Source organism: Pseudochaenichthys georgianus, chromosome 8 (genome assembly GCF_902827115.2).
Source record: "Pseudochaenichthys georgianus chromosome 8, fPseGeo1.2, whole genome shotgun sequence".
NCBI classification, from domain to species: Eukaryota; Metazoa; Chordata; class Actinopteri; order Perciformes; family Channichthyidae; genus Pseudochaenichthys; species Pseudochaenichthys georgianus.
In genome coordinates, this window is record NC_047510.2 from 35,065,991 (window position 1) to 35,138,079 (window position 72,089).

General features: G+C 41.9%; 3 protein-coding genes across 6 annotated transcripts; all 3 read right to left on the reverse strand.

The window, feature by feature from the left end:
• Positions 1-4,245: 4,245 nt before the first annotated feature.
• Positions 4,246-14,092, reverse strand: farsa (phenylalanyl-tRNA synthetase subunit alpha). The gene is made up of 13 exons (XM_034089802.2): positions 13,896-14,092; positions 12,134-12,271; positions 10,577-10,675; positions 10,340-10,458; positions 9,429-9,521; positions 8,651-8,779; positions 7,933-8,048; positions 7,739-7,823; positions 7,559-7,658; positions 6,648-6,816; positions 5,619-5,696; positions 4,951-5,065; positions 4,246-4,653 (listed from the first exon to the last, which is right to left on the reverse strand). The coding sequence occupies exons 1-13, from the start codon at positions 14,040-14,042 to the stop codon at positions 4,548-4,550; spliced, it is 1,494 nt and encodes a 497-aa protein (XP_033945693.1). The 5' UTR covers positions 14,043-14,092; the 3' UTR covers positions 4,246-4,547.
• Positions 14,093-15,384: 1,292 nt separating this feature from the next.
• On the reverse strand, positions 15,385-41,250 carry ilf3b (interleukin enhancer binding factor 3b). Of its 4 annotated transcripts, none has more exons than XM_034088669.2 (18): positions 41,170-41,250; positions 39,088-39,176; positions 37,905-38,128; positions 37,446-37,620; positions 35,432-35,579; positions 33,581-33,672; positions 32,587-32,682; positions 29,983-30,094; positions 29,796-29,890; positions 29,608-29,719; positions 27,043-27,156; positions 26,661-26,866; positions 24,570-24,740; positions 24,207-24,488; positions 23,235-23,367; positions 21,950-21,997; positions 16,993-17,415; positions 15,385-16,128 (listed from the first exon to the last, which is right to left on the reverse strand). In XM_034088669.2, the coding sequence occupies exons 2-18, from the start codon at positions 39,088-39,090 to the stop codon at positions 15,974-15,976; spliced, it is 2,589 nt and encodes an 862-aa protein (XP_033944560.2). In that variant the 5' UTR covers positions 39,091-39,176; positions 41,170-41,250; the 3' UTR covers positions 15,385-15,973. The 4 variants fall into 4 exon arrangements, with proteins under 4 accessions (XP_033944560.2, XP_033944561.2, XP_033944559.2 ...); XM_034088670.2 differs by having other exon boundaries at positions 24,207-24,473; positions 29,796-29,893; XM_034088668.2 differs by having other exon boundaries at positions 29,796-29,893.
• A 2,212-nt stretch (positions 41,251-43,462) lies between these two features.
• On the reverse strand, positions 43,463-49,121 carry LOC117451439 (prostaglandin E2 receptor EP1 subtype-like). The gene is made up of 3 exons (XM_034089736.2): positions 48,894-49,121; positions 45,927-46,855; positions 43,463-45,216 (listed from the first exon to the last, which is right to left on the reverse strand). The coding sequence occupies exons 2-3, from the start codon at positions 46,806-46,808 to the stop codon at positions 44,941-44,943; spliced, it is 1,158 nt and encodes a 385-aa protein (XP_033945627.1). The 5' UTR covers positions 46,809-46,855; positions 48,894-49,121; the 3' UTR covers positions 43,463-44,940.
• Between the last annotated feature and the right edge of the window lie 22,968 nt (positions 49,122-72,089).

Here is a 72,089-nt window from a genome sequence, read left to right on the forward strand (position 1 = left end):
ACAGAAATGCACACATTGAGACACGGCAGCAGTCTCATGTTGACTACTCTGTGCCGTTACCGTGTTGATTTGTATACCTAAGAGGGAAAAGTCTCCTGAGAACGGGAACCGAAGGAGAAATGGGATTGCTGGGGAAGGTCACTGGATGTTGTCTGTGTGTGCCTCTGCGTCATAGGGTTATGAATGTGTTAAAGCAGTTTAATAAAGTGTAGAAAGTGGCTGTAAGACAATATCAAACTGGAGCTAATGTCTATGCAGTGAGAGAGACTGACTTTTGTACCGTCAGCAGGACAATCTGTATCCTTTCTGTATAAAACGTCTTTTTGGTGGACAGTACTGGTGTCTTTCTGTTTTTTATCGCTCCCAATGTTCCGCAAAAAGAACTTGATGGAGGTTTATACATTATCTGTAGTAAACAAAGCCACTTCCAACCTGTGTCACCCACTTCGGGAAAAAGTTATTTCAAGACACCGAGGGATTAGTTTAAGGCCGAAGACTTATCGGAGTTCCAGAAACTCACAGCGTGTACACAACACGACTTAATCCTGCGACCCTTTAATGCACCTGTGTCACGCGCGCAGGTGGATTCCCCCGTGTGGAAATACAGAAGCGCTGATTATAGCACAAAAACGGGTGTGTGTGCGTGCGCGTGGGGAATGCTACAAAAGTCACCTAATTTCCCATTTAATACCAGTTGTAGTTTTTGTTCTTGGACGTTGACTTGTTCTTAATAAAGGGGTCAAATCACAACCTTTTTTGCAGCTACAATCAATTTAAAAAAAATCCAGGAGTCAGGAAAAGTTTCTAGAACATTTTGAAAAACAAGAAATGATTTATTTTTAATTTACAACTCTTGTCTAACCGATGTCAGGTCAGTTCTCAGAGTTCAGTGAGTTAATTTAAGCTATCTCTGAACTCGAGTCCGGCGCAGATACAGGGCACTTTACTTAAATTAAGAACTGAATGAAAGGTGTCGCACAATGTCTATTAAAGGTTTACTGTAATTCCTAAATAACAAACAGACATCTTCTTTCCAGACACAACACATTTAGTGTGACGGTATATGTTCAGTAATCTGTATTAGCGCAAATCTTCCAGTAAGCTTGAACTTAGAAATGGATTTCTGCTATTTGAGTACATTTCACATTCTAGAAAGCTAAAGTGTACAAAAATCATCTTAGGTGTTGGTCAAAAGAAATTGTGTGGGGTTTGTATACCATTTGCTTTGCAGGTAAAACTATTTTATATTATATATGTGAATATATTTAATTCTAAAATGTATCTACATCATGACTTCACTTTTAATTTCAATTATGATTTGTTTAATGTAAAAAAAACATTAAAACATTTTTTTAAGGTAATTATGCTACCACCATTAGCAAGTTAGCTGTTTAGCATTGTAGCTAATCGACTTTTCATCACGTTTAGAAAAGAAGATTTTAAAAATACTTTTAGTTGGCATGAGTAAGTAAGTAACATTTTGAGGTATTCAGAACCAAGTTAGAGTTTGGGTACCTGGCATACAACTTAAAGGTGGGGTAGGTAATTCACTTCAGAAACACTAGTTATATTCCAGTGGAATGCTCTTAACATCCCGATAGCAATGAATACATTACATGGGGGTCCACCGTGTGCCCGCAGCGAGGCTACCCGCAGCGAGGCTAACCCCCCCCCCCGTTGCCAATTCACGAGCACCCCCTGCCCCCGCCTCCCTTGATAATTCGCCGCACCCCCTAAGTAAAATGACTTCCCGCGGCTATGGCTAATAGTAATGTATAACTGGTTAAACTACTTAGCTAAAAGTAACAGAACCCAGTAAACAGTTAGCTAAAAGTAAGGGAACTAGTTGGCTAAAAGTTACAGAAAGACGATAAGAACAGTTAGCTTAACGCAACAAATAAACGGTGAAAACAGTTAGCTTAGAGCAGGGGTCTCCAACCTTTCTCCACCTGAGAGCTACTTTGAAAAAATTAAAGTGGCCAAGAGCTACTTGCATCGCATCGCTTACATTTATTCACATAGCACTCATCAGTTGAATTAAGCTACTTTTGTGTGAAATTGAAATACCTAAAGCTTATCTAAAATCTTAACTTCACATCAAGGTCCAAGAAAACAACAATTTCTCACATATTATTATGGCCCACATAGTAAATACATCGCCTTAATCACCACCTTGCAAGCATCTTATGGCACGTGTGTAAAATAAGTGCATTCACTCTTTTTTACAGTTAGTGAGATAACTGGCGCTGCATGGAGTCTACCATAGAGGTGTATGCTGGACCACTCAGGTGCACTCTAATAGAGTCATTTACATGTTCATCAGTCGGTCTTGTTCTGTATTTAGATTTCATGACATGCAGAAAAAGCTGCTTCACACAGGGATGTATACAGAACCAAATAAAGCAGACATGTTCAGTGCTGCTTGGTGAATGTTCTTATAGTTTTCTGGGTCTACAAGGCTCCAGAAATGTTGAGAGTTTTGCTGAGACTTCAGCTGAACATTATTTTGGAGATTTATAACCTCCAACTCCACAGGATTGACACTGAACAGTGCAGCCATCTTTTCTTCTTCTTCTTCGTATTGACATGAAATTATAAACCATGATTAATCAATTGTATAGGTCTAGCCTCCCTATATCTGTGTGTGACATTTTTCCATCCTCAAAAACAAAAAAATAATACTTCTGCAGTCTAGCTGCAGCTTCTAGCAACGGTCTTCTGTTAAAGAAAGGACACTGAATGTCTTGAATGAGGCATCACACACAGGACTTGAGTCTGAACACAACAGACAACAGGAGTATTAACAACAGCATTATAAAAACAAAAATAGTGCATGTGGGTGCACACTCACATTCTCTGTTTTACTGTTACATAAATCCCATGAATGTATGAGATTAAGTTAGCTTCATCATCTCAATCAGTGAATAAGTGAATAATAAAGTTTCTATCAGGTCACTATCAGCCTGTCACTCTTATTAGTAGTTATTTTCAGGGAGGGGGCGGGGCTTGGAGGAACAGAGAGGAGACGGTGATCGCGGAAGCTTTCCTCCTGCCTTCACAAACTTTACACGCGTATTTATCAACTGAAAATAGCAAGAGGACATTCATACTCTGCAATCCAAGACTTGATTAAAATCCACCAAAAACCTGACATTACGATAACGAGTGTTTTTCAAAAACACAAATCCCTGCTGTGTGTCTCTGAGCCGCAGCGACGCGGCCTGATTCAGAGCGGGTCATTCTGCCGTTGGTTCTGGTGCTGCTGGAGAAAGCAGACTGCTCCGTGTGTGGTGTCGCGGTGCCGCTGTCACATCTGCTACTTGATCTCTGCGTCACGGACCAATTTTATATTTGTGTGACAGAAACAATTCTAAAATAAAAACACTTTATTGTCCGGCCGCGGCCGAAAATCAAGCAGCAACCTTACTACGCTATAATCGATAATCGAGCGGCGAGCTACTGAAAAGCTGCCCGCGATCGACGTGTTGGAGACCCCTGGCTTAGAGTGACGAATAAACAGCTAATAGTTAGCTTGAAGTGTCTGATAAACAATTAAAATAATAAGCTTAAGGATGCTTGGTTAAAATGTGGTAATAACAAGTGATGGGTAAACAGCGAATAGTTGGCTAACAGTAACAGATAAACAATAAATAATTACTTAAAGCAACAGATACACAATTTAAAGACCTAAGAGTAACAAATAAACGGAAGAACTGGTAAACTAAATATAAATGTGATAAATATATAATTCTATTAAATGATCTTAAAGGTGGGGTAGGTAAGTTTCAGAAACCGGCTCGAGATACACTTGTTATATTCCATGGAATGCTCTTAACATCCCGATAGCAATGAATATCTGAAGTGCTTTGACCAAAAAATCCATAACAAAAATGTCATCTGTAGAAGCTGTAATACTGTAAAAAGTACAACCGATCATCTGAGCCGGCCCGGCTAAAGTAACTGGATGGCCTACCTGCCTGTCAGCCTTCCATCGGGGCACAAACTTATCTCGTGCCCTCATTGGTCATGTGCGCGTGTGTTGGAGGAGGGGCTCTGTAAGGAAGTGGTGGATTTTTTCCGGGTTGTGTATTTTCAAATTCTCGCGCACTCGAGCCGGTTTCTCCATTCTTACCGACCCCACCTTTAAACAACTTGTCAAAAGAGTGTCTGGTATATAACCTTTACCTAAAAAGCCACATCAAAAACTCTAGTTATCATGTTTACAACAAGGACTCACAAGACAGGTTGTAATGGTTTCTGGAAAAAAGCTTTTATTGTACCTTCTTCAGACTCAATAATATGCTGTACACATTTAACTCTCTGTAGTAACCGGGGCGTGTTCAACAGAACAAGCAGCTGTTCTTAGCCTGGCATGGAGTACCGAGTTCATACAAAGGCAGCTCCTGGGTGTTAGAAGGTTCCTGAGGTCCGTCTTAAATGGTGAATGGAGAAAAACAGACTCTTATGCTTTCAGGCCAACTGTTTTTATTGGCCGAGGTCAAAATGTCCCGGGGTCAACAAGGTAAATGATAAATATGGCGACGATCTCAAGACTCCAGGCGACAGATGGGCCCGTCGTAGACCATCTGCAGGTCCACCTTGTGTCCCACCAGCTCCCTGATGTTGTTGATGCCGTATTTGATCATGGTGGGTCTGAAATAGAGAAACAGTTGTTGTTACGCACACCGCCGCCACAACAGAGGCCAGAGTGTCTGTCTATTTCAGAGTCTGAGAGGTAAACAACTCAGGCTGAGAGGAAGATGAAAGGATTACTCAGCGTAGAAACGTTTTGTGGGTCAGTGATGCGAGACGCAGTGAGAGGGCGCATGACGTTCAGCCTGAATCACCTTTAATCCTCACAATTAAAGAGATTAAAGACGCATCGTTTACACAAGCGCACCGACACATGCAGGTCAGTGTGTATTCTCTCTCTCCGAGTATTTCATTTACCTCTCCAGAGAAAGGCCCCATGCGATCACAGTGACGTCCTCGGGGAGACCCATCGGCAGCAGCATCTCCGGCCTGAACACCCCCGAGTTCCCCACCTCCACCCACTTCTTCAGTCCTGTGTGTGAGGAGAGAAATCACACAAACATTCAGTGGAACGAAACCGCAGGAGAGAGAAGTTACAGACGTGTTCATATAAACCAGTGCTTCTCAAAGTGTGGTCCGTGAGCACCCCCTAGTGGTCCGTGAGTATATTGGTAAAATTTCACATTTGAAATAAATAAATAAATTTAAGTTTTCCGCACTCTCGCGGGAATATCTCCGCAATGGATCGAGGTTAAGTTTAACTTTCGATTGCATGATATAGCCCAGCGCAACACCTTCGTCACACATGTTGCCACTTGTTTGTACCATTTTCAGGCGATTTGTAATCTGTTCTAGAAAAACGATGTGTATTTTTTATATTTGTGGAGTTAGTGTTTTTTTATTATTGGTTAAGTGCCTTGGTGTGAAAGAGTTTGAGAAACACTGATATAGAAAATAACAAAAAAAATGGAATTGAAAACCCCCAAAGAACTCAAATCGAACAGACAGTTTCTAAACATTTCTCTAAACTCTCTGGTGTACAGAGATTAAAAGAGGGTCAATGGTCTCGAGGATTTGAACCGTACCTTCGTGGTAGCTGAACACTTCCATGCTGGGCTCTGTGTACGGGTTGTAGGCGGGCTTGAAGCGCAGTTTAGTAATTCCTAGAAGAAGAAGAAGAACAAGGAAGTGGTCAAATGTCTGTGGTTTGAAATAAAACAATTAACCCGTGTCCTCATTCATAAAGAAAGAGAGCAAGAACCTTCCTGCTGCTGCTGCTGTGAAAGATGTCAAGCAAATATAAAACAGCTCAATAAATGATAAAAAACAGACGTGCAAAGCTAGACATCGAGATGTTTTAAAAACCCTGGAAGCTTTTTTTGATTCACACAAAAAGACACCGTGGACACAAGGCTTAGTTTAGACACAATAATTAACTAGCAGAACTCGTCAAAGTGTGCAGCTGTATTCAATTCCTCTCCGAACGCAGAGCTAGTGTGAAAAAATACTACAAATATTTTGAACTTTTTTCCCTCAGAATGCCTCATCCGGGGAAATCAGAGAACCTTTATTCGTCCCTCGTCTCGGAGCCAATGGGATCTCTCCGTAGGGTTTAGGAAGATAGCTGGAAAGAAGAGTTGACGTGTCTGAGAAACGATGGTTGTTACCGAGTGGCTGAATAGGACTACAGAAGTTGTCGAGGACGTCTTTACGCCGAACACGTAAACACTTTGTGTGCCCGGTTCTGCTTGAAAGGCTTCAACTCGTTCCATTTTGAATCTGTAGTTTTGAATATGGATCTGAAGTCGGCGTGACGTTGAAGCAGCGACCCTGCTGTAGTTCCTTTATAGCATAGCGTTAGCATTTTGCTTCTGGCGACTAGATTTATGATTCGAATCTTATAAAAGTAGGAAGACATGTGGATATTATCCGGCTTCGTTTTCCACAGATCTTATTTTTTACAATATTCCAAAATCCTACGGAGAGATCCCGTTGCTTTTCGTCGAGGGAACCAGCAGCTGACTTCTGGGTCGGCCTACAAAAGTACTTCATCAATCCCTCTGATTGGCTGTTTCTGAGTATTGAAATGTTCCCATGGGTTCCTCCGCGCTGACCTAGCTTGGTGAAGAACTGGTGCAGGGTGCCCATCAGGTCTCCCAGCGTGAGGCCGCGGTCGGCCACCACGCCTTCGATCTGGTGGAACTCGGCCAGATGAGTGGCGTCCAACGTCTCGTTCCTGAACACCCGGTCGATGGAGAAGTACTTCGCGGGGGTGAACTTCTCCTGGGGGGGGGGGGGGGGGGAGAGAGAGGGGGGGGAGAGAAGAGCTTCGTGGTTAATGTCAACACGTGTACCACAATATATATTATAATAAGTAATGTACAACATAGCTGGCGTTTTAGAGGCTTATTATGACGAGATGCAACAGACGTCAGGAGGATCTGTACTCTGATAGAGCGACACAGCTTCGTCCAAATACTTCTAATTTATATTACTGTACTTTCCGGACTATAAGCCGCGACTTTTCCCCCCTTTTTTTGTACAGCTAACGGCCACTAGGGAACCTCCTACATCTATGGATTTCACAGGTAAAATTAACCACCTTTAACACTATGGGCTCTAGGACCGGCGGGCTCCAGCAGGAAAAGCTGGAGGCCGGAAAAGAGTGAGACAGGTAGCGCCAAAGTGAAAGTGGAACCGAGAGACAGAACGAGAGCAAGACAGACGGACAATTTAGCTGCTGCGGCTCATATGCAGGTGCGCTTCATAGTCCGGAAAGTACGGTAATAAGTAGTTAAAAAAAATATTCATTTGTGTCATTTAATCTTTTCTTTGCATCGATTTCGTTCGCAATCTCGCTGCTAACAAAAAACGTCCACTTACTGGAAGGTTTTACAAAGGAAAGCGGTAAAGTATAAAACCTGGCTGCATGGATTTGCTTCCCATGACTTTAGATGCAGAGAAGAAACAGTGTGTGTGTGTGTGTGTGTGTGTGTGTGTGTGTGTGTGTGTGTGTGTGTCTCACCTGTTGTGCCAGCTTGTACAGCATGCGAGCGCTGACGGCTGTAGTGTGCGTTCGGAGGATGTTCTTCTGAGCCTCCTCGATCTTCCAGTCGTATTTATACCTGAGATGTTCAGTAAAGACATCAGCAGGCTTCGTTGACGGAAAGTCCAAAGCAGATTGATCTGAAAGATGAAGTCTCACCCCTGTGATCCATATCCTCCCTCCGAGTGGATCTTCTTCACTCTCTCCAGGTACTCCAGTGGGAACCCGTGAGCGAGAGCAGGGTCTGGAAATGAAAGATGTTCATTGCCACAGCTTCGACACATGAAGCCCTTCCATGGGGAGTGTTTGAATCTCAGCGCCTCAGGACCGGGGGACAGAGCTGCAGAACTCACCGGAGATGAAGAAGGTGTCGTGGGCGTCTCTGGCCGGATGCTGCTGAGGCTGAAACAGAGAGTCGAAGTTCCAGAAGGAACTCTCGATGAAGTTGTTGGTCGGCATCTCTGTGAAGCTGCAGGAAGCACATGGTGGGAGATTACCAAGGGCGCATGATCCAAATGCATCTGTGCTATAGCAGGAATCCTGAAGTCAGATGGAAGACCCTTTTAAGACCCTTTCCATACATGTTAAGACCTCATCGCCACTTGGAGTTTTAACCGGTTACCTTGGCGACACACTTCACCTCACATTGACTATATACAGTATTGATTGTCCTTCCTCCTTATCTTCCAACCATTTGGACGCAGACTTGCATTTCCCCATAACGATGTTGCTTAGCAACCGGCGTAAACGGACCTTCGCGCGCTATCAAGCAGTGAGCGCGCGATGTCCTGTTCAGGTGACGTCAGATCCAACGGGATGCCATCAATAAACTACACAGAATCACACTACACACCTACGCCATGACTACATTCAGGCAGACTGTGGAACACAACCTCTTTGGACCATTCATATACTTAGTGAACACAAGCTACAAAATGTAATACCTTGGGAAATGCCGTTTAATAGCCTTCATTTTCACTAAATTGATTTATCAGCTGTTAATACTCTCAGACCCCGCGGACCCCCTGTTCTAATGTATCTGTGCTCTGTGTGCTTTTGACGGCCCCTCACCCCATCTCCAGGAAGATCTGTCTGAACTGCGTGCGGACCTTCATCAGGGGGTGCAGGTGTCCGCAGTCAGGGGCCACGCCGAGGGCCTCGAAGTTATACGGCTTGAACTTCTTCTCCTTCCAGCTGCCACTGAAACACAGGAACAAATAAAGAAGACAAGACGGCAGGTTTTCATTCTGTTATTTCAAAAACCACTGCATCCCTGCTTTACTACCTTTCAGATTAAACATGTCTTTATTGTTGAGTACAGAGTACTTAGAAAAGCGCTAAATCAATCTGACAAGCCTCAGCAGGAAACAGTTTAAGCCTGTTGTTAAATATATCTTTAGTATTTCTCATTCCTGATTATGTCGTAAGGAAAGTAAGGATAGCTTTGTCAATACAACTCTTACAAATCCAAAGCTCAAATATTTCGTCCAAAACTGTCCTGATCCTTTCAACAACCGAGAATATAAATAACATTTATTATTTAGGGACACGTTAATGAACATCAGTACACAATTCAAGACGTAAAAATGCCAATTAAATCTAATGCTAATTTACATCCTGCGCAGCTCAACCTCATGTCCACAACATGTCACCATCACGCTGTCCCGCCCTGCCTTTAGGACAGAGTCCAAGTCTTTGCACTCGTCCCCTTTTAAGGGCTGATGTTTCTCTGCGTCTGCGTCTGAGGTCCCGCCCTCCGTCACCGACAGACAGAGGAGGACAGACAGGACACGCCTCATGATGTCATCGACCAACGACAGAAGCACGATGTCAAAATAAGGGGACTCACTTCGCGATCATCTCGGGAGTCAGCTCCGTCTCCGGTTTGGTGATGGTGGTGCTGAAGCAGCTGCCCTTAGTGATCCAGTACGACTTCACCGTCCTAAAGGCAGACACGTAACAGAGATCCAAACATCAATACCTTTCACAAAGCGCAGTATGGCGTTGGTCATACCGGCGTTGATTTGTGCTGAGAGATCTCACAAAGGTACTGGAAGATACACTTGTTTGTATGACGCCTTAAAACCAGGAAATTAAGAGCAGCTCGAATAGATTTTTAAAAAAAATAGACTCTTAAAAAAGGCATTTGTGATTTTAACACCATTTCAGTGAAACAATGGCGTTTTGTCAACATCAGCGGTTTGTGCTACTAACAGGAGTTACAGAACAAATGTTGGCAACAAAAATTACAATCACTTCTGTTCCCACCACCTCGTTGTTGTTAGTTGAATTGCTGTTTCTATTATGATCCAAAGCTCACGCTGAGATGTGGAGAGCAGCCACAACAAACCCTCTACTGCCCCCTGGTGGTAGACAGGAGGATCACACAGTCACCAGCTGTCTGAGGCGAGAGGTGGGTTGCAGTCGAATAGTTCAAAAATCACCTCCTATCGTCTTTTCCTATCGTCTATTCCTTGACCTCTGTGTGAAACGTCACGGGGTTAAGGGATAGTGGATAGGAGAAATCCAAAGGACCTAGGAAAAGAGACTGCGGTGCTTTGAGAATCCGACTGCACCTACACTATTTGACGTATTTATGATTTAGGATATTCATTTCAGTATTTCCTAAGCTAAAGGAAGTTTCAAAGCTCCTTTCCTATCCTCTAGACTAGGGAATTTGAACGGTACTTCTGGGTCATTTCCCTCTGTTAGGAAGGTTCCTACGCTAAACTGACAATTCGACCGCAACCCTGGACTTACACTTCAGAGAGCAGCTTCCTCTTCTTCAGCTCGTTCTTCTCCTTCTCCTCCAGCTGAGAGGCGTTTCCTTTCTGAACCAGAAGCAGTTTGTCTCTCACCTGGTCCTCGATATTCTCCACCTGCACACACACACATACACACACACACACACACACACACACACGTCTTCATTCAGAATGGGGACTACCGACCACACAAAGGACACGATAATAATTAAAGACGTGATATAAAACGTACACTCCTGAATATCCTCGGGCCGCCCTCGTGAGTCTTGTCCACTTTGACCCACTTGTTGGACATGGCCTTGCTGAAGCCGATCTTCCCAAAGGACAGTTTCTGCACGGGACGAACAGAAGTGTTACTGATCATATAAAACACTTAAGAATTACAACATTATGCAGTGTTTTTATTCAAGTCAAATGATATGTCAAGAAATTAGTTTTTATGCCTGTAAATGTTTCCATAAGCCACATGCGTCAAACTCGAGGCCCGGGGGCCAAATCAGGCCCGTGGTGGATTTAATTTCGGCCCGCAGGATAATTTCTAATTCCTGTTAGATCTGGCCCGCCGGTATATTGCACCTTCCCTCCATCCTGAGGGTCTCCTCCGCTCAGAGCCGGACCCCAAACATTGATGACCTTGCACCCGAGATGAGACGCCAAGTGTCTGAGCTAGCATCCCAGAGCAGCACACTGAGTTCAATGGATGCTTCCTTCTGCACTTTCTCTCTCACGACAACAGGCCATGTTTGTTTCTCTCTGAGGGGAATAGTTTTGTTGAAGCTGTTGTTGGCCTGTGGGGAAATGTACTCATAAGAAATGAGCTGCAGATAGAGCCGTGAGAAATGAATGCACCTGATTATTTAATGTTCTTTTTATAGGCAATAATTTAAGCTTTGTTAGTTCCAGGTTTAATATGTGCAATCAGTTCATTTCAATAAGTTCTGCAAAAAACGTTGAACCAGTCCGGCCCTCGACTAGCACAGATTTCAGTTTGACCCCCCTGCCTTAAGCAGATTACATGCTTTCACCACAGAGCTAATCTTATTGGCCCGGCTTCTTAAGGGGCCAATAAGGATTTTTTATTTTTTTTAAAGAGTATTTAAGGAACTAAATTAAGTGTTGTTGTCTTCCACAGCTTTGCTTACGTTCTTGTACTGATGTCTGATAGAGATGTACGATTTTAAGTTTACGACAAAAAGGTAACATTAGGAAAGATAGAAACAACAAGTTATCTAATTATGTAAATGTTGAACATTAATCGATTAGTGGACTGACTTATCGGTACATTGAATGTAGATATTCAATTATTTCCTTTTGAGGTGGAATTTAAAGAACCCTTTCTTAGGAGCAAGGTTTGAAAGAGCATTAACATATATCCTGAAGTATACATATATATGTTCTAATATATATATATGTTCTAATATATATATATGTTCTAATATATATAGAGGTGACTAAGACTTAGGAAAAGGAGCCATATTTCCTTTCCTCTACACCTGAACCCAAACCGTCGGAATGTCCTGCTTCAGGTCATCTGTATATTTCTTGTAATGCTATTTATTTCTATTTGAGATGTTCACTTTTTGAATTGTTTATTTCTAGTCTTTTCATTTCTCTTACGTACGATGCCTTGTCTTTTCATGCTGCTGAAATGAATTTTACTTAACAGACGCTACGGGCTTTGTCATGCTTTGCTTTCTGTTACGTTGTTCATGTCTGCAAGACGTTGCTTTTGTCGGGACCCCCTTGAAAACAAGATGGTGCACCTCAAGGGGTTTATTCTAATAAATACCATGAGCTCGGTCTGCGGCAGACCCTCCGGAGGGACGGAGCAGAAGACCCTCGCCTCATGGCTGCCCTGCTCAGCGATCTCCGTCCCCTCCCCCGACAGCTCCCAGTGCTTCGAGGAGCGGAGCTCAGCGGAGATCAACTAGAGAGGGAAACAAACATGGCTGTCAGCTCTTTTGATTGACACTCGACACGCTGGAGGAAAGTAGAACAGAGAACTATTATATTATATTATTATTAGCTAAATTTCAAATGTTTACAATCCATCACTGAATTTATGGCAAACCAATTTTACCATCATGCAATAACAACGACATCAGCTGCTTTGAACTGATCTTTTTAATAAGTTGTACTTAATGTAGTGAAACATGGGCTCGTGCTTCACTGAGGAGCTTTGTCATTCTGACAGGGAGGCAAACTGCAGTTATTACACTTCGCGTTTTGAAATATGTGTAACTGTTAATATAAAACCCACACTGCTCAAACTTCCTTACTTTTCCTAAAATTGGTATTTCTATTTTATTTAATTAACATAAAATAAATCTCATGTACCCCCTGCAGTACTCCAACGTACCCCCAGGGGTCCGCGTACCCCCTGCAGTACTCCAACGTACCCCCAGGGGTCCGCGTACTCCAACGTACCCCCAGCAGTACTCCAACGTACCTCCAGGGGTCAGATATTGTACTTGAGTTAAAGTAGAAGTACTCAGATATTGTACTTGAGTTAAAGTAGAAGTACTCAGATATTGTACTTGAGTTAAAGTAGAAGTACTCAGATCTTGTATTTGAGTAAAAGTAGAAGTACCCAGATCTTGTACTTGAGTTAAAGTAGAAGTACTCAGGTCTTGTACTTGAGTAAAAGTAGAAGTACTCAGATCTTGTTCTTGAGTAAAAGTAGAAGTACTCAGATATTGTACTTGAGTTAAAGTAGAAGTACTCAGATATTGTACTTGAGTTAAAGTAGAAGTACTCAGATCTTGTATTTGAGTAAAAGTAGAAGTACCCAGATCTTGTACTTGAGTAAAAGTAGAAGAACTCAGATCTTGTCCTTGAGTAAAAGTAGAAGTACTCAGATCTTGTACTTAGTAAAAGTAGAAGTACCAGAGTGTATGAATACTCTATCACAGTAAAAGTCCTGCATTCAAAATGTTCCTCAAGCGAAAGTAGAAAAGTATTCTCATCAAAATATAGTGAAAGACAGTAAAAGTAGTCGTTGTGCAGATTGGTCCATTTCAGAATAATATATATGATGTGTTTTATAATGATTGATCATGAAAGTGTTCTCAAAGCTGGTGAAGGTGCAGCTAGTCTGAAGTACTTTGTAGACTGCAGGGTAGCTGGTGGATTTACTCCAGGTGGAACTAAAGTCTGATCAACACTTGATTAGATTTCACATCATTCATCCACATCTGTAAAGTAACTAAAGGGATTAAATAACTAGTGGAGTAAAAGTACACCATTAACCTCTGAACTGTAGTGGAGTAAAGTACAAAGTAGCAACACAATGGAAATACTCTAGTAAAGTACAAGTACCTCCACATTGTACTTAATCCTAACACCACCATGGCACCTTAAACAAAAGGAGTAGCTCTACTCATCTCATTGTACCTGTATAATGACAATAACCGATTCTCTTCACTCGTATTTCTACCCTGTGCTGGTTGTGTTTGACTGAATGTACCACCACGTTAGTCCATCAGCTCTGACAGGAACATTGCATCATGTTGCAGACCGACTTCGCGTCCCTCTCCTCCCGGGAAACTCACGTCTTCGAGGGCCAGCAGACTCTTCACGGCTCCGACAAGGACCTGGTGATCCACCCCGAGAACAGAGGCTGTTTCCAGGCTGTCCACACCTCCGTCCGCCGCCTCGATCCTCCGGAGGAGAGTCTCCAACACACCGGCGTCCGACATGTTGGAAACCTGCGAGGACTCAAAGAGACCGGAAGTGACGTTGAGTCTCCAAAGGCCGAAAGCATTAGAGTAGAGCCACGTGGAGAAAGTGGGAACCGATTACCGTAATAACTTTTTTTTTGTGATTACATTTTTATTGAGATTAATACACATCATGTACAACCAAAAGCACCATTTAAAAAATAAATACAAAATAACTAAACGATTACCGTAATAACTGTAGTTAATTTATAAAGAAACCTTTTAATCTTGTTTTTTGAAACCTACACTTTTTTGTATTTTAGAAAACGATAAATTGAGTTTTGTTTATTTTTGTATATTTAGTTTCCATTGGTAAAATATTTTAAATCCTTATCGTAAATAGTAAATCCCTTTCCTGTAAAATAATTAAACTGAAAAAAATCATAATTTAACATAATTTGTATTATTACAGTATTTAATAGCGAGCAATAATATGGGCTTAATCTGATCCACCACTGTATATATTGTAAATATACAGTTTTACAAATGTGTTGGTATATATTCTAGTACAATGTGGACATTATTACTTTTAAAGTTAATCTAAATATTTGTATATCTTATTGCACATTGTTATTTACACTTTACTATAATGAACTGTCATTTTTTATTTGTATTGCCTTGCAAAAAAATGAAGACAATTTAACTTCAATATTTTTCTTTTAAAATATATCTTTCGAAGAAATAGAGATTAAAAATGAATAATGCCATAGCCATGCTTTTAAAATCTAAATATGGTCATAAACAAGATTAAATAATTTTTTTGAATGGCATCGTTTTGAAAAATCGCTCGAAAAGGAGACCTTTTAAAAAAAAAAAATAATAGTGAAATAGAGTAATGTATTATCAATTGTAGATGTGGGGGAAACTTCTGAAGCAATTGGAGTCAGGACTCAGAAAGACGGAGCTTTGATAGCAAACACTGATGGTTTATTTGGAGCTTCGGCCGGAGAATTCACAAGACATGTCACACGGTTGAGATGCCACAATCAATTCTGAAGAGCCCTCCTGTAGCTCCAAGTTTTAACTAGTTCAGAGTGTAATAATCAACATTCTTCAATAGATAGACTGAACAGCTGAGGACACTGAATCACATTTGTTGTCGCTTATGGCTCGGGGTCATCCACACCCCGCGAAGGATGTGTTCCAGGTGTCCCACATCAATAACTATCTCTCACCGACAGTTGCCCGGTCGTAAACTGGTAACAACAGCAACATGCTAGGGCAGCCCCTCCTTATGCGTCAGAGGGCAAAACATGTATACAGAATTATTCCCGGACAGTAGAGATGCTTGAATCTCAGTAAAAACTCAAATAAAGACACATTTTCAAAATAAAAATCATTTATTAATACAAACACACTTTGTTATACATTAACAGGACCAAATCTCACCCAATGAAAAAGCCACATTGAGCAGAAACGTGGACTGAACATCAGAACGTATGGGTATCTTCCAGTAACCTCAAAACCATTTAATAAAATAACTACGTCACGTTAGGTAAATTACAAAATAAGCCGAAATTACAAGCAATGCTATTGAATAGTTACAAAAAAATACAACAACCTTTGTAGTTTTAAAAACTGCAAGATAGTTTCACATGAGGGGAAATAAAAAGCCACACAAATCTTCAGAAAGGAAACCGAGTCAGAGTACTTTGTCGTATCAACCTTCTTATTCACTGATGAGGACTGGTAGTATGACTTTTGAAAAAATAAAATAAGAGAATAACCTAAAAACACAACACTGACCACAGAGACAGAAACTCTTCCACGGTCCACGCACCTCAGCTTGTGCCCACATGTGCTACATTTAAACCCAAAAGCACGTTAGAAGCAGACACGGAGAAGGCAGAGTAAAGCAGTCGATCACTTTCTTTGGAGAACCTGATGCTTCTCAGAGGGGGGGGGGCAGTTTATCTGTACTGGTAGTTCATGCTGTTGTCGCCCCGGCCGTAGCCCACTGGGTTGTTGTACTGGGAGTGGTTGGTGTCGAAGCCCTGGGTGTTGTTGGCGCCTCCCCCTCCCCCTCCTCCACTCTGTGAGTTGTAACTGGACGAGCTGTTGAAATCTGCAAGGAGTGTGAGAGATGATGTTAGAAAGATATCTCTCGTCACCGGCTTGAGCTTCAACCTCAGGATCCATGTGTCTGTGATCCTCTCCAGAATGGAAGTAGTCATCACATACAGAGCATCAACTAGTTCCTGAGCAGTGTCCTTCACATGCTGATATCCAAGAGAGGGAGTCACACAGTCACTAGATGGAGGAATACCGGTTGTTGTAGGTAATCAATCAAAGAATTCTGACCTTTTTCTCAAAATTCTGACTTTTTTTCAAAATCTAAAAATTCTGACTTTCTCAAAATCTAAAAATTCTGACTTTTTCTCAAAATTCTGACTTTTTCTCAAAATTCTGATTTTCTCTCAAGATTCTGACTTTTTCTCAAAATTCTGACTTTCTTTCAAAATTCTGACTTTTTCTCAAATTCTGTTTTATTTCTGAAAATTCTGAATTTCTCTAAAAATTCTGACTTTTTCTGAAAATTCTGAATTTCTCTCAAAATTCTGACTTTTTCTCAAAATTCTCACTTTCTCTCAAAATTCTGAATTTCTCTCAAAATTCTGAATTTTTCTCAAAATTCGGACTTTCTCTCAAAAAATTCCCAGTCACAAGATGGAGGAATAGAAAGCAGTATTCAATGTTTACTTCAGATTAGCTCCACATCAGAAATGAGCATGCTTGTCACATGTCTCTCTCCATAGAGGCTGAGTCATCATGTTCATCATCATCATGTTTTTTTTGTTATTACTTGTGATTTTTGTTTGGAATCTTTTTAAAAGAAAAATATTATAATAAATAAAATTCACAAATAAGTGACACATTTCACAAGTAAAAGCATGGAAAATGTGCTTTTTGGAAACATCCCCTTACTCACCTTCATAGATGTAGTCTTGACTGCCGGCCCCCCCCGTCACCTGGCTGGGATACGCCGTGCTGTACGAGTACCCCCCCGCCCCCCCCTGGCTCTGGTTGAAGCTCTTCTTCCCCTGCCCATAGCCCTGGCTGTACTGGTTATAGGCTCCCTGTCCTGGGGGGCTGCTGGCCTGCTGGTACCCCTCTCCAGACCCACTGTTGGCCCCCGGAGGACCTGGGAACGCCGCCTTCCCGGCCTTGTGCATGGGGGGCTTCTTTTTGGGGGCTTTGGCGGCAGGAGAGGCAGTGTAGGCTCCATCGTTCTGGTAGTATGAACCGTAGGAGCTCTGAGCGGGGGGGCTGCTGGCCTGAGGACCCCCGGAGGAGGGGCTGTTCGATGTATCTCCGCCATTAGTGCCACCGTTGTTGTTGTTGTTGTAGTAATCTGGGAAATAACAACATGGCACAAAGGTCACCTATTATGCAAAATCCACTTCTTCACGTCTCCTCTACATCAACATGTGTCCCCTCTTCTCCATGTCTCTTCTACATCAACATGTGTCCCCTCTTCTTCGTGTCTCTTCTACATCAACATGTGTCCCCTCTTCTTCGTGTCTCTTCTACATCAACATGTGTCCCCTCTTCTTCATGTCTCTTCTACATCAACATGTGTCCCCTCTTCTTCATGTCTCTTCTACATCAACATGTGTCCCCTCTTCTTCATGTCTCTTCTACATCAACATGTGTCCCCTCTTCTTCATGTCTCTTCTACATCAACATGTGTCCCCTCTTCTTCATGTCTCTTCTACATCAACATGTGTCCCCTCTTCTTCATGTCTCTTCTACATCAACATTTGTCCCCTCTTCTTCACGTCTCTTCTACATCAACATGTGTCCCCTCTTCTCACGTCTCTTCTACATCAACATGTGTCCCCTCTTCTCCACGTCTCTTCTACATCAACATGTGTCCCCTCTTCTCCACGTCTCTTCTTCATCAACACGTGTCCCCTCTTCTTCATGTCTCTTCTACATCAACACGTGTCCCCTCTTCTTCATGTCTCTTCTACATCAACACGTGTCCCCTCTTCTCATGTCTCTTCTACATCAACACGTGTCCCCTCTTCTCCATGTCTCTTCTACATCAACACGTGTCCCCTCTTCTCCATGTCTCTTCTACATCAACATGTGTCACCTCTTCTCCATGTCTCTTCTACATCAACATGTGTCCCCTCTTCTTCATGTCTCTTCTACATCAACATGTGTCCCCTCTTCTTCATGTCTCTTCTACATCAACATGTGTCCCCTCTTCTCCATGTCTCCTCTACATCAACATGTGTCCCCTCTTCTCCATGTCTCTTCTACATCAACATGTGTCCCCTCTTCTTCATGTCTCTTCTACATCAACATGTGTCCCCTATTCTTCATGTCTCCTCTACATCAACATGTGTCCCCTTCTCTTCATGTCTCTTCTACATCAACATGTGTCCCCTCTTCTCCATGTCTCTTCTACATCAACATGTGTCCCCTCTTCTCCATGTCTCTTCTACATCAACATGTGTCCCCTCTTCTTCATGTCTCTTCTACATCAACATGTGTCCCCTCTTCTTCATGTCTCTTCTAAATCAACATGTGTCCCCTCTTCTTCGTGTCTCTTCTACATCAACATGTGTCCCCTCTTCTTCATGTCTCTTCTACATCAACATGTGTCCCCTCTTCTTCATGTCTCTTCTACATCAACATGTGTCCCCTCCTTATTTTCATCTAAAGTAACAGACAGAGAATCAGCACTTTGGAAACAGGGCTGAAACAGAGGGGATTATGGGTAATGCTGCAATGATCTGTTTCAGCCAATCAGAGAGAGGCTCTGTATATATCTAGACCCGTGATATATTGATAAGAATCATTAGAATAGGGACCTTTAAAATGGGCAAACAGGAAGGGCTCCCTCTATAAAAGGCTAACGGGATTCTTCCATTTGATTTTGGAATATTGCAGAAAATAAGATCTGTGGAAAACAAACGTTTATTCTTACACGTTCTGTTCTGCAGGATAAATCAAGTTTCAAGGCTTTTATCGTCACGTGTCGCTACAGTGTAGTCATGACAATTAAAATCTTCGGTCACAGGCTCCTCCAACAGTGCAACACAATAACACGGATAATACTGCAAGTAAATACAATAAAAATGCTGCAGAATAGTTTATATAATCTCCACGTATTAAGCATAAAGCTAACGCTAGGCTGTAAAGCAGGGGTGTCAAACTCAAGGCCCGGGGGCCAAATCCGGTCCGCGACCTAATTTTACGTGGCCCGCAAGAGCTTGCAAAGAACATAATATACAATTGGTGTAATTGTTGAATATTTACTTTTAATTATTTGACGTAGTTATTTAGGAAGCTATTACGAGAACTGATAATAATCCAACGCAGGGCCAACAATGTAATATAATACATTATTTAATATATATTATATATTTACATATGTATATATAATTAAAACTACAACCGGCCCTTTGAGTGCTGATGTGGCCCGGGATGAAATTGAGTTTGGCCCCCCTGCTGTAAAGGAACTACAGCAAGATCACAATAGTTCCCGTCACCACCGCTAAGCTAAAGGCGGCTAATGTTGGCGTGACAACGTTTACTAGTCACATTTAGCCTCTCGTTAGCAACTGCTATTTTTAAGACGCCTAGAAGCTACAGACATTCACTAGTGGGGTATTTCATAATTGTTTTTAATGTCTTGGAACAAATCGTGAAACTATCTTCAGCTTGTGTTAACCACAGATCTAATTTCAGGCTTCTTCTAACCAACCATTCCTTTGATTTGGAGACGAGGCAATACGCTCGTTCATAGGAATCATTATTTCACCACCGTACACAATCTGGGCAACACACACTTGTGATAAATCAAAAGAGACCTGGGAGTAACACACGTATGAATGGTGACATCACATTTATTAAAAAAAACAAAGACATGTAAAAAACAGCCAAAGCAAGAAGTCTTCCTTTCTGTGTGTGTGTGTGTGTGTGTGTGTGTAAACTTAGAGCCAACAGTTCATTTCCCACTGCTGCTATAGAGGAACTACCAAACACTGCACCATGCAGGCAGTGGAGCCGCGATGCGACGCAGAAACAGCAGATTCTATATTCTCTCTTTTCAATAGTAAAAAACAGAAACAAAAAATAAAACCATCTCAAGCCTCGATTGGAAGTGAGAGAAAGGCAGACGATTGAAATAAAAACAGGTCATGATGAGGGCGGCACAACAGATTCGAAGTGGACTAGTGCCATGTAGAAACGGCAGTAAGCGCAATATTTGGTGAATAGGTAGAAATATATGAAGTATCGTTGTGTTGCAGGACTAGAAACAGAATTCTACAGATCGAAACAAAACATCCTTGTTTGGCAAGTAATCATTACACCATGATGATGTGAACACTAGTTCAAAAGAGATCATTCCTTCACACACAATTAGTAAACAGTATAGAGACAGGGTTGCAGTCTTGACAGTAATCCAAAAGGCAGTGCGATGTTGTCCAGAAGGCCTTCCCGAAATCACGATCCAAATAAAGAGAAAGCTTTGCCCCCACGCCGACAGACGCCCCGTGCCCACATCAACAATAACTCTGCCGTCCAGTGGGGTCCGGTGACATCCACAGACTTCTGTCTACATGCATGCGGTGGCAGGAAGTCTCCCCGCAGGACATGATTGGGCGGAGGAGTTGTCGCGTCGCTTTAATCCCAGGATGAGGACTTGGTGGTGAAGGGAGTTCATGATGCCGCTGGAACACGACTGAGAAATGTGTCCATGTGTGTTTTTTGTTTTTTTTAACGCTCTGTCTACAGGACTGTTTTTTTGGTTGCTCTAAGACTGGGGACGATTTATGTCGCAAACTCGGGGTAGCCATAGCAGTCTGAGACAAAGTCACCTAAAGAGTGAGACAGGGCAGAGAAGGGAAAAAAAAAAAATTAGATTGTTTATTTGGATTGTTTTTGTTTCTGCTCAAAAGGAGGCAGTTGAATGACTCATCGGTCAGATTGCTTTTAGGTTTTTTTTTTTTTTAGATTTCTCTGCTCCCGTCACGCTCAGGTCGGTCAGTCCTCAGAGGGGGGAAAAGGCTTCTCTTAAGAGGTCGGCTTGTCAAAAAACAGATTAAATCCTGTGGCTTAAAGCAGAGAAATGTAAAATCATCCAACTCGGAACATCCCGACATAATTAAACATTATATATATTCTTGTTTCCTGGAGTTTCTATAACAGGCAACAATCCCTAGTTAACCCTTAGATGCACGAGTGACTGGACCCTACACACAAAAAGCACCCGGAAAGAAAAAAAACGTTTTCCCATAGACAATGCATGCGGGTCATTTTTTAAGCTCGAGGTAGAAATACAAAAACTTTTTATAATTTAAAATTTAAAAGGCATGATTTCCAAAACATGTTTTTTGAGGAATAGCTGGAATATGAAATGATAAATTTATTTTAATTACAAAGATACTTCAAGAAAACCACCTCACCGGGTCACAAAAGACCCACGTATGCATCTAAGGGTTAAGTAATTAAAACAGAGCCCTGACACAACATATTTCCAACTGTACTTTATTTGAGCATTTAACATTAATAACCACGTGATAGACGGCAAGTTAAAGAGCTCATCAAACCTTTTCATCTTATGCCATAACTTGTAGAGCTCAGTGTAAACTAGTCACTGTAAATGATCGAATAGTGAACACTTCCTGGCGTTTCGCTGGTAGCTTTTAATCGTCCATCTACGGAACATTTGAGTTCCCTCAAGGCAGACTCACTAACAGTGCAGTCTCTTTTCTTAAGTCCTGATGAACTCGCCTTCTTCACAGCTTTCCTTAACCTCGTGGCCTTTCTCACTGAGGTTAAGAAAAGACATGATTCTTTGTGCTGACCATGTGGCCGAGCAGCAACCCCAAACATCCAGTAAAACCAGGATTAAAAGGAATACTCACTGTATCCGGAGTTGGCATTGTTCCCGTAACCGTATGATCCTAAGCCACCTAGCGGGAGGAAAGACATTTAATGTATAATCACTAAAGTATAAGAAACTTCTGCTCGTCTTATATTGTACTTCTTAAATATATATCGCACAGTATTCATGAGTCAATAAGACCACTTTTCAAATAAATTCAGTCAATTTAAGTTGAACATGTTCTAACAAATCTAAGTTGATAAGAAAAAAGCCCAATGACACAACCTTGAAATCTACCCTTCACATTTCCTCTTATGATACGCAATCTGAAGTAGGGCTGCTGAATTAAATCGTATTTTAAATCGCAATTACGATTTTGGCTTGCAACGATTACGAAAACAATGTAATCTTAATAAAAATTAATATTATTCTTCAGTTGAATTATTCTTACAGTTCAGGGTAATCAACTGTTCAAATGCTTTTTCTTCAATAAATGGAAGTTTTCAAAGTAAATAGATAATCGTGATATCAATTATTGACCCAAATAATAGAGATTATGATTGTTGCCATAATCGAGCAGCCCTAATCTGAAGCTTCTGTTTTAAGGAATGAGCTGCTAACAAAAAGTAATGAAACCCTGGAGAGCTGAGATGTTGGCAGCTTCAAGTGCCAACAGTGGTTTCGCTACATTGGATTGATTTGTTAAGATAACACTTTATCCCGAAGGAAACTGCTGTGCCAGAGTTACAAAAACACAATAAACCCAGCAGCATAATAGTAATGGTACACTAACTATTCAATTAGTTTGGAATGGGGCCGGTTGATGAAAAGGATCCAAAGCAAGGGGCTGGGAAAAAGATGGCTTGAGATATGATCATATTAAGAGCTTCAGATACAGCAAATACTACAACAGCATAGTGGAGTGCATTCAATCAAACAACATGGCCCCAAGGCCTTTCTAGATCTAGATGGTAAGTTCAGACTCAGTAGGCCGACATGTGAAGCTGATTCAACATCATTTCATTTAGGTGAAATCAAATGAAAGGTCTAATTTCACACGGATGCAATCAATGGCAGGAGTTGTCGCTACAGTAGCTAGTAGGTGGGTTCGAAACCCGAGCCTGCAGAAGCTTTCAGGCAATGTCTTCCCCCCCATCTCTCATAGACGGTCACATCATTAATGTAAATATTACCAACTTACAACTGAACTTGAGGCGATGTAACTCCAGTGAGCGGCCCAGCCCACGTACATGTCTCTATCTGCGGCCCTCGTGAAGAGGTTCGGCCAGCCCTGAGCTACAGTGAAAAGCGGGTTGTTTCTTTACCTCCTTGGCCGTAGCCTCCTCCATTATTGAAGCCCCTTCCTCGTCCTCGGCCTCCTCTTCCTCTCCCTCGGCCCCTGGGCGGAGCAGCATCTCCGGCCCCCGAGGCTCCCATGATGCCAAACCCTGGAGTGTGCTGAAGAGGAAACGCATTGTTCATTAAATAGGAAGAGACCAAATCCAGCACATGAGGACCCTTATTTAACCTAATGACCAGCGATGGCAGAAGTACACACATCCTTTACTTAAGTAGAAGTACAGAAGAGGTGGGAAGTAGTCGAGTACAAATACTTTATTATGTTCCAAACCACTTAATTAAGTACACGTTGCTGGTATCAGTACTTATTTTTCTGATGACTTTTTACATGTTGAACACAAATACCTGAACTTTCTACATTTTCCAAACAGGCTGGTTACTCTGTAATCTGTACTTCTACTTGAGTAAAGGATGTGTACTTTAGCCATTTCTGAAGTACTCGTGTTTAAAAATACTCAAGTAAAAGTAAAGAAGTACGGGCTTTGAAATGTGCTTAAGTAAAAAGTACCCATAACTCCGCGTCCTTGGGCAAGACGCTGTTCCATGACTGATATGCAATGTAAAGAATTCTGCGGCCGAAGCTCCAAATAAACAGTCAGTGTTTGCCATCAAAGTTCCAGAACTCTCCTCGTGTCTCTCCGAGTCTCCATCGCTTCAGAAGTTTCCATCACATATATATTGAACTATATACTTTTCATCACACCCCTACTAAGATAACCAACCTTTACTACCCAATATGTGTTATCCGTTTATTGTGTTGCCCTGTTGGAGGAGCCTGTGACCTAAGATCTTCATATCTACACCGTAGCGATGCACACATGACCATAAAAGCCTCAACTTGAAACATTATACTAACCGTGTAATACATTATTATTATTACCCATACTTTGATTTAGAGATTCCACCTCGATGTGGTTTCTGTTTTCCAGGGAGCTTACCACTGGTGGTCCTTTTTTCTTTTTGGCAGCCTCGGCCATCGCGCCCTCTGGGAAGAGCCGCTCCAGCGCAGCCAGAGCAGCGTAGGCCTTCGCCACCTTCTTATTGGACCCGGTGCCCTGGAACTTCTGCCCGTCGATGTCCACCTCCATGATGAAGCGCTTGTCGTGGCTTCCTCCCGTCTCCGAGATGAGTTCGTACTTCAGGCCGCGGCGCTTCTCGTTCAGCTCCATCACGGGGTTCTTCCCGTGTTTAGTGAGTATTGGTCCCTGTTGGCGAGCAGTCTGACAGTTTAGAAACCAGGTCAGTCACATGTTGTGCACCCCCCCCACAAGAAGCCCCTCTTCATGCCCACAGTGGTGTACCTCTACAGCTTCACTGCCGTCTGCGTTGGCGGCTGCCGGGGAAGAGCTGGGAGCTTCGATGGGCGTTATCACCGGCTTCACTTCCTCCACAGTGACCGCTACGACCACCTCCTCCGATTTGATCTCAGTCTTTACTTCCACTCCTGTGGGCAGACCCATGTCCTGGAGGACCTGCGACACACGTTCACTTTGGTTAACGGTCCCCTATTATACGGTTTTTCATCAAAACATGTCTCTGAAGTGATTGGCTCCAAATACCAAAGGGATCAATGCAGCATTACCCATAATCCCCTCTGTTTCAGCCCTGTTTCAAAAGTGCTGATTCTCTGTCTGTTACTTTAGATGAAAATAAGGAGCCCCTCCCCCCCATGAAGAAGAGGGGACACATGTTGATGTAGAAGAGACACGAAGAAGAGGGGACACATGTTGATGTAGAAGAGACACGAAGAAGAGGGGACACGTGTTGATGTAGAAGAGACGCGAAGAAGAGGGGACACATGTTGATGTAGAAGAGACACGGAGAAGAGGGGACACATGTTGATGTAGAAGAGACGTGAAGAAGAGGGGACACATGTTGATGTAGAAGAGACGTGAAGAAGAGGGGACACATGTTGATGTAGAAGAGACGTGAAGAAGAGGGGACACATGTTGATGTAGAAGAGACATGAAGAAGAGGGGACACACGTCGATGTAGAAGAGACACGAAGAAGAGGGGACACACGTCGATGTAGAAGAGACACGAAGAAGAGGGGACACGTGTTGATGTAGAAGAGACACGGAAGAAGAGGGGACACGTGTTGATGTAGAAGAGACAGGAGAAGAGGGGACACATGTCGATGTAGAAGAGACGTGAAGAAGAGGGGACACACGTCGATGTAGAAGAGACACGAAGAAGAGGGGACACATGTTGATGTAGAAGAGACATGGAGAAGAGGGGACACATGTTGATGTAGAAGAGACATGGAGAAGAGGGGACACATGTTGATGTCGAAGAAACATGAAGAAGAGGGGACACATGTTGATGTAGAAGAGACGTGAAGAAGAGGGGACACATGTTGATGTAGAAGAGACGTGAAGAAGAGGGGACACGTGTTGATGTAGAAGAGACGTGAAGAAGAGGGGACACATGTTGATGTAGAAGAGACGTGAGAGAAGAGGGGACACGTGTTGATGTAGAAGAGACATGGAGAAGAGGGGACACATGTTGATGTAGAAGAGACATGAAGAAGAGGGGACACATGTTGATGAAGAAGAGACATGAAGAAGAGGGGACACATGTTGATGAAGAAGAGACATGAAGAAGAGGGGACACATGTTGATGAAGAAGAGACATGAAGAAGAGGGGACACATGTTGATGTAGAAGAGGGGACACATGTTGATGTAGAAGAGACATGAAGAAGAGGGGACACATGTTGATGTGAAGAGACATGGAGAAGAGGGGACACATGTTGATGTAGAAGAGACATGAAGAAGAGGGGACACATGTTGATGAAGAAGAGACATGAAGAAGAGGGGACACATGTTGATGAAGAAGAGACATGAAGAAGAGGGGACACATGTTGATGTAGAAGAAGAAGAGGGGACACATGTTGATGTAGAAGAGACATGAAGAAGAGGGGACACATGTTGATGTAGAAGAGACATGAAGAAGAGGGGACACATGTTGATGTAGAAGAGACATGAAGAAGAGGGGACACATGTTGATGTAGAAGAGACATGAAGAAGAGGGGACACATGTTGATGTAGAAGAGACATGAAGAAGAGGGGACACATGTTGATGTAGAAGAGACATGAAGAAGAGGGGATACATGTTGATGTAGAAGAGACATGAAGAAGAGGGGACACATGTTGATGTAGAAGAGACATGAAGAAGAGGGGACACATGTTGATGTAGAAGAGACATGAAGAAGAGGGGACACATGTTGATGTAGAAGAGACATGAAGAAGAGGGGACACATGTTGATGTAGAAGAGACATGAAGAAGAGGGGACACATGTTGATGTAGAGGAGACATGAAGAAGTGGAAGTGGACGATGCACAGATTATAACCATTACCCTAAAGCCCGTATCGCTCAGTCCAATAGACTCACCTTCACAGCTACATGCAGCTTGGCGGTGCGCTTAGACGGCCCAGAAGCCTCAAAGTTCTTTCCGTCCACTTCTACAGCCATCGTGAAGACGGGGACATGGACCGGGCCGGTCTGAGAGATCAGTTTGTACTGCAGACCCGGCTTCAGCTGGTTGAGCCTCATCAGAGCGTTCATAGCCTGCGGAGGCTCGGCCTTCTCCTCTGGAGCTGAGGGAACAGCCGGATGGAAAGGCCATTTAATAATAATAATAATAATAATAGGCAGAAGCAAAGAGATGGATGTTGGCAGGATAATCCGTTGACCACATTCTCCTCCCTTAAGAGAACTTCATAAGACCCGTTTTGATAGAGGGATGGTTGCTCTGAGCTAAAATGGCACTTACATTTCTTCTGCAGCTTTTTCTTCTTCTTATTTGGACTCTTGTCATCAATTCCCTCCTCTTCCTCAATGGGCCTTTTCATTGGTGGAGCGTACGCCGTACTGGGTGGGATTTGAACTGCGAAGCACAAAATGATACCGTAATGAAGCACACCTTACTGCGGTGCGTTTCTACTGTACATTTAACCCGTTAAGCCCCGAGCATGTTTCCAGGTCCCAGGCTCGAAACTGACATCCCCAGAACACATGACCATATCTTCACTTCTAAAAGGGTTAAATGAATAATCTTTTTTCTTAAAGGAATGGTATGCTCATGACACTCATTTTTTAAAAATTATCATCCGATAAAACAGACCAGTCTCTGCCAGTCTCTCTTTTTTTTTTTTTAATCCGATGACATTATCAGTGATTTTAAACTGATTATATACCGAAATAACATCAACACTGTGGGCGCCGCCATTTCCCGGACGTGACGTAATCCATGCGTTTGGTTTTCGAAGACACGTTGATCTCCATGTTATTTACTGTAGTTTCTCTCTTTAAATATGCCTCACTGTATCGCGAAATATTGCCACAATTCTGATAGGAACAATCCACGGAATGCTCGGTTCCATCTGTTGCCAAAAGGTAAGCATAAGAAGTACATTCGGAGGCAGTGGCTAGCGAAATGTGGCCGGCCCGAACCGAGAGATTCACAGGCTCATGTATGCAGCGAACATTTCACATTTCCGGACGACTACTCTGAGAGTATGATCAAACATAACATGGGATTTAAAGAACAACCATTACTCAATGGAGATGCAGTACCATCGGTCTTTCTGGTGTCATCACCGACCAGGACACCAGTTCGGCCAGTTGAGAAATCGCCCTCTGCAAGTGTGAAGCGATGGAGGAGCAGAAGTAGTGCTCGGAGTAAGAATAAGGTATGTTATAGCGCATTTCCATTGCAGCGGCTAGCCCCGTTTTAACGTCCAGGCCAGGACAGTTTTTGGTGGCCTTTCCATATAGCGTAGTACCGGCTAGTGTGTATTTTACCCCCGTTTTTTCCGGCCCCATAAAATCGTGATTCTATGGCCAGGGACAACGAAGCTGAGTATGCTAAACTAGAGAGGGAATCGCTAGCAAGGGTGGTACTACATGCATACATATAGTATCTTATATCATCTTCCTATTATACACACATGCATTTCCAAACATTTGGACTACCTATGTTGCAAATGTATTATCTTTTCAATTTACACACGGCATCTATTGCACGTCTGTCCGTCCTGGGAGAGGGATCCCTCCTCTGCTGCTCTCCCTGAGGTTTCTCCCATGTTCCCTTTAAACTGTGGGTTTTCTTCGGAAGTTTTTCCTTGTACGATGTGAGGGTCTAAGGACAGAGGGTCTAAGAACAGAGGGTGTCGTATTGTCATACTGATATGTATGGCTGAATTCCCCCATCCAATCTCTTCACATTGGTCAAAACTTGTTCCTCTGCTGACGAGTCCGAACTCAAATACTCCACCATATTTCCGTGTGTTGACAAAGTGAACGCATGGATGACGTCACGACCATCACGTGACTACTGAAAATGGCAAACATGGCGGCGGCCAGATGGAATATACAGGTCTTGATAAAAAAGAGCTATAAAATCATTATTTAGCGGGGAATATCGCTGATTTCTTCAGGGTATGGTTTAAACATAACGTTTCACTAAATACTGAAGTTTTGATTAATTATCTAATGAGTGGACCATTCCTTTAAAGCAACGATAAACCTGTGAGTTGGATGTAGAAAAGTCAGAATCAATATAGATGTTTTTTTATTTTAAAGTAAATTCAGATTGAACATATGATAGTGTCCAAAAAAAAAAACATGACGTATAGTGAAAACCAGCCTTGAATGATGGGATAGTCGACTACAAGCTTTAGGAATCCAAACTACAACATATAATAAGTGCCCTGTATCGAGATTGATGCAAAACAAGTGACCTTTGACCTTTTTAGACAGATTTAGCACAAAAAAAAACACTTCTGGGGTCATTTGGGTGGATGTGGGTGTATTTGGCGTTTCTCTGGAACCCATTGGTCGATTTTGATGATTGACATCTCTATTGAGCCGTGAGAGCCAATAGAATCGAAGGGAGAGTTCCTAAATCCACATACACTTCCATCGAGAAGTGAGTGATGCGCACGCAGTCGAAAGCTATGTTACGCTCTGAAAACTAGGTTTATTGCTGATGGATTATCAGTAATCATTTCAGACAGTGGTGATACTTCTATATCTAGAATCTGTGGAATCGATATCTTGTTTGAGCAGATCCGATAAGTAATAAAGTATTTATACCGTGAGTTCTGTGTGTCGGCATTTTTTCGCTCAGGGCTCATTTAGACGCTTCTTGTGAGACTTGTGTTTTGGTAAAGATGGTTGTATCTTCAGTGAGCTGCGTTCCTTCCCGTTAGGTGGGTATGACACATTCATAGTTTAATAAATGTTAAGAAGCCCTCAGACACGGTTTCTTGCTGATGTTGCGTTTTTGCCCCGGGGCTCAACAGGTTAAGAAGAAAAAAAATAAAACAATCTTTACCTGTGTAATCAATAGGAGTCTCACTACGGGGTTTCTTGGGCATCTTTGAGGGGAGGGGGTCCATGCCGAGCACTTTGTGAAGCTGTCCGAAAGCTGACAGCCTTAAGGCATGCTGCACATACAAGAGATGGTGTCAATTACACATTTATCATCATGTAAATGTGCACATAAACAGCTCTCTCACTCACTTGTGCGCTCGCCGTGATGTCTTCGCTCTGCTGCCGGTCCAAGTGGCCGATGGCGTCTGTGGGGTCTTTCTCACATGGATCAGAGATTCCAGCGCCTTCTGGAACAAAGGGAAGCGACTGAATGGCCGAGCACTTAGAAGAAAGAAACCGCAATTTAAAAAGCACATTAAATATAATCCATGCATACCTGACATGAGGATCCCTGAAGCCAGACACTCTAGAACTCTCCGCAGAGCTTCTCCTGCCCCCATGGGTCGGTTCCCGGTGCCAATAGCTTTCTCACAGATCAGCTCCAGTGGCTGCAAAGAAGACCAGAGAGAGGGGGGATGTGAGGACGACGTTTTTAAGAGACTAATGGCGCACTGCAGCGCGTAGCACGGTTCAAGCGTGCCGTGCCAAACCCGGCCCGTTTTTGTTGCGTTTCCACTTGGCGTAGTTCCGGCTAGCGGGTACCTTTTCACAGTTTTTCTGGCTCTTCAACATCCAGGATCTTTCCGGGATGAGTATGCTAAACTAGAGAGAGAATCGCTGGCAACTACAACAAGATGAACACATTTGACCGTGATTTAATTGTAATACACGTTTCAAAATGATGCCGTTAGTAAAAACCATTTATTAATGCTCTGACCAGTCTGCAGACAGACGGCGGGCCTTTTAAAATGCGTGTTTTCTGAATGTAGCTTGGCTAAGCTAACGTTATATATGCTCCGACCGTCCACACTCACAACAACGGCCCACAGACATAAATAAACCAGCGACTGTATTCTCCATGACACGGGCAGTCTGTGGTTTGTACTTGTTTACCTTGTGTCTAGTTTCTGAACAGATATGAGGAGCTGTGAGCTCTGAGTGCTAAGAGCTAACGGCTGATGTCGGTTTTGTGGTTCTCATTGAAGATGACGTCACGGCTCCGCCTACACTGTGTTACTATAGTTACTACCCCAGCTACTAAACTGTAATGGAAACGCAGCATAAAGTGAGCCTGGCCTGTTATACCGTATAGGCCACACCGTACTAAGCCCTGCGAGGCCCTGCAGTGGAAATGCGCCATAACACAGAGATATAGGGCGACTGCGTTGGATCGTATCTCTGCTACAAAACACCTGTAATGGCATCGGCTTTTTTGTAACCAGGCAGAAAAGGTATCCCTAAAATTAATTCAAGAAGATTTAAGAATTATAGTAATAAGTCATTATAATTAAAGTTAAAAAGTGCCAGAATATTATATGTATATTCCAGCTAATATACATATGTTTGGTTTAGCATGTCTGTTCTCTGTAGCAACCACAACGTAGAGGGTCGTTGTTTTTCTTATTTATTGGCAGCGCCTCAAAAGTAATTTGAATCACCAGCCAGTAGCTTGCCGTTAGTTTAGCAAGCACTTGTATGTTCTTTCCCACTATGACTATGCATGTCTTTAAGTATGGTATTCCTGTCATGCTGTGTTTTTTCTTTATTATTTCTTGTTGGCTGTTCCGTTTGTCTTCCGTGCCGAGAAAGGGAAGCATCATTTCCACCCCAAAGAAGTCTGTATTATTGCTTACCCGTGTACGCTTCTTCTCAATACAGTTTAGCAAGTTGGAGTCTTCTATGAGTGGAGCACGGATTGTTAAAAACGCCAATATCCTTGATTTAATTTCGGGAAGCTCAAATTGTAAAACCCTACCTACTACATACGGGGTTCCTGCAGCTCTCACCAACTCAAATGTAAGGCTTTTTAAAACCACTTTGAATAGAATTTAAGACCCATTTCACGGCAAGAAAGTATGACGGAAAATTGCTATGAAAGAAGAAATACCTCCCATCATTACTGACAAAGTAAATGTATTCATGTTCAACATAAGAACGATGACTGAACATAACAGCACACAGAACTGTGGGTGTGTGCGTGTGCGTGTGTGTGTGTGTGTGACAAGAGCTATATTCAGAGCTCTGCTGCCTTGGCTACAATCTTTCATCGTTTCTGTTGTATGATTGGTGTTTTAGGGTTGACCCAAACGTCGCCTGGAGGTCCCCTGATTTTGTTTGCGGGAGCCAACGCTGCGTTAGCAAAACAAAAACGCTATTCATTTTTTTGCAAACGGTGCAGCGTGCTTCAAACTCGTTCCCTCCACTGGTTTCAGCCAAGCACTAAATTAGATGTTTTCCAACAAAATACGGTTGAACTTACACTTCTGTCTAAGGACAGAGGGTGTCGTTTTTCTCATACTGATATTCTGAACAATCTGTGTTGTTGTATTTGCTGTAAAGTGTTTCTACTGTAGGCTATTTTTATTTTATGTACAGCACTTTGGCTCCACCACACATCGTTTATAAATGTGCTATATAAATAAAACTTGATTTGATTACACTTCCCCATATTTATTTGTAAGTAGATTTGAAGATACCCGAGTTTCTGACTGCCGCTAGCTGAACTTGGTTGCTAGGTTACTAGCTGGGTGTTCTCCGATAAGGGGACGGGGGAAACAAAGTTAGTGATTACTGGTTCCATGTTGATTTATTTCAATACAGATTGTTGGGGGAACTGAAAGGCTCTTACCGTACTGGTTACTTTGCAGCCCGGACATTTCCCCAAAACACATTTAAACGCCATCGCAACACAGAAGTACCTTTCAAATCCCATCATTTTAAGACCTTCTAAATCATATTTAATAATTTCTTAGATCATATTTAAGACCTTTTTAAGGCCTTAAATATGATCCTCAAATGTAAGACTTTTTAAGACCCCGTCTAACTCTGTGATGCACTCGCTCTTGTGTGTTAGGCTCCAAGGAGGATGCTTCTCTCTCACCCAGCCACGGAGCGGGGCCCATGTGGGAACTCGAGCGCAGAGGTCCCTGAGGGTCCGGATGACGATGACGCAGGAGCGCAGCCCGTTAGCTCTGGCCTGGAGACACAAGCAGGGAGGGGGAGGAGAAGCAAACTGAGTCAAAGAGGAAGACGTGGGAGGCCTGAAGCAACACAGATAACGAATCAAAGTAAATAAAAAGGAAGCCACACAGACTAAAGCAGCTTAGCTTTGTCATTATGGAAATATAGGATACAAAGAACCTACTTGATTATTTATGACTGTAAGTCAACATGATTGATGGGGTTATTATTAGAGAAGACATTTCCTTTTGTTGCAAAACATGCTTTAATTCAGAGAAATGTGTAAATAACTTAATACCAGATTAAATGTGAGACAAGTCAGTGAAAAAGAAAAATACTCGAGGTGCAATATTCCTGTTGATTTGGTGGCACACAGAGGGACAGATAAAGCAGGAAAAGTCGAGACCACATACTCTACAAAAGCTGCAGAGATGGAGCGCTGATTGTTACCGTGAGAAAGCCCAAGATGACAAAACGAGTTATTCTCTACAAAAAAAATTAAATAAACAATCTCTCCAAAACGACAGAATGGTGCAGCAGTGCCCTGCAGGTAGCTTGTAACAACAACAACACGGACGTTAGAGAAATATTGCACCTGGATGCGTGGTGGATTAGTCCCAGATTTGTTTTGAATGATTGAGTTGTGAGGGGAACTCTAAAAAAGCAGATTCTACAAACATAAAAAAAAAAAAACCTGTTACGTGAGCAACTCTACAGCAGTGTAGTGACAAAGGGTTCCTAAGAAACACACATCCAGATCGTCAAGTATTACTACAGGAAGTACACTTCAAAGGAGTAGATAAAAAGGAAAAACATGGACAACGCCCAAATAAAGAAAAAGACAAAAAAACAGCATAAAACAAAACTACTTCTGTTTTTTTTTTTTTTGATACAAATAAAGACAAGGTCCAAACCTGGAACCACTTAGCGTGGCGGAGAGACGCCAAGGCAGTTAGGCATTTCTGCCTGTCCAGAACATCCGGGGGATCGTTGACTGAATGCGATTCTATTGGCAGGTGGAATAAGAAGACAAGGTACAGTTTGACCAAGGGGAGTTCTGTCAGCCGGCCAGGGGGAACACAGGCAGCTTTCCCAAACCACAGGCAGGAGGGGGAAGGGGAGGGGGACCCCTCCAGTGCAGAACCAACGTCAATTTAATAGTTAGCCTTAAAACCCACAGGAACGACAGCGCCGTGAAGTGGGTCGTACTTAAAGTTAGCTTAAGTGCTAACTGGGTGTATAAAATAGGAGTTTGTCTCTCCGTGGTTACATTAAAAAAGGTCTGCTTTTGGTTTCCTGGCGTTAACAGGAGGTGGAGCCCCTCCCCTTTGCCCATATACTGGGTACACTGCACTTTGCCCCTTCCGAGACAGAGAGCGGCCAGTTGGTCAAAGGTCCAGCGTCCCTAAAAAAATTGACAAACTAGAAGGCTTGACAGAGAGAATCAGAATTGGAACCACAGGCAGAAGTTATCAGATGCACAAAAACGTGGGTATTAAAACAAGTCCACACTGCAGCAAAACTGATGGCTTGAAAAAATTAAAATAAATAAAGAAGACCCAATATGGGCATCACTGTTAGCACAGAGCTACAGATAAGGTCAAGGTTCAACACCTGCTAAATCCCCACAGCTACTGGAACACTTTGTGGCTTTTATAAACATCACTGGGGCGATCCCCTTGACTTTAGGTTCAGGAGAGTCCACGTGTCCCTTGACATTATCTGTAACCCGACACCTTCCCTGCTAACGAACACCAGAGACAGTCAACGGCCCACTGTTGGGTCTAACGCAGGGGTGTCAAACTCAAGGCCCGGGGGCCAAATCCGGCCCGCGACTTCATTTTATGTGGGCCCACAAGAGCTTGCAAAGAATATAATATGTTTATTATACGGTTACATGCTACTTTACAGAAGCACGTTGCCCATAAACTACATGTCCCACAATGCATTTCAAATTTGACTTTCTCAGAATTTGAAATGTTTTCTTCAAAATATGCATTTTTTTTTAGAATTTGCCGTTTTCTCAGAATTAGATATTTTTTTTATCAAAATGTTAGTTATTCCAGAATTTGCCTTTTCTTTTTAAATCATTTTGTGACATTCTTACTGAAGAGACTTGCAATTATTTGCCCTAGACTTCTGCTTTCAGACGTAGTTAATTATCAAGTTATTACCCTATACCATAATAATCCAATGCAGAGTCAATCATGTAATATAATACATTATTTTGTATATATATTAAATATTTATACATGTATTTTGATATACTCTTAAAGTCACAACCGGTCCTTTGAGTGCAACCATAATGCTGATGTGGCCCGTGATGAAATTGAGTTTGACGCCCCTGGTCTGACGTCTGAGGACAGTTTTCACCACATTTTGCTTCTCATTTTTGCTGCAATGCAAACCGTTCATCATCAATGATAAGAACACATGCAAACAAAGTGGTCTCTCTTTGCTTTTTTTTGGGTTAAATTCTCAGTAAGCCTTCATTTCAATGATGGGTGGTGAAGAGAAGAGCCTTTCAGTAAACTGCCTGACCTATATACTGTATATTGGGCCATCAAAAATGTACAGTTACATCACATGGAACTACGAGAGTCTAGAGAGCTATAAGCATAGCAGAGTTTCGTTATGTGATGGTGCGTTCTTGTCCCCTAGCTCCATTGAAGGCCCAATAAACAATATCTATCTGAACTGGTTGACCCCCTGCTGGAGGAGGGGGGAGGGCCTGTGAAACACTGAGGCCCTCGGGTGGAGCTTACCTCCGGTGGTCCCCTTCTCGATCTCCTCGCGGACCAGAGGGGAGGTCAGGTGGATGGTGAGGGTGAGGGGGGGCTCCTTCGTGTTCGTGACAACGATGCTTGCCTCACGGATGTGCTGAGTCATCATGTACTTGTCTTCTGTGATCACCTGTGAGAGTGCAAAGTGTTTAAGGAGCAACAAAACCTATGTTTGGGTTGAAAGGATTATTATTGTCTCATTAAAATTGGCTAGTGTATTATTTATAACCTGTGAGGGCTGTACCCGAATACCCGAACAGGGCTCGACATTAACGACTGCCCGATGGCCATCTAGTCATTAGCTCGGGCAATGAAGCCTCACCTGCTGGTTGCCCGATCGGGCAATCTATTATGCAGCTCGCGGATCCAGTAGTGAGTGACTCGACAGTAAAACTAAACGTATCTATAACTAGTAGGTAGTTTGAGAGGTAATTAAAATAGCTACGTGTGATATTCTAACCTGAAGTGTTTTGTCCGCTCACCGCTGCATGTGATCGTGCAGAGCTGCGTGTCGACTCGTCAGCAGCAGCTGATCTCTCTCCCGTCAGATTAGACTTCACTCGCGTTTATGTCCATATCGATCAGGTCCAGCTAGTTCTAGCTAATGATATGACTACCTGCTTATTAAAAGACACCTAAACTATAAGCGTCGCTATGCAACTGGGTGAGGCCACAAAGTATAGCGCAGCATTATGCATTTGTTTACATGCCCACCGGAACCCCGAGGCATTACCAACAGATCAACGCACAATCAACCCACACAGGACATCTCTTTCTCCACATTACGTGTTAGACATTAGAATTGACTCTTCTTGTCTGTCACATAAGTGGCGCAACTGAAGCGGTATTGCGCTAAAAGGAAAACAAATTTGCCCGAAGATATTTTGACCGAAGAGATTTAGATTTGCCGGCTAACGGGAACTCTGACGTCGCCATTTTGTGTGCTTCGCGGATGCGCTCGGCTCTTCACGACTGCTGCTCCGGTCTGCTCGGTCAGCTTCCGGATGAGGAGGCATTCGTTCGACCAACTTACAGTAGTTAACATTACAAACATTTTTAACAGGGGCCATAATAGTGTAAATAATGTTTGTTTTGGCAGTTATAACTGAATGTAATGTTTTCTACTCTTTTCCATCTGGGAAGGCATTTTCCTTCATCAGGTGGAAAGTGTCTTGACCAACAACTTAAGTATTTCTTAAAGCTATGCAGGGCATGCAAGTGAGCAAACAAGAACAAACAAACAAGTGAAATGAAGAATACAATTGAAATTGTACAATATAATATTGTGGTGGTTCATCTTATAATTCAGTCTAGAGAATGCACCAGACAGCATCTAAGACCTGCAAACATCTAAATGTTCTAGGGGAGGCCCCCAAACCCATTTTCCAGGGCAATCTCTATTGGGCTCAGGGCCATCTGTAAATTAGCTCAGATGGCCCACACTGCACATGCACTGCCGAATATCCGTTCGTTGGAGTACTATTCGGGTTTCAATTTCGTTTTTTCAGATATTCGTTTTTTTCAAATTGAATTGATTGAAATCTCCAATATGAACGTAAGAGCTTGTGTCTCTTCGGGGGTGCTAACACTTAACCATAAACTTTATTGTTTACTTTCTCCGTCTTTATATGTAGATATGACTTTTCTCCGTTACGTTGTTTCCATAGCAACAACAACTTCTAACTCTAACTCTCCTTAAAAAGTAAAAGCATGTCCATACAAAACAGGAAGCCAAGCCAAATTACACTTAAGACACAACTGCAACAAAAGTAACACGATATCCTTTTCAATTTCAAAGAACACAAATTAGGTACATTAACAAATAACTATAAAACAACAATACTGTAATAACGAAATGAATGCCGTGAATTAACCGAAATACACGCGTTGAAGCGGTTCGCTGCTGATTACTACTCGCAACCCGATATCGGTCGGTCTCTAAGGAAATTGATATTGAATTATTCAGTGCATTGAATGAGCTGAACCGTGCACTTACCTTGAGCTGTGCGAGGAGGTTTTCAGAGACTTTCTTCAGCAGCATGGTGGTGGGCTTCTCCTTACAGAGCAGCACCAGCTCCAGGTCCAGGTCCCCCTTCAGGAGCAGGCCTTTAGCCACCAGGCCGACTCTCATCACACCACGCAGAGAGCGGGTCGCCTGATCTCTGTGCTCACTGGCAAAAACAGAGGCGGTCATTGTCGGAGGGGGGAGAAAAAAAATTATCTCCCCAAGGCCAACAACTTCCCAAAAAACTAAACAAGGACTCACTTTGTAGAAACTGAACATAAGAGATAACTAAATACTTTATTTATCCCAATTTGGGAAATGATTTGGTGACAGAAGAAGCATCAGTGTGTTCAGACATAGAATAAAATACTACTAAAATGGAATAGAGAATTAACAACTACAAATAAAAAATATGATATCAAATATAAACGGTATCTGACATCTCCTCACCTTTCTTTATCAGTTTCTACGATGTCAGAGTCAGACTTGGACGTCCCCTTCTCCTGCTTATCCAGCCAGTCAGAGACGGCCTTCAGGGCGCGCTCGGTGTGGGAGACCATGTTCTGAACGCTCTCCAGTTCCTCCTGCGTCGGGTAGATCACAGAGTGTTTGGCCATGACGTGTCGGTCGTCGTTCATGAAGACGCGCATCGACCGGTGGCGCATGGGAGGAGGCTAGGGGGCGGGGGGAGACACAGGAACGTTGATTAGGAAGAAACAGCAGAGAGGTAGCGCTGTGACAGGATTCTTTTTGACTGGTAATGCAACTGGGATATGATTCCAGATATTTGAGGGACACATATTGGAAACACCATTTACATTATCATTAAAACATGTATTTAAATGATCATGGTGCCACTTGTATGGCTGCTGAATTTTTGATTTTTGTTTGTTGTAGTATGGAGTTTTTAATGTCTTCTTAAAAAAAAAAAAACACACACTATAAAAAGTCACAAGTATTTTTTGTCAAATGTACAAAAAAATAAATAGTCAAGGAAAAAATAAATAAATCTTAGTGATTTTTTTGTCAAGTCTGTAGAATATGGTTTGTAGGCTTGAACTTATCTGCAACACATTATTAAATTAAGAAATATATTCTTATAATATTGCACAATTCTGCAGTTTTGATGGAAAACAAACATAATTTATACAACAGAGACTGGTCTCACAAAAGGAGGATGACTGAGCTGCTGGACCTGAACCATAAAACACGGAGCAGCGTGAACATATTCCAGGTTTTATTGAGAAAAAACTAGCTTCATTAATCCTGCTTAACTTTCATCTTTGTCAACCTTGAAAAGGAATCTCCGTCTCACTCATTGTATTATTTATTTCAAACATGCATAACAAGGACTCATGTGTAGTCCTAGCATCAAGCACCAGTAATTACACAAGCAAGTGTCTACGCAGCCAGTCAGATTTAATTTAGAGAGGAGCGCTGATGTGGAAGCTGCAGCATGTGTTCCTAAAGCCCCGGGCAGAGCGAGCTGACCGAGCGCTGGCACCAGTCATATGACTCCAATTAGACGCGACACATTTATTCGGCACGTTAGGAGGAATATTTATTGTCCTGTGCTTTGGCTGCATGGCTATTGAGAGAGGCGTAGAAACAACCATGAACGTGAAGTGATTACCATTGTTGGTCTCGAGGCCGTGGTGACTCCTATATCCAGCGAATGACTGTTAAAAAAACGTGTTCTTGGCAGCAGATGTTGCAGTCCGTCTGTACAGGGGGGGGGATACAAATTAATACATTTTAACATTAATAAAAAGGCAGAAATAAATGGGAAAATCTTCAACCAGCTGGAAATGAAACACATCCACTAAAGTCAGAATGGCAGGCACACATTCCAATACATTTCCATTTATATGGACAGGATGAAACACTGCACTCTGAAAAGACTCTTTCATCGATCAGTGTAAAGAAAGTTGTTAGTAGCTGTGGAAACAAAAGAGAATTGTTGCCCCAGCAGAAAATGCCTCAGGGGTTAAACACAACACAGCCCTGCTTGCCCAGGCAGAAATGCAGCTAGTTGTAATAAACAGGCAACTTCATGTGTACTTGAGTGAAGAAACAAAACACTTGGATGAGTTATTAACTAATTAGTTTAGCTCCACAAAGAGTCATGCAAAAGTACCACTGAATATATTCACCAGATGTGCACCTATTTTACTGAGAAATAAGTCATTCAGCAGGAAAACAAATGTCAGCTTATAGACTAAGGTAATCGACCAAACTACTTAATTGTTCTACCAAGATCTGGAAGCAATGGAGCCAACATGCCCATTTTTTTCATAACGGGCAATGCTACCAACCGCCATGATTGATCGTTGAGTAGAGGTCAACCAATGTTCCTTCATGGATGACTGGATATTCGTCTGTGATGATGCATGCGTGACCTCTACTGTGTAGCAACAATAATAGGATGTGATCATGAGGGAGAAGTAGGGTCAAATCTGTAGGATCCACATCCTATTTCAATCATGACACCCACAGTGCTGACATGCTCCAGTTCAAGCTTGTTTGGAGATGATTTACAGACTTATTGGGATTCTTTATTTACTGGTTGGAGCAAAGACATGGGGAGCAAAGTAGGGCTGCTAAATATCAATATCAGGACATTAGAAAATATAGTAATATTGTTGTCTTTTTTTTTTTTTTTTTACGAGCTGCGTTTACAGTAAGATCATGTAATTTCCTAAACATAACAGATTTGTAGAGTTTTTACTATACAATTAACAAATTAGTCAATATATCCACTTTAATGATGATTATTCACCCCATTTCAATTGTCTAAATATTGTGAAAGCATCAATTTGGAACCCGAACACAAACTGTTCGAGATATTACTTATTCTCTTTAATGTTAATTCGTTTTAAAAAATATTGTATTTGTATATAAACCATTTCTTACAGTTATATCTCCTTTTATAATTATTGATCTTCTCCTACAACCCATTTCCTTATGGTGTGTTCATGTTTGCACCACCAAACACCAAAGCAAATATTCTGGCAAACTCGAAATCTAATCTTCACCAATGCCAGCTTACAATATCAATGTCGATTTATCGGATCCAAAATATCATGTTGCTATTGTGATACCTCTAGTTTAAATTACAACCAGCACAAATACTAGCCATTTATTTGCGTTTCATTCAACAAGTCACTGACGTGTGGCACTGCAAGCTACCGTTACACCTGTTAAACCTGCATTGACACTACATCTTTCTACCAGCATGAAGCGTGCGTTATGAAGAAGAAACCCAGCAGTTATTGGAACCAGACGCAGCTTCATCATCAGGGGAATTTAAAAACAGACGCCATTTTATTTCAGAACGCAACCCTCAACTGAAAAAAAACGGTTCCTCCATCGTTTGAAGCGACGTGACGACATACTCACAGAACCACAAAAACATCACCTACCTACCAAGCTTGACAACTAAATCGCAGTGCAAACACACAAGGGGGATTTTTTCTGCGTTTAGATATTATTTTGTTGCCTATCAGACACCAAAATGGTCGAGGAGACCCCATAGTTAGCCGTTAGCTTGTTAGCTTAGCCGAACAAAGCCAAACGGATCACTTCATAAAGCGCATATAAACTAACACTGTATTAAACATTAACATGCTTCGTTAGTTCTCTTGGAGTTCAGCGACTAATAAACACCAATTCCATTCGTAATAAGGGCTACAAATTGTGTTTTATTCTCACTTACCGTGGTGTCGTTGCTGCTAAGAGACGGCTGCTTCGGTCTAGGCAGCAGGAGTATAAAATGGACACGCCCACGATATCAAAAGGGACAACGCTCATTGGTCAGATATCCCATCTGACTGCGATGTTAACCAATCAGGCTAAAGGAAGGTAGACAATTAAGGGTAATGGTCGTCCATCCAACACCGGGTTTATTCATTCAATGTTATTTTGGGCCTAACAAATGTAACCAAAGTAAAACACAAAAGTATAATCTTATTTCATACACCTGTCGAGCATTATTGTGGGAATTCTCCAGTTTATTTAGCCACCAAAATATTGGTACTCATTCTGAATGTCATGACCACTTGCTTCTGGTTCTCTGAAAAACACTGTTAGTTTTGTGTTCATTGTCTTGAAAGTGTTAATTATTTTTTTTGTATTTGATCCTAATCCGGAACGTAAAATCTGGAACACAAATCTGCACTAGACACTTGAAATAACACTCACAATGAATACACGTATTATAGAGCTGGGCTTAAAACAATTCAAACTTGCAATCATTACACAATAGTAGACTACTACTTTTTTTAAATGTATTTTATTTTTAATGGGTTACTTTTATTGTTTTGTAATGTGTTATTAAGACTAGACATTAGAGAAATATGGAAGCCTTTGTCTGCCAAAAAGAAAAAGATAGCCTTGTGATGAATCAAACTTATTTTTACATAATAAAAATAAATTAAGTCTTTTTTTAAGGATACTCTTTTGAAATTTTACATAATTTGTACTAAATAATTTTTCGAATGTTTCTTATGACTTAAAGTATCTTATTTTCCATAATATATTGGCAGAAAAGGACTCCCACAGAATGAGTGCCATGATTTATTATTCAATCAGAAGATAGTTGAAGCTATGTCATCAATTATAGACCAGTTGAAAATGAAACATTAGCAGATAACAATTTATTATTCTTTATCTTCCTTTCCTCAAAACGATGCAGAGAAACTAGTCCATGCATTTGTTACTTCTAGGCTGGATTATTGTATCTCTTTATTATCAGGGTGTACCAAGAATTCAGTCAAGTCGCTTCAGCTGATTCAAAATTCTGCAGCTCGTGTACTAACCAGAGTTAGGAAAAGGACACATTACTCCTGTTCTGGCTGCCTTACACTGGCTCCCTATAGAACACAGGATAGAATTTAAAATTCTTCTTCTCGCCTACAAAGCCCTTAATGGGCAGGCGCCATCTTACCTTAAAGAACTCATTATACCCTACTGTCCTACTCGGGCATTGCGTTCCAAGAATGCAGGGTTGTTGGTTGTTCCTAGAGTCTCTAAAAGTACAATGGGAGCCAGAGCCTTTTCTTATCAAGCTCCACATTTGTGGAATCAGCTTCCAGTTTGTGTTCGGGCGGCAGACACCCTATCCGTTTTTAAGAGTGCGCTTAAGACCTTCCTTTTTGATAAAGCTTATAGTTAGGGCTGATTAGATTCAGCCCCTAGTTTTGCTGATATAGGCTTAGTTTGTCGGGGGACACCATACTTCTTCCTTCTCTCTGTCTATACCTGTGTACTCTCATGTTCCCATTAACCCAGCTTCCCCAAATGTATTTCTTTTTGGTGTCTATATACGGCGGGATCCAGAGTCATGGATGATCCTGCGGTCCTGTGTCCTGGATCGTGAGCCCTGGATCGCGAGTCGTGGCTGTGGTCCTGGATCATCGGTCCTGGATGGATATCCTCGTGGATTCATCTTCCTATTATACACACATGCATTTCCAAACATTTGGACTACCTATGTTGCAAATGTATTATCTTTTCAATTTACACACGGCATCTATTGCACGTCTGTCCGTCCTGGGAGAGGGATCCCTCCTCTGTTGCTCTCCCTGAGGTTTCTCCCATGTTCCCTTTAAACTGTGGGTTTTCTTCGGAAGTTTTTCCTTGTACGATGTGAGGGTCTAAGGACAGAGGGTCTGAGGACAGAGGGTCTAAGGACAGAGGGTCTAAGGACAGAGGGTCTGAGGACAGAGGGTCTGAGGACAGAGGGTCTAAGGACAGAGGGTCTAAGGACAGAGGGTCTGAGGACAGAGGGTCTAAGGACAGAGGGTCTGAGGACAGAGGGTCTGAGGACAGAGGGTCTAAGGACAGAGGATCTAAGGACAGAGGGTCTAAGGACAGAGGGTGTCGTATTGTCATACTGATATTCTGTACACACTGTGAAGACCACTGAGACAAATGTAACATTTGTGATATTGGGCTATATAAATAAACATTGATTGATTGATTGATTGATTATTCAATTTAACATTCCCTTTTTGATAACAACATCACATTTAATTAGCTTTTGCAACAAATAGCTTCACTTCAGTCCCCAGAAACTTGGGGGAAATACTGTCGACACATTTACAAACATACAAATAACAGTCACACATTCACATTCATGTCACAGCATAAAATTAGACACATACATGGTGTTTTTTCACATCTTCAATCTGAGGTAAATGCACAGCCTTTTCTTTGGCTCTCTTATGTGAGCATTTATAAAAGTCATTTACATTGTGTCAGAGAACTAAACGAACAAACCCTTTGAGTTGAGATGTTTGCTTTATGACTAGATACAGTCTTCACTTTAGCAACAAGTTAGCATATTTTACTCCAACCAACGTAATCTCGTTTTATTTACATATGCTCGTGTATAGGACAGACTGCCATGCAAACATGTCTAGTATACGGACCATCAGACACAGATCATCCAATAAAAAGTAGATGACACATCCCGCTTTGTCCAAGCTAGGGAGCTTCCACATCGGCTTATTTTGTGTTTAAACTTCAGTTTTAGAGCAGAAGTGCGATTATTTAGCTTAGCGTATGGCCATCTTTAACAACATTAACTTGCAAAAGACACCTCTTTTAGGATTTTTTAAATAAACTGTTACTCAAATTAATACTTTTCCAGGCAAAAATATAACCATTTAGATTCCCAACATGTGATTTGTTTATCCAAAAAACGCAAATTACAGTATTTGCGTGGATGTTTGGCGGTTTTACAATTTCTCTTACTGCCATAAGGGGTAGACGCAGGTCCACAGGGTAACCCAGGGTATTAAATAAGAAATTATAATTTACATTATGAATCGCCAAATTGCCGATAGATAGCTAGATATATAACTAATGTTCACTAGCTAGCTTGTTAGGAAGTTAGCTAATGTTTGCTAGCAAGCACGCTAAAGAGATTACTAATGGCCACTAGCTAGCTAACTAGCAAACTGACATGTTCATTATTTTGAGATAGCCTACTACATAATTTATCATCTTCAATCATAATAATGACCGTATCATCACTGGGTCATTATTTTGAGAATGTGGTCTCTAGTTTGACATGTTTTTATAAACTTCCAGACTTTGGACGTTCGTCTGCCCTTCTGGCATTGAGAGTTATTACAAAAACAATGTCAACATGAATTTGCTTTTGAGCCAACATGAGTCTGACAGGCTGGTGTGCTTCGGTTTTCCTTAGTTCCTCATAGGATCCATTTACACCAAGAAAAAACTACAGAGTTATTAAAAATGTCCTCATAGATTTATGGACATTTGTAATCCTGCAAGCCACTTATAGCTGATATTTGTGGTATACTATAAACTATTAAATCGCTGCTCTATAGCTGTAAATGTTCCCAAATATAATAGATTTTTTACAAAACTTCTAGTGTTAAACAAGAAGAACTAACACATTTGCATTCAAACAGGAAGGGGTAAAAGGTGCTGGGCTACATGAGGTGAAGAAGTCCATTTAAATGTTATTAACGCTGCTTTTCTCTGAGGTCTGGAAGGAGCTGATGTCCCAGCGAGCAGAGCGGAAAGTGCTCCCCTTGAAACTGGCCCGTCTTTTTGTGATTCGGTAGATTTTCCGGAGGACGGCGCGTCGCAGCAGGATGTAAACCCACGGGTCCAGGATCTGGTTACAGGTCGCCATCCGGACCCCGGTCACCATCAGCCCCCTAAAAGTGTCTCTATCACTGTCCAACATGCCACTGTACGACTTGGTGGCTGACATCAGTGCAAACACCTTTAAAGAAACAATTAAAGAAGTTAAGGCACCATCTTTTAAACAAATACTTAGGTATTAAGTCTGTTTAAACATGATTACAGCAAATGCTTTAACCTCTTTTATCTCAATCTTTATTCATAACAAACTCAGATAACTTGTTGGTACATTTGTTTGAAATGTATGGAAGCCCATAGTAGACTTTATTTAAATGATAATGTAAACCCAAAAATGTAAATGTAATTCCATACAACCATTAAAACTAAACAAATATGTATATGTTTTTTGAGTAAACATTGATACAAAAAAAAGTGAATATGCAATAATCCAATTCTTTGTATGGGTGTTTTTATGAAGATATTAAGACTTTCAATTCAAAAAGTTTGCCGTACATTGGACAATGTTCAAATGTTTGTTAAAATTCAAAATGCAATGAATTAAAAATGAAAATGCAATGTCAGAAATGTAACCGGATTGTTAATGTATTCATGCAAGTAAAACTATTTGGGAAAATATGAATTAAAATGAATAAATCTGTTTACTATCTCAATATTCATAGAACGTTTATTTATACTTGAGCAATCATAAGATAGGCTTTCCTAAATATAAAAATACAATGTTGCCTCTATGCAACAACGATGTATGATTTTAAATATCACACACATGTTGACATTTAGTCATCTACAATGTGCTTTTTAAGATTGAATGAAGTTGTTTTAGCAGTCACTCACCAGCAGAGGGCTCCAGCAGATGCAGGAGGTGACCATGATGCCCAGCAGCTGCACCACCATCTCCGTGTCGTGAGACCCTGCGGAGCTGCGCTGGGAGCAGGGCTTTTTCTTTTTTAGCCGAGCCCTCACCAGCGTGATCCCACTGATGGTGTTGCACACAAAGGCCGAGGCCAAAGAGCTCAACGCCAGTCCAGAAAACACCATCACGAAGGCCAGATCCGTGCCTCGAGTGCCGTCCACCACCTTGATAAAGCACCACGTCCACGGGTACTGGTAAGTGTAGGCCCCAAGGCTGAAGTAAGGTAGGAGGGCCACACATAAAGCTAGCAGCCAAATCAAGGCGAGTGCCATTTTAGTCCGAGCTGTTGTGACTAAACGAGCGTGAAGCAAAGGCTTGGTGACGCCAAGGCATCGCTCGGCAGCCATAGCACACCCCAGAAAAAGGGGGCAGAGTCCAAAGAACACCATGCAACCACCACCGAACAAACACGACGCATCTGGGTTCTCCGGGTCGCCTCGAAATGTGGAAACAGAATCATCTGTGGACCCCTGAGTGTGCACCGAGTACCTCCTCAGCACCAGAGCTCCAGGGATCACATGTCCTGCTAAATCTGTCGCTATCAACGAGCTGGCTAAGAGTAGAAAAGTGGCCTTTGACCGCCGCCGGTAGCGACTGTAAGCCTTGGCGAGGATGATGAGGGCCACCACGTTGAAGAGGATGCCCAGAGTCATGCTGATGCCGGCGGCTGTGGGGTTGTTAGGTGATCCGGTGGCGTTGCTCGATACGGCCTCCACCTCTGTCTCCTGCACCGTGGGGGTCTGGTTGGGAAGGGGGAAGGGGGCGAAAACGCCGGAGGAGTTGTAGTGCTGCATGGCCAGCATCACCGTTCGGTCGTCGGCCTAATGTGGTTCCTCTGGGTGAGAAGACACTGGAAAGGAAACAAGACTGGGTCAGTGCTAAAGATAAGATCAGATAAGAAGTACTTTATTGATCTCAAGTTAGGAAATGTTTATGTCGCATCAGCATAAAAAGACAACACTGAAGCTGAAGTTCACATGAGGAATGAGTTATACAAAATTCCTATAGCCTGCAGTGCTTTGTGGTGTGAGTTATAGTGTTGGACATTTCAGCATTAAAGATGGCTGCCTTCTCTCCAAAAGATTGCTTCGGGGTTGTGATGCTCATAGCGCCCAAAACACACATGCAAAGCATCAAACTGCATCCCCAACATGATGTTCTGGTGCAACAACACATAATGCAGCCGGTCAGTCCTCTCATTAATGAAGGTTTTTCAAATCTACATTATCCTTCCAGAAAAAAGTCCACTTTTGGGCTTCCATACATCCAAAGGTACCATATATATGGCAGCCTGAAATTGGGGGAAATGTGAATAAAATGATGCACAATCAGGTCCATATTTTCCTCTGATAGAGTGATGCAGCTGGCTGAAACTTAAAGGGTGAGTTCGGTCACAAACATGTGCTTAAAATATGTGTAACAGTAGTGTCTTTTTGCACTCAAGACAATCAGACCTTGTTGTGAACCAAACACTTAATTTTATATCGTAATTTTATAACATTAGTGTTTACATTTGTCAACGTGTATCGCATCCTTGAGTGCAAGCTTTCCTCGGCACACTGATACGATTAGCAGGTGAAGTTCGGCAGGAAAGTAGTTCCTTCGTAAAACAGCTCACAACACGGTCTGTGGATTGTCTGAAGTATGGTCGTGATTTCTGCGAAGAGACATTTTTGTTGAGTTTATTTAAAGGTTTTTATTTTGGGCTTTCTGAGCAGCAGAAGTCGAGTGCCATCTAGTAGTGTCAGCTTTTTCGGACCGTAACGATAATAGAAGATTCAAAAAGTGTATGTGCTAAAAGGGTTTTCATTTAATCACATTTCAAAACTGTTTTGTATTATAAGATGTATTGTGCTCAAATCTTAAGGCAATAAACCCCTTCACTGTTACTGCATGGAGGGATATCTAGACGTGAAATAATTCATATTTGATATTTAGTTTAAATTATAATCGAGGAAATGCAGATATCGCCACGTCCCCTTTAAAACACACTCCCTTTCATGCCCTTGTAATCTTGATGAAGTCTCTTAAAGGTGATCAGATATTATATTTATGTCAAACTGGGGGAAAACATCGAGGCAGAATAACTGAGCCCTCAGCCGTCTCTGCATAGTGCCTCATTCTTCTTTTCACACGAGACCACAACCCGGGACGTCTGAACAAGTTCTGACAGTTTCTGTTGACACTGAACGCGCCTGCACACATTCCTGTCAAAGTGCTGCTATCATGCAGCAGCAGTAATAACGCATGCGTTAAGTCATTACATCCATACGGTATGCATGCAGGAGGCGTGTGGTGCAGTGGGTTGTCCGTTGGTGTTGGGGTCAGGGGGGCACAGGTTCAAACCCCACTGCAGTCAGCATGTCGTTAGGGTTAGGGTTAGGGTTATACAATGTATGTAACTGACTGTTTTCTTTAAAGTGGTTTTATATGGTACTGTGTTTCATATTTCAAATTTTAGTTTTTGCTGAATGTATTTGTTTCTATTCCCAAACATGATTTTTTTCATGCCCTTAATTTTCCTAATTTTTTTAATATGTTTTGGATTTTGTTTATTATTTGGAACATGTATTTATTTCTTCTTAAATGTCATGCTGGTCGGTAATATAAAGACATTACTATATAGTTAAAACATGATTCTAACTTTTTAAAAAGCACATAATAATGATGATAGAGAGAATTATAACTTATGACAGCCATACATTTCCTTTCTTACATTTGATATGAGGGCGTTTTAATTAATTAATTAATTTGTATTCTTTAAAGTGGATGTTTTTCCAATCATTTCAATCAATCTGAAAAATAAAAGTAACTGTAAAATAGGACTTTTAACCAAACTCAGGAAAAACTACTTGTCCTTTACATTAAATAAAATATATTTAACTTACCTTTTAAATAATAAATCCATGAAGATGATCAGGATCACTCTGACAATAACTCATAACTGAATTTAGCAGACGTTAATCCAGGTTGTTCTTGTTGGTGTCTCTGTGCGTCGTTCCAGAGCCAGAGGACTTCTTCACCGGCAGTGTTTCCTCATTCTGCACGCTGTAGGAACTCCTCTGAGAACAAGCTGCTCTCCGTAACGCTGCAGGAAGCATGTCCTCTGTGACTCTGACTGCCAGCTGCTTTTATACGGCCGGCTGCAGCGAGATCACACTTCCTCTGGGTGTCAGACTGCAGAAACACAGCCACGTCCTCCCACGGTGAAGCAGTCAGTCAGAGGACTCTCACAGACGTTTATGCATGGCGGAAGTCATCCCCATTCACATTTCATCGTGTAATTTGTGATGCATGTTTTGAAAAAAGCTTGCATCAAAATATGACATGAACTGAAGTTTACAAAAATGGCATATTTCCACAATAAGAAAACACAATACAACTGTATACACGATGTTTCGGACCATTAGAGGATTCAAAAGGGTATGTGCTAAAAGGGTTTTCATTTAATCACATTTAAAAGTATGTTGTATTATAAGGTAAATGCATGTATTTCGCTAACATCCTAAGGCAAAGACACCGTATTCAATGCTACTGCATGGAGGGATATCTATCATAAATGTGAAATAGAGGAAGTTAATTAAGGACTCTTTAAAGTAGAGACACTACATACTGATATACACCTGAACATCAGCAGGAGAGGACTCTTTAAAGTAGAGACACTCCATACTGATATACACCTGAACATCAGCAGGAGAGGACTTTTTAAAGTAGAGACACACTGATATACACCTGAACATCAGCAGGAGAGGACTCTTTAAAGTAGAGACACTACATACTGATATACACCTGAACATCAGCAGGAGAGGACTCTTTAAAGTAGAGACACTACATACTGATATACACCTGAACATCAGCAGGAGAGGACTCTTTAAAGTAGAGACACTCCATACTGATATACACCTGAACATCAGCAGGAGAGGACTTTTAAAGTAGAGACACACTGATATACACCTGAACATCAGCAGGACAGGACTCTTTAAAGTAGAGACACTACATACTGCTATACACCTGAACATCAGCAGGAGAGGACTCTTTAAAGTAGAGACACTACATACTGATATACACCTGAACATCAGCAGGAGAGGACTCTTTAAAGTAGAGACACTACATACTGATATACACCTGAACATCAGCAGGAGAGGACTCTTTAAAGTAGAGACACTACATACTGATATACACCTGAACATCAGCAGCAGAGGACTCTTTAAAGTAGAGACACTACATACTGATATACACCTGAACATCAGCAGGAGAGGACTCTTTAAAGTAGAGACACTACATACTGATATACACCTGAACATCAGCAGGAGAGGACTCTTTAAAGTAGAGACACTACATACTGATATACACCTGAACATCAGCAGGAGAGGACTCTTTAAAGTAGAGACACTACATACTGATATACACCTGAACATCAGCAGGAGAGGACTCTTTAAAGTAGAGACACTACATACTGATATACACCTGAACATCAGCAGGACAGGACTCTTTAAAGTAGAGACACTACATACTGATATACACCTGAACATCAGCAGGAGAGGACTCTTTAAAGTAGAGACACTACATACTGATATACACCTGAACATCAGCAGGAGAGGACTCTTTAAAGTAGAGACACTCCATACTGATATACACCTGAACATCAGCAGGAGAGGACTTTTAAAGTAGAGACACACTGATATACACCTGAACATCAGCAGGAGAGGACTCTTTAAAGTAGAGACACTACATACTGATATACACCTGAACATCAGCAGGAGAGGACTCTTTAAAGTAGAGACACTACATACTGATATACACCTGAACATCAGCAGGAGAGGACTCTTTAAAGTAGAGACACTACATACTGATATACACCTGAACATCAGCAGGAGAGGACTCTTTAAAGTAGAGACACTCCATACTGATATACACCTGAACATCAGCAGGAGAGGACTTTTAAAGTAGAGACACACTGATATACACCTGAACATCAGCAGGAGAGGACTCTTTAAAGTAGAGACACTACATACTGATATACACCTGAACATCAGCAGGAGAGGACTCTTTAAAGTAGAGACACTACATACTGATATACACCTGAACATCAGCAGGAGAGGACTCTTTAAAGTAGAGACACTACATACTGATATACACCTGAACATCAGCAGGAGAGGGCCCCTTGAAGATTGTATTGCCAAAACAACGCTAGCTCTTGAGCACGAGACATATTTGCTGACGAATGCTTTGAATATTTACAGATGACTCGCCCTTTATCGAATCAAATCAAATCAAGTTTTATTTATATCGCACATTTATAAACGATTTTTGGTCGAGCCAAAGTGCTGTACTTCCTTTACTCCTCACCAAACAATTATGGGGCATTAATATTAATACCATGAAACAACAACCATCAGAAATGTATGCCTGCAGGAAGAAGCTCCTTTCAAGTAAAACCTTTAGAAGCAGTGTTTCAGTTTTTGATGAAATGCATGACTTCACATGCAGCAGCTTGAACAAACACGTATTGCAGTAAAAGTGTTATTAATGCCAGATTACTCTCTTTAAAGTCCCAGCTGGCTGAATGGACTTCAGGTGCTATGGAGATCATTGTTGTAAATATATTCTGTTCCAGTGCGAAATCTACGTCTTACATTCTTGCTTTTACAGCTTTAAAGAGACTTATCTTGTGTGTGTTAGTTCTTCAGATATTAAATCCCTCCCTCCGGTTGTACAGAGCTTTATCTGAACAACCTCAACATCCCTGTGGTCAGATCACATCGAGTGCTCTCGCCTCTACAAACTGTGCTGTCACAGTCTGAGCAGCTGCACTGGAAATGCTTTCCCAGTTTTCAAAGATTACTGGCCAAGATGTAACGCCCCGAGCCTCGAGTAAGATCGACTTTAAAGGTTCCCTATATACTGTTTTTCATCAATATATCACAGGTCTATATATCTACCAAACAGATCATTGCAGCATTACCCATAATCCCCTCTGTTTCAGCCCTGTTTTCAAAGTGCTGATTCTCTGTACTTTAGATCAGTGGGGGGCGCAGAGGCATGACGGGGGGGGGCGCGAGAGACCAGGAGGAAAAAAGGTTATTTAAAAAAAAAAAAAATCATAATTAAAAAAATGATTGATTCGAAAATAATATGATACAGTACAGTACTATTACGTCTGGGTCTCTGTGTTTCATTAAAGCTTCTGGTGCTAGCGAGCTACACTAACGGATATGAGTTTTTTCAACAACAAGGTGGAGGAGAGTCCTCTCCTGTCAGACTGAGAGGCTCAGTGAGCTAAAGGACTCTCTCAGTGTTTAGATAGTTAACTTTGGTCTAAGTTATCTCAGTGGGTCTCAAACGTTTTGGTCACCATTAATGTAAATAATTATTTCCGAGGCACACGTTTATATGATCATTATAGTTATAAAAAAATAAGAGAATAAATGAAAAACAGGTATGAAATACTATATGACAGTAAAATAAGAATAAAGTTTAAAAGGGTGATTTGTAAAATATCCATAAAGAAAAAGTAAATCTGTTTACAGGTCTGTTTCAAATGGGTGTTGAGAGAGGTATCCATAGATCTCTTCATGTTGCTCTCAACGTGCACCAGATTGATGCTTTCAACTTCAATATTTAGAAATAAATCTTCCCGGGGGAGCATGCCCCCGGACCCCCTATGTGAGGTCCACACACCACCTATAAAATAGCACTTTACCCCTGCTTACACCTATATGCCGTGAGCTGATTATCGAGCCTTCATTGTAGCAGTCGCAGGTACACTGTGTGTGTGGGGATTGTTGAAAAGCTGAACCTGAAAAGCTCCCGCTCGGAGCTAGAAAGGGAAAAGCGCTGGTGTGAAAGCCGCATGAGAGGCATTTGGGTACAAAGAACTCAATGGTGCTCTAGGAGGAGACTCAGGTGATAAGGGGGGGGGGGGGTTACTTGGTTGCTGATTGGCTAATCGATGTTTATGTGGATAGTTATGTAAATGATGCTGTATGATGTCCTTTTGTTGTTCTGTTTATGCTTTTATGTTTCATGTGGAACCTACTTGAACAGGTCTCCCTTGGAAAAGAGATCAATGATCTCAATGGGATTTTATCTGTATAAATAAAGGTTTGAAATGAAATGAAATGAATGGGTACACAAGACAAAACATCGTTATGACATTACAAAGTGGCCAACATCTGATCAGCTCATTTTCAGACAGGTCTTTATATAAATGGATCAAAAAGAGAGAGAATCTTTGTTCCTGAAACTTTCAGAGTCTCTTTCCACACTTTCCAGAAGTGGATTTTGCATAATAGGTGACCTTTAATACCTTCAAAGCGGCAGGTCCCTACCACGGTGTTTTTTGGTTTGGGTATTGCCCGTGCTTTCGTGTAAGAACTTTAATCTTCTTTTGGAGTTCTTGTTCTTTTCTTAAAAGTATAGAATAGACTAGCCGAGCAAAGTCTTGTTCAATTCAGTTGTACTTTGCTCAACATTCTTGTGTGACTTCTGGTCCTAAAAAACAATATGGCTGTAGCGGCCAAAAAGCCAAATGCAAGGCTTGTAAATCTCCACGGTTCGTCTTTGAGTTCAAATGGACGTTTGTGCCAACTTTGACAATAATTACCTCGAGGAAAAACAGTGGTGGAGTCCTGACACACACACAACTAACCCTAACCCTCAAACTTAATGCGACCACGAGGGCTTAACAAATCCTGTATTACGTTGTGATTATCTCAAAGAATGACGATACAATCCACAAACACTGCAGCGTCGTACAGTGAAAGGAATCTGGAGCCTCTATCATCACCAAAATAAACCTCTGGCGCCGCCACTGAGCCGGACTATTTGTGTTGGGGGGGCCTGACAGAAAAAGTTTGAGAACCACTGCTTTAGAGATAAGGAGCCCCTCCCCCCCCCACGCCCCTCTGAGAGGCATGTGGTTACAAAGAACACAATGGTGCTCTAGAGGAGATTCAGGTGATAAGGCGGGGGGGGGGGGTTACCTTGGTTGCTGATTGGCTAATGGTTACACAAGACCACACATCGTTATGACATCACAAAGTGGCCAAAATCTGATCAGCTCATTTTCAGACAGGTCTTTATAGAAATGGATCAAAAAGAGAGAAAATCTTTGTTCCTGAAACTTTCAGAGTCTCTTTCCACAGAGGGGACACATGGTGATGTAGAAGAGACATGAAGAAGAGGGGACACATGTTGATGTAGAAGAGACACGAAGAAGAGGGGACACATGTTGATGTAGAAGAGACATGAAGAAGAGGGGACACATGCTGATGTAGAAGAGACATGAAGAAGAGGGGACACATGCTGATGTAGAAGAGACATGAAGAAGAGGGGACACATGTTGATGTAGAAGAGACAAGAAGAAGAGGGGACACATGTTGATGTAGAAGAGACATGAAGAAGAGGGGACACATGCTGATGTAGAAGAGACATGAAGAAGAGGGGACACATGTTGATGTAGAAGAGACAAACACTGCAGCGTCGTACAAGGAAAGGAATCTGGAGCCTGTCATCACCAGTCTATCATATCTCTGAAGTTCCTCCTCCAGCAAGGTCTTCTCGTCTCTCTGTCAGCTAATGTCAAACAGTCGAAGGACCCGTCTTTCAAATGATGTGCTCGTGTACACAATACACCCCCTTGTTCATACGTATATGCAGCTGTGGGTGGACAAACGTCCCCTTCGACAGGCCGTGCGGCGAGGCATGAAGATAGTTGCTTTAATAATGGGTTGTAAAAGCCTGAGTCTAAATAAAACATGGCCTCTGCATGTCAGTGCAGGCAAGGCTGGAAAAATAATCACACAGACGGTGAATAGACACAGGTGGAGCTGCTTCATCCGGGGTTAACGTGTCCATGTCTGCCGAGCGACACAACCTGAGACAAACTAAACGTTAACGGCAAAGGAACGGCACCGGAGAGGACGGACATCGGGGTTAGGAGGAATTAGTCCTACAGGAAACACGAATGATTCTGTACTTAGCACGGGAGAGAAAATAGTTTACAGGGCTACCGTAGAACGCATAATTAAATGGTTTCACTCAAAGTAAAAACAAAAGAATTTCCGCTTCGGTGTTGGCCATCGTTTCTTCGTCAGACATACTCATAGAAAGACACGAGGCAGATCCTTTCGGTGTTTGCAGCTGTATATTAGAAACCACATGGATGCCATTTGCTTGTGCAGCCGTGATAATTGCACATGTTTTATTTGCACCGACGGGACACCCCATAAAGCAGGAAACCACACGCCTTAATTAAGTATTTAAGAGCAGTGTTATGTCGTACGCTGCCCTGGACGACAACAAAGAAGTCAACAGTCATCCTAACTTTCCGTATTCGGCCTCTCTGACCAGAACGAGAGGCCTCAGAGCTTCTTGTCCGAAGTTGTACCGCCTCGCTTCATCACACAGGAATCTGCTGGCTAAATGGCCCTTTCCCCGTCTCCGTAGAAACACCCTGAGCATTACAGGACCAGCGGGTTTGCAAGAAAAGTTGTTATGTTTACTTAATTTCCATGACCATGACATCATGTTTTTCTAAGACTATTTTTGGGATACAGCGTGCTCGGCGTCCCAGAGTCAAAAGATCCACAACGATAAAGAACAGTTTGCTCAGATATCATTTTCGGGCGGAATAGAGACTAATAGAGTCACACAAATCCAGGACGCAATTGTTGAAAACCTCATTCAAGAAGCCAGACATTTGTCTACACGTCTGTATGTTGTTGGGTTTTATTTTGGGGCGATTGTTCACTCTCTTAGGGAAAGTTAATTTTCATAAAGTAGGTGCTAATGGGTTGAGATTACCCATTGTTCTAGGGTTAGGGTAAATATTCGGCAATCAGTTTTAAATATTCTGTCTTTAATGGCCCAGATGGATTAGTATGTTTTCTAGACTCCTGTGTATTGGAATAAAAAACATGTTCCAATGGAGATACCCCAAAGCAGGACTTGAACGAGGAATGTATTCAACACAGGCACCCTGAGAACTGCAGTTAAAGAAAGTCAATCGAGGAGTACAGTTAGGGAGTTTCTGAGGAATAAAGGAAAAGTATGCGTGTGTGGTCAAAGGGGTCTGCAAGTTATCCATTCCCTTTTCTTTATTAATTCTTTATCAACAGTGAATACCAGTCATTGATATCATAAACTTACTGGCCGCTCTTAACTTAGTCATTTTTTGGCTTTTCATGGTTTGTTTTCTGGGTTCAAATATTATTTCTCTGGTATGCGATAGGAGACTAAAATCATGACAAAGATAGATGTTGCTTAACAAGGGGCTGTACACAAATGGGAGTGGGAAAATAGTTGTTATGTGTCACTACAAAAAGCACGACCCTTATTAAGCAACAGTGTCCTTAATGTGTTCCTTGGACCCTTAACTCTCCCAGTAATAACTCAACAGTACACTTGTTCTGCCTTCATTCAAGCCTCAACAACAACAGCTTCCAATACACACTCTCCCGGACAACATCAATGGAAATGTTGAATATTCGAGCTTCCCTAATGAATTTCAAGATGAAAACACTAATCAATGATTGTTTTGAATTGCTAATTAGTGTCCTGTCTTCAGTCATTGTTGGACATGTCCTGTTGACGTGTTTAAGCATGTGAACTATAAATCCCAATCTAAAAAAACCCAGATAAGCCCTTATCCTGTTTAGGAGAGACCTGAATACTGGGATACCATTGCAAAAAAGATAACAGTTATCCCGGTTGTTGAGCTGCAGCACTGCCGATTAAAGGCTGGCGTGTCTTCAGTCAACTCACATCAAAGAAAAACAAATAGTGGCTGGGGTAAAAGGGTATCATTTCTTGAGCGATGAAGACATTTAGTTTGGTTTTTCAGTCATGTACGAGGCTGTGAATCTTCATCCATGGCTCCCTGCTCTGTTGTGTATAGGGCATCTATCTATATATCTATCTATCCATCTATCCATCTATCCATCTATCTATCTATCTATCTATCCATCAATCTTTCTATCCATCTATCCATATATCTATCTATACATCCATCTATCATCTATCTATCCTATCCTATGGGGATCCTTAATAAACATAAACATATCTATCTATCTATCTATCTATCTTTCTATCCATCTATCCATCTATCCATCCATCTATCTATCTATCTATCTATCTATCTATCTATCCATCTATCTATCCATCTATCCATCCATCTATCCATCCATCCATCTATCTATCTATCCATCTATCTATCCATCTATCTATCTATCTATCTATCTATCCATCCATCTATCCACTAGATGAGGTTATATATAACGTAGGTGGAGTTCATCTCTGATTGTCCATCATGCAACAAATACAATTCATGAGTGCCTTTACCTCAATGTATTTACGTAACTATTTCCTATTTCAAAAATAAATAAAATTCAGGGTATAGCAAAATATGTTATCCCTCAAGATATCCCCACCTGTCCTCTCCCACATTCCAACCAAATTCTAACTATTATCTATTCCTCCTACAAATCTGGTTTCCTGCTAATTCTTTTCCAACGTGTTCCTGCACGTACAAAAACCACATACTCTCTATTTCTCTGAAATACATTAGACAGACAAACCAGCAGCAGTGCAGGTCGTCCAGGAAGCTGCAGGTCGTCCAGGAAGCTGCAGGCTCTGGGGAAAACCATTAAAGAAGAAGAGTTGTGTTGCATTTGGAGAAGATTGGAACACATGGGAGATTTGAAAGCTCTTGACAAGAGACCATGACCAGTTTCCTTGCAACTGTTTGTCCCAGGAGTAAAGGAACTTGCACGTACGCAGCAGTAGGTTCCACAAGAAGACATAAACACATAAACAACAGAACAGCAAAAGGACATCATACAGCAAAATGTACAGGGATTACAATTTACATATCTAACCACATGTACAGGTACCAACTACCAACAGCATCTGATTGTGTAGCATCCAACCGAGCTTTAAAAACATGTGGTACTAGCTTGGTAATGTCCCATTCTTTTTACAGACTGTTCCAAGTTAGTGGAGCTGCACATCTGAAAGCTTTCTTCCCTAAGACAGGCCTAGCACTTGGCACATTTAATAAAACCACAGCATGCGATCTCAGACAATAAGTACTTTCAGTTCGCAGAGAGATCAGGGAGCAGATATAAGATGGAAGTTTATCCAACATGGCTTTGTAAATGAAAAAGTACCACTGACTGAGCCTCCGTACAGTCAGTGATGGCAGACCACCTTGGTATACAGGGTACAGTGATGCGTAAGTGCTTTACAGTTTGTCACAAATCTCAGTGCGCTGTTCCTGGTTCTGTTCCCAGAGATTTGAGGAGGTTTATAGCGTATTTATATTGGTTTTGGTTATAGGGCCTATAACATGTTTTTAGTTCCTTGTCCTTGTCCTCTGGAGCCAGGAGTCCAGCAGTTACATCTGTTTTCATTCAAACGAGCTCACTAATTAGCACTAGCAGCAGAACAAAAAATGTCAGGAATGGTGGAGACCAAAAACTGAGCTAAAAGGAAACCATAGTCCTCAGGTGAACACTGGCCACCTCCAGGTCTGAAAAGTCAGATTGTACAGAAGTCATTTCCCTATACTTCTCACTTAAATAATTACTTAACATTTTCCTTATTGTTTTTGGTCTCAATTGCAAGTCTTCTTCAGTACAGCAACATAGACAATAAAGCAGGGTATGCTTTAGAGCGTGGCTACTGTTTTGTAGTTGCAACGACAACATGGCGACCACGCTTTTTATTGAACTAACAGACACTCTCATGTTAGCTGGTCAATTTTTCAGTTTAGTTAAGCAACCATTTGTTTTAAGCATGTCTTTTTTTGCCAGCCAAAATTAACATCCCAATATCGTTCATCACAGTTAATGTGATTTACGGATGCACATTGCTAACCTTCGTTACGGCCGCCGCCTCCCCCGCACGTAACACCTTGCTACCTAGCTAGCCCCAACATTAATCACTTAGCTTTGCACTCGCTCTGCAGCTACCAAACTCTTGTCAAATATGGTCACTTCTGGTTCCATAAAGATGTCAACCGCCACAATGCCAAACGAGTAACTATTGGTGACCTTTCAGTCTGCAACACGTCATCACTGCCATAGCATGTCCGAATAAAACCTCCACCATTATTCAATGCATAGTGACACACTTACTATAGAAGTATTGGAATATCTGGTTTACTGTCAAAGAGTATTAACATCCGACCAAAGTCATATGACTTCCCGTCCACCCATGTATGCCTGCACCTTTATAATCTGTGCTGCTTGACTGATCGGTTCACTAAGCCGCACGTTATCATTCCTGTCTGTCACCAGGCGTGGATAATAAATGGCTGCTTCCTTGACTCACTGAAGTGTGAAATAGCGCTCCAGCACAGGCCTCTTATCATGCAGTCACTGTATAAATCAAATGAAAAGTCCATTACTGAATATTAATGTGAGAAAAGCTCAATCTTTTCATGTCAGACTGCATTACTCTGAAAAGAGAGAAGGCACCACTCAGATTCATAAATCCACTCGATGCATTAGTCTAATATTCTTCTGCAGTAATAATGTTGGATGACGAAGACTGTTGACGTGAACTGTGATTACATCATGTTAGCCTGGAGGACCTGTGCATCCTCAAAGGGAATGACTCCTATCTGATCTGACAGAGTTCAAGTTCACTGCCCAGCGCTCCAAAAGTATATCCTGTTTGATGTGGATCATTTTGTATTTAAAGGCACAATATATCATTTTCTCCCACTAGGAATGCTCAATCAAAATCACGACAAAAGACACAGATTAGTGACGCCTTGATGTAGCGTTGGATATTAGGAGTTGGTGTCTTTTCCACTATTGACGTCATTGCAGTCAGTAATTCAGGATTTGCTATGAAATGTTAACCAGGGGCCAAACTCTACATGGATGTGACCTCCTATCCGAAACAAACGGTCACAGTAAATACAAACTGTGTTTACAGAGAATAATGTTGGATAGATGTTAAAAATCTGTGATTCTCTGACACTAATGGCTCGTTTCCACTGCGGCGGGGTAGCCCCGTTTAAGCGTCCCTAAGCGTCCTCGCTCAGGCCTCGGGCTGCCTCGCTGGCCGTCCGAGGCCGTGGCGCATTTCCATTACAGTTTAGGACCTGGGGTAGCAACGCAGTGTAGGCGGGACGATCGGCTTTTTGGGCGGAGCGACGCTGGGTAAAACTGCAGTGGCGTCATCTTCAATGCGACACAACTCACAAAACACACACAACAATGGAGGATGTGGAAGCGATCGTTTTCTTGTTTCTGGTGAAAGACATGCTGTGCTCTGCATAACCTCTGCGAGAGTCATGAGAGGACTATGATGATGGGTGGAATGCACCAGCAGCAGCAGAGCCTGGGGTAGCAGAGGCTCAAGGTGCAGAGGAGGAGGGCACTGACATCAGAGGGGTTGATGCGCTACCTGAATACCTACATATGCATTGTATTGAACATAAATACATCTTTTTTTTTTCATATACATGTGTTTGTCAAATGTTTTAAACAAATGTTGTTATCTGAATTGAATATTTAGTAAATATTTGAATTTCAAGCACCAGTAAGTATTACTGCCCCATAATAAGAACATTTGAGGAAATATCAGATCATGAAAAGAAAATCTTTCTAATAAATTAAGCGAATATCAAAGCATAAATACTAAAGTGTAAAACACAGCAAAACTATATTCATAAATGCAAGTGTAAAATAGTGTGGACAGTTGTAAACATGGATGGAGGCTAAAGTAATGGACCACCGATGGAGTGACTGTGAGCTAACGTTAGCTTAGCTTGGTTCTCTGTATTTACTTGCACTATGTTATCTGTTTTATTGTGTTGCTCTGTTGGAGGAGCCTGTGACGTAAGACTTTCATCGACATACCTACACTGTAGCTTTGTACGAACGACAATAAAAGCCTTGAATCTTGATAGCTTTAAGACCCAGACGTAAAACGAGCAAAATCCTTTGTCCTGTTGAACATACCAAAATCTAAAAAGTGAAATGTCACTAAATGTCAATATATGACATCTTCTGGCAGACAACCACGCCTATGACACATGCTCATGGGAACGCTAATAGACACGACCAAATGAAACAGACAGCCACCTTGATTACAATGAGAGATTTCTCTATGCATGACAGTTGCCAGAAACATTCAGAACAACAAACAAATCAACAACAATTATATACTGGTGTTGTCATTTTTGGACATTTTAATGGCGAAATGTAACAGAACACACCTTGTTAATAATATAACATGCTGTCACAAAAGAAAGCCTTGCTGGTGGAGTCTGAGATAGATCTTTGTTCATCAGAATTGTCACTTCTCTACAGAGTAATCTTTCTTCAGAGGAGAGGAACAACTGGGTTTTATCACAGCTTCTTTCCCCTCTCTCAAACACTCTGACATGTGGTTAGTCTGAGCTATTTTAAACTTCACTGCTGGTCCCATTGTCAGCCTCTGCTCGAGGCAGCTACATTAATCCTGTTCCTACTTGTCCTTGCCCTTGACTGTCTCCACATTTTAACCGATGTCAGGCAGTGGCTGGTGTTTCACTCGGCTTGGTGTCTCCTCGGTATGAATGGCTGTCGACTCTGCCAGCAATCAACCTCTAATTACCAGAGCTCTTTCCTCATCAGTCAAAGCGGATCATGACTTGGTTGGTTATGTACTTCTAGATTCAAGATTCAAGGCTTTATTGTCATGTGTAGCTACCAGGGGCGGACTGGGACTCTCGACCGGCCATGTAAATACCGCTAGTAAATTGTCAAGGGGGGGGGGGGTGCCAGTGACTTATCCGGTATAAGGACATATCTACACTGCAGCTACCAGTGGCAGACAGCCAACTGGTCGCTGCAGTGTAGATATGTCAATGAAAAACTGAAGTCACAGGCTCCTCCAACAGTGCAACAGGAATATAGGACATGAACCATTAAAACAAATAAAGTAGTGCAAGAGAATGTTTTGAGATGTGCAAGTAAATACCAATATGATGTGTAATGTCATCTGTCATCATCCTTTTGGACCTGTCTGCTGCATTCGACACGGTGAATCATCAGATCCTCTTTCGAACTTGGAGTTTCAGGCTCTGTACTTTCCCTCCTGACCTCATACCTCAAAGACCGTACCTACAGGGTAACTTGGAGAGGGTCCGAGTCCGACCCTTGTCAATTAACTACAGAGGTCCCTCAGGGCTCTGTTCTTGGTCCCCTCCTCTTCTCCTTGTACACAAACTCGCTCGGATCTGTCATTAGCCCGCATGGTTTTTAGTCACAGGCTCCTCCAACAGTGCAACATGAATATATATAGGACATGAACCATTAAAACAAATAAAGTAGTGCAAGAGAATGTTTTGAGATGTGCAAGTAAATACCAATATGATGTGTAATGAATACCTGGCTGTACTGGCATGCATATGTTTTATGGTAACTTTGATTTATTGTCTGAGTAATATGTCGGATCCGAGCATGTATACAGTTAATAAAATGGATTTAATACCCTCGATATTCTTTAGAGCTGCATTGATTTATTTTGTTCGCTTCCTTCACTCTGGGGCAATGCAACACCCTGTTATCTTATAAAGACGGCAATAAGGTTAGCGAGCAGTTCTAAACATGTAGACAAGGAGCATCTCCAGCATTCATTTGGATGCTGGTCTCTGTTCACCTGATGAAGAGGCTACTCCACTTGTAGCTCCAGGTTTGGTCTCCACCCTTTCTGAAGGCTCACATCCGTCTCTTTAGCTGCTAAATGCTCGATTATGCTCACCGACTAGTTGCTAAGTGTGTCTGTCAGGTGTTTGGAGGGTCGATAACATCCAAAACAGTAAAGTTGAAAAATCAAAACAATGAGCCGAAAGACGCTAGAACTCTTTGACGAAATAAGGGGCACTGGGGCAAAGTGTACGTATCACAAGATTCATTGTTCATAGCAACTTTTACGTTTTCCAAGAACACCTTTAGGTTAATTGGAAAATGTTTATTTCTAGTCATAAAGCTGATTTTCCTGTTTAGAAATATGTTTGAGTCTTCCTCCTTGAGTGTTACCTTCCTCAAAAGTATCATTTATCCAACATTTAAGGAATCTTCATGACAGTTTTCTCGACAAACGCTCATCCGATCAACTTGCGGATCAATTGCTGGACGGACAAGGAAGTGCATTGTTGAGTGGCTCCGTTGCTCGCTTCAGTTCATACAAGGATCGATGAAGAAAAAAAGAAGAATGATTTCCAGGACATATTCATCATTCAGTCATGTTCTGGACGGCCGTTCATCGCCTCAACTACACGCTTAGAATGTGTATTGCACAAGAAGACATAGTGAAGAAGACTCACGGGGACATTTCTTTCGTCATTCTGTTGTTTTTCACATTACACAATCCAGCCAGTTCTCCCATCAAGGATTCCTTAAAGTCTCAGATGTATACAGAGCCTGTCTCTGATTGGCTGAAACACCAAACAGATCATTGCAGCATTACCCATAATCCCCTCTGTTTCAGCCCTGTTTCCAAAGTGCTGATTCTCTGTCTGTTACTTTAGATGAAAATAAGCAGCCCCTCCCCACGCCCATCATGCCCCTCAGAGAGACATTTGGTTACAAAGAACTCAATGGAGCTCTAGAGGAGAGTCAGGTGATAAGGGGGGGGGGGGGGTTACCTTGGTTGCTGATTGGCTAATGGTTACACAAGACAACACATCGTTATGACATCACAAAGTGGCCAAAATCTGATCAGCTCATTTTCAGACAGGTTTTTATAGAAATGGATCAAAAAGAGAGAAAATCTTTGTTCCTGAAACTTTCAGAGTCTCTTTCCACAGAGGGGACACATGTTGATGTAGAAGAGACATGAAGAAGAGGGGACACATGTTGATGTAGAGGAGACATGGAGAAGAGGGGACACATGTTGATGTAGAAGAGACATGGAGAAGAGGGGACACATGTTGATGTAGAAGAGACATGAAGAAGAGGGGACACATGTTGATGTAGAAAGACATGGAGAAGAGGGGACACATGTTGATGTAGAAGAGACATGAAGAAGAGGGGACACATGTTGATGTAGAGAGACATGGAGAAGAGGGGACACATGTTGATGTAGAAGAGACATGGAGAAGAGGGGACACATGTTGATGTAGAACAGACATGAAGAAGAGGGGACACATGTTGATGTAGAAGAGACATGGAGAAGAGGGGACACATGTTGATGTAGAACAGACATGAAGAAGAGGGGACACATGTTGATGTAGAGAGACATGGAGAAGAGGGGACACATGTTGATGTAGAAGAGACATGAAGAAGAGGGGACACATGTTGATGTAGAAGAGACATGAAGAAGAGGGACACATGTTGATGTAGAAGAGACATGAGAAGAGGGGACACATGTTGATGTAGAAGAGACCTGGAGAAGAGGGGACACATGTTGATGTAGAAGAGACATGAAGAAGAGGGGACACATGTTGATGAAGAAGAGACGTGAAGAAGTGGACTTTGCATAATAGGTGACCTTTAAGTGTTCAGAAATGTGAGGTGGCAGAGCGGAGAGGCTGCCAGTTAGCCAGCGCCTACAAAATGCAGTATCAAGTGTGAAGGTCTTTGTCTGCGCAGTTCTCAAGGAACAGCATTACCAGAACCGAACTCGTGTTACTCAGAAAAGGGGAAACAAATCACCAATAAATCATACAATTTAAAATACATTAACTTCTCCATCTCCACATCTGATCCGCTGAGTACTGTGTCCTTTCCCGTCAGGATCACCATCACAGCGGACAGGAGACCTTTAGGAAATCACGGACACACTTTCACTGGAGGGTGAAGTCCAACATAATCTGGCTGTCTGTTTTTTCCACTGAGGAGTTGAGTCAGTTTCTGGAGCGCCAACACAAGTCAAATGAAAGCGAACTGGGCTACGAGCTGCTAAAGACACGCAGTGGAAACTTTGGTAAGTGGGTTGTTTTTGGACGTTACGTAAAACCGAATTATCTTCATGTTTACAGAACATCGATGGATATGACTGCCGTGGCTCATTCCTGTAGACATTTCAAACTGTGCCACAGTAACAGGGCTCCGCTTCCTGACTCACACGTTAAAAACAGTCTGCCGGTGCTGATTTATTTACAAATAAACAAAAAAGTATCGGTGTAACGTGAGGTCAAAGAGACTCAGTCCCACCCCTTCCTTATATCACAGCTGATTGATCACAATATTCACAACTACTCTCAGAATATTTAATTCAGTACTAATTCATACATCGAAACAATTATAGGTGGGGTAGGTAATTCACTTCAGAAACTCTTAGCATCCCGATAGCAATGAATATATTTTAACTGCCAGCACCACCATTTCGTAGAGAACATTTTGCGTCTTGATATCTTGTTGAAAAAAAAACAAAAAAAGTTGAACTTCATCCGATTCAGCCAGCTCTACCATTTGGTTGACATGTTATGCACAATACAACCTCTAGATGTCACTGTGGTTCGGACAGAAAGCCCTTCAGCTAGCTTCCACTGAGGAAGTTGGCAATGCTAAAAATTGCTGCTGAAGAAATCACTCTTTTTGGTCAACTTGTGTAAGGTAACCATATCCTTTTTGACATATTTTAGTGGCAGGGCACTGACTGAACATAATTAGATAACTTGATGCACAAACAAGGGTGTAATTATTTTTTTGAAAATATGCTCAACCAATCGGTCGAATTGGCTTTTTATGGTAAACTAGCAATATGACTTTTTCAGATTTTCAGAGATGTTTTCCAATAAAATATGGTAAATAAATATCTAGATTCATGGTGATAGTACTAAATCTAAAATGTCCATAGCTTTTTTCTTGGTCTGGCAGTTAAAGGGTTAAATGCTTTGACAATAAATACATTAAAAAAAATTGTCTGTGGAAGCCGTGGCGCTGTAAAAAGCACGACCAATCATCTGAGCCGGCTAAAGTAACTGGATGGCCTACCTGCCTGTCAGCCTTCCATCGGGGCACAAACTTATCTCGTGCCTTCATTGGTCATGTGCGCGTTCGTGTGTTGGGGGAGGGGCTCTGTGAGGAAGTCTGAAGGAAGGGGCAGATTTTTTTCGGCTGTGTATTTTCAAATTCTAGCGCACTCGAGCTGGTTTCTCCATTCTTACCTACCCCACCTTTAAGTACATCTTATCTTATCGTATCTCATGTTAGTAACCGACGTTCATTTGCCTTACCAGTGGGGGGGGGGAAGTACTCACAAATGGTACTTTAGTAAAAATAGCAATGGTAGCAATATCTTCCTTAAGTAAAGCTACAAAGGTTTCGGGCGTGAAATTATAATTGAAGTACAAAAATTAAAAGTATACTCATTAGGCAGAATGTCCTATTTCAGTCTGAAATTGCTCCCATTGGCAGGCAATTTGTGTGTGTGTGTGTGTGTGTGTGTTAATGTGTATTACGGCCCGTCCACACTACAGCTTCAAAAAAAGCTTGGAGCTGGGCGTGTCTGAAGCTCGACCAACAACCAATCACATGAATCTCCCGCCCCTGACACACAAGCAGCGGTTTGATTGGCTAGAGCTTGTACTGGTATGATTTGATTGGCTGACGCTTCCAACGAAAGCCAGGAAAGCTCCGCTCTGCTTCCCACAATGCAGTTCGGCGAAAAGTGACGTCACCCCATTCAAAGTGAATGGGCAGACGTGTTTTGGAAACCGTTTTTGAAGCTGTCGAAGCTGTAGTGTGGACGGGCCGTAACTGTATGGCAGCCTTTGTATGAATGGTGTGAATAAATGACTGCTGACTTGTGTAGGGAAAAGTGTTATAAATACAATCCGTTTACCATCTTCCAAACCGAGAAAGAAATCAGTAATTTATAAATCAGAAAACATGTTTCAAAAAAATCCTTTTGGTCATCACGAAAAACAAAACCCATATAAATCAGAATCAGGGTGTATTGCAAAGTAGGTTTACAAACAGGGTGTTTCTCAGTGTCGAGGAAGGATGCTCCAGAGCCACTATTTCAAGGATGCTACGTCATCGAGTCCCGCCGAAGGACTGTTCCAATGTCCAGGATGCTTGGAATTCTACCGAGGCCGGCGTACTTCGTAGCGAGAAATTTCGAGGCTGCACATGTGTATCCTCCGCGGTCTTAAAATCCCCACAATGCATTGCGCACGGACCGATTTCCAAATCTTTGGCGGACATCGCGCTCCATTGAAGGCGGGGCCTCACATACGACGCACACCTGTTAGCCTGTTCCACCATTCTTCGTTTTCCGAGGCTAGGAAGGGTTCTTGCCTCGCTTCTGAAGGACCTGACTCTGAGGGCCATGTGCTACCAAGGAAGCATCCTCGACATTGAGAAACACCCACAGATGTGATGGTGTATAATTAATGGCTCATAAATAAACACAGAAATCTGGGTACATACATAAAAAACTGAAGAGGAATTAATTTGTAAAAAAGGAACAACTATAAAACTATTTCAAAAACTGTTAAAACAAAACTATTATAGAACTAGAAATATATATAATAGTGAAAATACTACAAAAAAGTACAAAAAAAAGAGTACTACAAGGACATTATAACATCCTTTGAAAAAAATGTTTGAATATTTTTTCCTCATATTTTGCTATCTTCTTCGTTGTTGACGTAAAGTTGTGTAATCGTCTGAGCGCCTGTTTATTACCGCAAACTATTTACGTGACTCGTGGACAACATGTTCTCAGTGCAGTCGGCTCGAGGTGCTTTTTAAGAGAACCCTTTCATGGTGGACGGAAACACTTACAGTAAGAACACCTCGCCCGGTGAGAGGCGCACGGACAGACACGGCTTGTTGAGTGGGAACGTTTTTTTAAAAGGAGCTCCAGTTGCTGGTTTTGCTTCTCGCACAAATTGTTTGTTTTGCTTTAACTGTACGGGAACCGCAAAATAAGAACATAATCTCCTCAGTGCCTCATATCACTTTCCTTAATTGGCAAATATACAACAACTCTTGTTTCATAAATAACTTCCAACATTTGATTAACAAGAAATCATGCCCACGTTTGTATTTGTGGCCCCTTTAAACCTGATGAAGTCCTTCCCACAAGTTTTATTATTTGGGGATTTTACACAAAGTTAATTATTATTATTTGATTATAGTTGAGATCAGAGGAACATTTACTGATGGATTACCTCAGATTAAGATGCATAAACCCTTTATTCTGATATAAAAACACTTGGAAACGGGTCGATTTGACAACAGGAAGGTTAACAATCCCACCATGTTTTGGCCACCGCAATTGTAACTTTTTAATACACCGAACATTGCTCGTACTATATTGGTTCAACGTGTGGAGAAATCAAAGGTTGTATAGCTTCCATTAGGTTTTAAACTACAAATGTAAGTCCATTTGTAGTTTTCTTTTCATCTGGACTGGTGGGCAGTTTCCATCAGTGTTTTGGATCTTTGAAATGTTTTCCTGCCTCACATTCACCTTGATTCTCATTCCACAACTGCTGCCTTGAAGTCAGAAGGAACATATTTCAAACATGTGCAGCCTGATTTGGATTCTTTTCTTATCAAGCTCCACATTTGTGGAATCAGCTTCCAGTTTGTGTTCGGGCGGCAGACACCCTATCCGTTTTTAAGACCTTCCTTTTTGATAAAGCTTATAGTTAGGGCTGATTAGATTCAGCCCCTAGTTTTGCTGATATAGGCTTAGTTTGTCGGGGGACATCTTCTTCCTTCTCTCTGTCTGTACCTGTGTACTCTCATGTTCCGATTAACCCAGCTTCCCCAAATGTCTTTCTTTTTGGTGTCTATATACGCCGGGATCCGGAGTCATGGATGATCCTGCGGTCCTGAGTCCTGGATCGCGAGCCCTGGATCTTGAGTCGTGGCTGTGGTCCTGGATCATCGGTCCTGGATGGATATCCTCGTGGATTCATCTTCCTATTATACACACATGCATTTCCAAACATCTGGACTACCTATGTTGCAAATGTATTATCTTTTCAATTTACACACGGCATCTATTGCACGTCTGTCCGTCCTGGGAGAGGGGTCCCTCCTCTGTTGCTCTCCCTGAGGTTTCTCCCATGTTCCCTTTAAACTGTGGGTTTTCTCCGGAAGTGTTTCCTTGTACGATGTGAGGGTCTAAGGACAGAGGGTCTGAGGACAGAGGGTCTAAGGACAGAGGGTGTCATATTGTCATACTGATATTCTGCACACACTGTGAAGACCACTGAGACAAGTGTAACATTTGTGATATTGGGCTATATAAATAAACATTGATTGATTGATTTTAACAGCAGTAACAAAGTGTATATGTGAGTGTATAGGAAACAGGAATAGGATGCTTGTTTCTCCAGTGTACATTGCACCATACATCAGGCTAATGAAGTCAATTCTGTGTCGTTATCTGGTAAATTCCATATTACCAGCTCATGTGTTTCTGCCCTTCCAGAAACCCGGTTAATGTCATGCCGACGTCTCGGGGCGGTACGTGTAGACAAGCCAGTGTTTTATTGTTGTTGATATGATGTGTGATATTGTCGCGTTCCCACTGTGACACATTGCGTTCACCCTGAGGGATGTTGCTCACAGCTTTCCCACAGCGCAGGAACTCAGACGCTCCACCTTTCCGTCTGAAACGTGTCAGTCTTTCGAACTTTAATACGTCTCACGCCGTACAATTACATCATCAGAAAGTTACTCGTAACATGCCTGAGTTGCTACGGAGAGAAAATACTGATACTGGTTTTTGAGAAAATAATAGATAAGATGTATGGAGAAGAAATACTCCAAATTATAAGACTCAAAAGTCAAAATGATGATATAAGCCAAGACTAAAATGATATAAAGACAAACTTTGGACTGAAAAAGACAGCTTTTAACCCTAAACCTTCAATGTGCCTTTGAACCCTAACCCTTAGTCAAAATGTTTTTATTATTACCGCTTAAAGGTGGGGTAGGTAAGTTTGAGAAACCGGCTCGAGATCGCTAGAATTTGAAAATACACAGCCGGAGAAAATCTGCCACTTCCTCACAGAGCCCCTCCCCCAACACACACGAACGCGCACATGACCAATGAGGGCACGAGATAAGTGTGTGCCCAGATGGAAGGCTGACAGGCAGGTAGGCAATCCGATTGGTTGTACTTTTTACAGTATTACGGCTTCTACAGATGAATTTTTTTTATGGATTTTTTGTCAAAGCACTTCAGATATTCATTGCTGTCGGGATGTTAAGAGCATTCCATGGAATATAACAAAAAGTGTATCTCGAGCCGGTTTCTGAAACTTACCTACCCCACCTTTAATGTAACCCTGAATGGAGTCATTTCAACCTGATAACTTAAAAATATTACTTAAATGCCTTTAAACTATGACTCCATAATTACTTTTAACTAAAAAGTCAAAGGTTTTACTCAATTTCTTAATAATAATAATTGTGACATTATAGGGAGGCGTGTGGCAAGTACAGTACTACCTGAATAGTCAAATGTTTCTCATAGTTTTTATTTATTTTCTAGCTCTCCTTGCTTTTTTACAATTGTACTTCTTTTCCTAGCATGAATGCATTAAATCCGTGCCACTCTCCCATCATAAATATTTTAGTATATGCTGTCAGAACGCATATTCTTTAAACCAGTCTCTTTCAGGGCGTAGGTCGAGGGATTTTGTGGAGGGGAGCACATGCATCCTTGTTGATGAGGATACCACATTAAAATGGATTTTGAGTGAAAAGAATAATACTGTTTTGAAAATAAAGTATTCAGCTTTTTTTAATGGATTTTTGGAATTCATATATATATATATATTTTTTTTGGTTTTTGTAACCTAATATTAAGGATCGTTTGTTTAATTTTTTGTTTGTTTATTTAATGTTCCTCTTGTTATATTTGTCCACATTGGACTGCACATGTTAATTTATGTACGTGTGATGAAATGTAAATTGAAACTTTTGATAATAAAAATATTTTTTTTTAAAGGGAGTGTGTATCTTTCTATCAGAAGGTTGTTGGTTCGATCCCAGCCCGTGAAGTCAACATGACGATGTGTCCTTGGGCAAGATACTGAATCATGAGTTGCTCCCGATGGCCAACGATGTGTGTGTGTGTGTGTGTGTATGTGTGTGTGTGTGTGTGTGTGTGTCTTTACCAGAAGGTTGTTGGTTCGATGCCAGCCCGTGAAGTCAACATGACGATGTGTCCTTGGGCAAGATACTGAATCATGAGTTGCTCCCGATGGCCAACGATGTGTGTGTGTGTGTGTGTGTGTGTGTGTGTGTGTGTGTGTGTGTGTGTGTGTGTGTGTGTGTGTGTGTGTGTGTGTGTGTGTGTGTGTGTGTGTGTGTGTCTTTACCAGAAGGTTGTTGGTTCGATGCCAGCCCGTGAAGTCAACATGACGATGTGTCCTTGGGCAAGATACTGAATCATGAGTTGCTCCCGATGGCCAACGATGTGTGTGTGTGTGTGTGTGTGTGTGTGTGTGTGTGTGTGTGTGTGTGTGTGTGTGTGTGTGTGTGTGTGTGTCTTTACCAGAAGGTTGTTGGTTCGATCCCAGCCCGTGAAGTCAACATGACGATGTGTCCTTGGGCAAGATACTGAATCATGAGTTTCTCCCGATGGCTAACGGTGTGTGTGTGTGTGTGTGTGTGTGTGTGTGTGTGTGTGTGTGTGTGTGTGTGTGTGTGTGTGTGTGTGTGTGTGTGTGTGTGTGTGTGTGTGTGTGTGTGTGTGTGTGTGTGTGTGTGTGTGTGTGTCTTTACCAGAAGGTTGTTGGTTCGATCCCAGCCCGTGAAGTCAACATGACGATCTGTCCCTGGGAAAGATACTGAATCATGAGTTTCTCCCGATGGCCAACGATGTGTGTGTGTGTGTGTGTGTGTGTGTGTGTGTGTGTGTGTGTGTGTGTGTGTGTGTGAATGTTAGCTACCTTAGAGCAAGTGGTTCTGCTGAATGAGGTGTGAAAGGGTGAACGATGACATGTATATGTAAAGCACTTTGAGGGGTCGTAAAGACTGGATAAAGCGCTTTATGTGTACAGGTGGGTGTAAAAAGAAAACAGGAAGGCAGGTCGTTAAATATAATCACACAGTTTTCTCCAAAGACGCAATTCAAAACATAAATGTAGCATCCAGCGC

Bases quoted from the DNA above. Each gene is read 5' to 3' on its own strand.
- farsa (XM_034089802.2), bottom strand. From the start codon at position 14,042: ATGTCGGACGCCGGTGTGTTGGAGACTCTCCTCCGGAGGATCGAGGCG. The intron at 8,049-8,650 runs GTGAGGGGCCGT...TGCTTCCTGCAG, and splicing joins CAGATCTTCCTGGAGATGGG to CTTCACAGAGATGCCGACCA. The intron at 5,066-5,618 runs GTACGGTTCAAA...CCTCACACACAG, and splicing joins AGTGTTCAGCTACCACGAAG to GACTGAAGAAGTGGGTGGAG.
- LOC117451439 (XM_034089736.2), bottom strand. From the start codon at position 46,808: ATGCTGGCCATGCAGCACTACAACTCCTCCGGCGTTTTCGCCCCCTTC. The intron at 45,217-45,926 runs GTGAGTGACTGC...GTTTCTTTAAAG, and splicing joins TCTGCTGGAGCCCTCTGCTG to GTGTTTGCACTGATGTCAGC.
- ilf3b (XM_034088668.2), bottom strand. The intron at 29,720-29,795 runs GTGAGTGAGAGA...TTGTATGTGCAG, and splicing joins ACATCACGGCGAGCGCACAA to CATGCCTTAAGGCTGTCAGC. The intron at 24,741-26,660 runs GTGAGTCTATTG...CGTGTGTCGCAG, and splicing joins AGCTGCATGTAGCTGTGAAG to GTCCTCCAGGACATGGGTCT.